Source organism: Mesoplodon densirostris, chromosome 11 (assembly GCF_025265405.1).
Source record: "Mesoplodon densirostris isolate mMesDen1 chromosome 11, mMesDen1 primary haplotype, whole genome shotgun sequence".
NCBI classification, from domain to species: domain Eukaryota; kingdom Metazoa; phylum Chordata; class Mammalia; order Artiodactyla; family Ziphiidae; genus Mesoplodon; species Mesoplodon densirostris.
In genome coordinates, this window is record NC_082671.1 from 50,614,953 (window position 1) to 50,675,900 (window position 60,948).

General features: G+C 48.5%; 2 protein-coding genes across 11 annotated transcripts; one reads left to right on the top strand and one right to left on the bottom strand.

Annotated features, from left to right (window-relative positions):
- Positions 1 to 13,646: 13,646 nt before the first annotated feature.
- Positions 13,647 to 33,724, top strand: ADCY6 (adenylate cyclase 6). 10 transcript variants are annotated; one of them, XM_060111946.1, is made up of 23 exons: positions 13,647 to 13,721; positions 15,638 to 15,708; positions 18,040 to 18,901; positions 22,452 to 22,601; positions 22,995 to 23,116; positions 23,212 to 23,323; positions 23,486 to 23,613; positions 24,131 to 24,289; positions 24,364 to 24,505; positions 24,621 to 24,749; positions 25,029 to 25,054; positions 25,253 to 25,439; positions 25,643 to 25,740; positions 25,918 to 26,005; positions 26,160 to 26,276; positions 26,541 to 26,699; positions 26,998 to 27,176; positions 28,059 to 28,094; positions 28,177 to 28,306; positions 28,592 to 28,855; positions 29,671 to 29,875; positions 30,738 to 30,862; positions 31,091 to 33,724. In XM_060111946.1, exons 3-23 carry the CDS (start codon positions 18,044 to 18,046, stop codon positions 31,214 to 31,216), a joined length of 3,540 nt encoding a protein of 1,179 aa, XP_059967929.1. In that variant the 5' UTR covers positions 13,647 to 13,721; positions 15,638 to 15,708; positions 18,040 to 18,043; the 3' UTR covers positions 31,217 to 33,724. The 10 variants fall into 10 exon arrangements, with proteins under 10 accessions (XP_059967929.1, XP_059967928.1, XP_059967932.1 ...); XM_060111945.1 differs by having other exon boundaries at positions 18,043 to 18,901; XM_060111949.1 differs by lacking the exon at positions 15,638 to 15,708 and having other exon boundaries at positions 13,654 to 13,721; positions 31,091 to 31,252; positions 31,900 to 33,724.
- Positions 33,725 to 34,328: 604 nt separating this feature from the next.
- Positions 34,329 to 60,463, bottom strand: SPMIP11 (sperm microtubule inner protein 11). The gene is made up of 4 exons (XM_060114046.1): positions 60,385 to 60,463; positions 37,261 to 37,383; positions 34,808 to 34,952; positions 34,329 to 34,377 (listed from the first exon to the last, which is right to left on the bottom strand). The coding sequence occupies exons 1-4, from the start codon at positions 60,461 to 60,463 to the stop codon at positions 34,329 to 34,331; spliced, it is 396 nt and encodes a 131-aa protein (XP_059970029.1).
- Between the last annotated feature and the right edge of the window lie 485 nt (positions 60,464 to 60,948).

A 60,948-nucleotide genomic window follows, 5' to 3' on the forward strand; every position in this document is an offset into this window, starting at 1 on the left:
TTAACCACTGCTCCATCAGGGAAGCCCCCTCGTTAATTTTCTTTTTTTTCTCATCCCAGTCAATGTTCAAATCTCCCCAGCTGGACCCAAAATGTCTTCTATAGCTGATGTGCTCTAATCAGTATCCAATCAAGGATCACACATTGCATCTGGTGTTGCATCCTGTAAGACCTCACCTTAGGTCCTTGCTGGCTGGTGGCTGGATACATCAGTTCCTTGTCACGTGGACCTCTACATAGGGCTACACACAACATGGCAGCTTCTGAGAGAGAGAGAGAGAATAGAAGCTGCATTTTCTTTTGTAACCTAATTTTGGGAGTGACTATTCATCATTCTTGCTGCATTTTATTCCTTAAAATCAAGTCACTAGATCCAGCTCACACTCAGAGGGTGGGGATTACACAAGGACTTGAATACCAGAAAGTAGGGATCATTGGGAGCCGTTTCAGAGCTGCCTACCAATATGTTATAGATGGGAAGATATATAGTAATTTAAAGGGCACTTTCACATATATATACGAAGGCAAATACTTCTACCTCCATTTTATGGATGAGAAAACAGCCTCAGAGAGAGCTTCCTTTTTCATCCTATCTAAAGTATGTCACTCCAGTTACCTTTTATTACATGTTAATTTCCTACAACACACTTAAAAAAACAGACTATTTTTAGAGCAGTTTTAAGTTCACAGCAAAACTGAGTGGAAGGTAGATTTCCCATATACACGCTGGCTCTACACATGCACAGCCTCCCCCAGTAACATCCCCCACCAGAGTAGTACATTTGTTACAATCAATAGAGTCTGATTTTGACGCATCAGTGTCCCCCGAAGTCCATAGCTTACATTAGGGTTCACTCTGAGTGTTGTACATTCTATGTACAACAATTGAACTCATTCCACGTACAATAATTCTATGGGTTTTGACAAGTGTGTAATGGCATATACCCACCCTTACAGCATCCTACTAGAATAGTTTCACTGCCCTCAAAACCCTCTGTGCTCTGCCTATTCATTCCTCTCTCCCCTGCAACCCTTGGCAACCACTGATCTTTTTACTGTCTCCATAGTTTTTTTTCCCAGAATGTCTTATGGTATGGTATATTCATACAATATGTAGCTAGATTCTGCAGTACACTTTCCATGATATATAATTTTCTTATTCATTTGCCTGTTTGTTTATTATCTGCCTCCCTGGACTCGAATGCAAGTTGCATGCGGGCAGGAACCTTGTCTGTCTTTTTTACTTACCATTGTATCCCAGTACCTAGAATTGTGCCTGCTACCTAGTAGGCATTAATGAATATTTGCTGAATATGTTTTGAGGTTTCTCCATGTCACATTCTGATTGGAATCCAGGTCCCCCTGACTTCACAGCTGGATCTGTTCATTACACTGCACTGGGAAGGAAAAAAGATGATGGGACAGGGAAGGGGAAGGGCAGGAGGAGTGAAGGCAAGAAAGGAGGAGGGTAGGGGGCAAATAGCTTTTCTTCAAACACACTTAGTTAAGGGGGCAGCTCTGGAAGACTATCCTTTCCCCTGAGAGCCCTGCCCCAGCAAGAATCCTTGTTCCGGTTCTTCTCAACATGGTTGACAGAGGCTCACGTTTGTTTTTTGTTTGGATGTTTGTATTTTAATTTTATTTTCATTTCTAGAACTATTTAAAATACAGAAAAACACAAAGGATAAAACAATAAGTACCTATATCCCTATCATCCAGAATGAAAACATTTTTTTGAATTTTATTTATTTTTTATACAGCAGGTTCTTATTAGTTATCTATTTTATACATATTAGTGTATACATGTCAATCCCAATTGCCCTGTTCATCCCATCCCCCAACCCCCGCTGCCACTTTCCCCCCTTGGTGTCCATACGTTTGTTCTCTACATCTGTGTCTCTATTTCTGTCCAGCAAACCTGTTCATCTGTACCATTTTTCTAGGTTCCACATATATGCATTAATATACGATATTTGTTTTTCTCTTTCTGACTTACTTCACTCTGTATGACAGCCTCTAGATCCATCCACATCTCTACAAATGATCCAATTTTGTTCCTTTTTATGGCTGAGTAATATTCCATTGTGTATATGTACCACATCTTCTTTATCAATTCATCTGTCGATGGGCATTTAAGTTGCTTCCATGACCTGGCTATTGTAAATAGTGCTGCAATGAACATTGGGGTGCATGTGTCTTTTTGAATTATGGTTTTCTGTGGTATATGCCCAGTAGTGGGATTGCTGGGTCATATGGTAGTTCTATTTTTAGTTTTTTAAGGAACCTCCATACTGTTCTCCATAGTGGCTGTACCAATTCACATTCCCACCAACAGTGCAAGAGGGTTCCCTTTTCTCCACACCCTCTCCAGCATGTGTTGTTTGTAGATTTTCTGATGATGCCCATTCTAACTGGTGTGAGGCGATACCTCGTTGTAGTTTTGATTTGCATTTCTCTAATAATTAGTGATGTTGAGCAGCTTTTCATGTGTCACATTTGTTTTAAGCAAACAAAAAACTTTACCTGATATTAGGGAAGAACAAAAAGAAAACAAACACTGAAACTACATGAACTGTAAAACAATCCAGGAGAGACTGAAGTAGAAAGTTTCCATTCTCACTACAGCTGGCTTTTTCTTTGGACTCTCAGGCTTGGGCCCTTTGTGGATCTTGCTCCCCAGATAACTGCTACCCAATTTCAGAGGTTTTTTTTTTTTTTTTTTTTTTTTTTTAATGATTTTGCAATTCCCTTGTATGCCTTCCGGGTTTCCCTGCCTCCCAGCTCCCAGCCTGTTTGCACTGGTGGGAGTGAGGACACAGTAGGATGCCCTAAGCATTAAAAAGATTATGATGATCCCTGTGCAGTGAAAAACAATTCAATCCAAAAACAATTCAACTGCAAACAAATTTAAGAAGTTTAAAAACATTCTGAACATTTCCATGACAAATTTGATGTTTAGGGGAAAAATGTCAAATATCAAATAAATAAATTTTTTTCAGTGCCCTGTTTTGCTGGCACCTAGCACTCAGCATGCCTATTGAGTAAACAGTCACTGTTAACCCCCCGAGACCCCACCTCAGGGGCGAAATGTGAAACTTAGGGGAATCACAGTATATTGCCACTTTCCTCATTTGGAGTATTTTCCTGAATTGGCATTTCCCTAAATGTTTATCTTGAAAAATTTTAAACCTTTCTGTTGGTTTAAAATTGAAAGAATAGGGCTTCCCTGGTGGCGCAGTGGTTGAGAGTCTGCCTGCTGATGAGGGGACACAGGTTCGTGCCCTGGTCCGGGAAGATCCCACGAGCCGTGAGCCATGGCCGCTGAGCCTGCCCGCCCGGAGCCTGTGCTCCACAACGGGAGAGGCCACAACAGTGAGAGGCCCGCGTACCACACACACACAAAAAATTGCAAGAATAATACAACTGTATATACCGTTCACCTAGATTCAGTGGTTGTTACAGTTTCCCCACATTTGTTATGTAGACGTGTTTTCGCTGAACCATTTGAGTTAGTTTCAGACAGCAACTTCATTCCTAAATAATTCATCACGTATTTACCAAGAACAGAGACATTTCTACATAACCGCAAAACATTGTCACACTCGGGAAATTTAACATTGTTACAATATTATCTAATATATAGTCTGTTGAAAATTTCCCTAATTGTCCCAACAATGTCCTCATGACTAAAACAAACAAGCAAACAAATAAACAAACAAACAGACTTCCCTGGTGGCGCAGTGGTTAAGAACCCGCCTGCCACTGCAGGGAACACAGGTTTGATCCCTGATCCGGGAAGATCCCACATGCTGCGGAGCAACTAAGCCCGTGTGCCACAACTACTGAGCCTGTGCTCTAGAGCCGGCGAGCCACAACTACTGAGCCCACGTGCCACAACTATTGAAGCCAGCGCGCCTAGAGCCTCTGCTCCACAACAAGAGAAGCCACCGCAATGGGAAGCCTGTGCACCGCAACGAAGAGTGGCCCCCTCTCGATGCAACTAGAGAAAGCCCGCGTGCAGCGACAAAGACCCAACATAGCCAAAAATAAAATAAAGAAAGAAAATTAAAAAAACAAACAAACAAGCAAACAAAAATCCCCCAAAACCCCTGGGATCCAATCAAGCATCATGCATTATATTTAGTTATGTCTCTCTAGTTTCCTTAAAACTGTAACATTTTCTCAGCTGCACATTTCTTTTTCTGGCATAACATTGATATTTTTGAATAGTGCAGGCCAATTGGTTTAGAAATGTACCTCAATTTGTCTCCTTGGGATCAGATTCAGTTTAAACACTTTTGGTAGGAATACGACAGGTGACATAGTGTCCTTAGTGCATCCCGTAGGGGACGAATGATGTCAGTTTGTCCCATTTTTGGTGATCACCTGGCTAAGGTGGCATTCATGGCATTTTTCTTAATCAAGGAGGATGTTACCTTAGAGAGGAGGAGAGGAATGAGGAGAGCTGGAGGAAGAGTGAGGAGACCAAAGAGAAGAGGCCCAGAAAGGAAGGGCCATGATTGGTCATCATTTTTCCTGGGGCCAAGACTGCACAAAGTGACTAGGTGCTTCCTGCTCTCTGCTGCGGAGCCTTGGAGCCAGCCTGAGCTAAGCCAGAAGTGACTGAAGTGACTTTCTCCCCTCCCTTCTCTTCCCTTAAGCCCAAGTCCGGAGCTAAGGGCTGAGATTCACCTGGGTCAAAACCAAGTTAAAAGAGAATCCTTGTCTTGAGTATCTGCCCCCCACATGTGTATGACGGTGCTGGCAATGAGCAGAGCAATAACTGATTCCTGGGAGTTGGTTCTCCGTCCTGGGCTTTCTCTAGGATCGTTTCTTTTGATCTTGATCTGATCTGAAGGATCAAGCACAATACAGAAGGGGAAATGCCATATGCTAAACACCACCTTTTTTTTTTTATTGATGACAATATCTATAAGTCAATGACAGCCACCTCTACCCCACATCCTTCTGTTCAGGGTTGATGGAAGAATTTGAATGAATTTGTATATATCTATGTACATATATTTACAGCCTTAAAATGGGAGCCCCCTGAGGCTTATGAGATGAGAAAATTTGATATTTATTTATGTATTTATTATTATTTTTTTTTGCAGTACGCAGGCCTCTCACTGTTGTGGCCTCTCCCCCTGCGGAGCACAGGCTCCGGACGCGCAGGCCCAGCGGCCATGGCCCACGGGCCCAGCCGCTCCGCGGCACGTGGGATCTTCCCGGACCGGGGCACGAACCCGTGTCCCCTGCATCGGCAGGCGGACTCTCAACCACTGCGCCACCAGGGAAGCCCAGTTTGATATTTATTAAGCATTGTTCCTTTTAGTCCGTCTTACCTTTATACACATATATTGGGTTGGCCAAAAAGTTCATTCGGGGTTTTCCATATGAAGTTACGGAAAAACCCGAACGAGATTTTTGACCAACCTAATATAAAACTGACTTCCTGGACCATTTTTGGCAAGAGCAAAAGCAACTTTTTCCATAGTAACTACTTAGCCAGGGATTTTGGGAAAAAATGGGAGAATGGCCTGTGACTCTCTCCTTACTACTCTAGCTGATTTTAAAGAAAAGTGTGGGCATAATGATATTCTACCACTAAAAATTTCAGTAGTATTTGTCAAAAAGAACATTTTCTTATTTTATAACACCAAAATAACATTATCCTCCCAACACAACTAAAACTATTCCATGTAATACGCAATACATCAAGCTTCCTCATTTGTAAGAAAGGTTGATTTTGAAGAGTTTGGGTTGAGGAAGGACTTGAAAAGCCCCCAGGAAGGAAGTGGGATCCTGGGACTTCCCTGGCGGTCCAGTGGTTAGGACTTTGCACTTTCACTGCCGTGGGCCTGGGTTCAATACCTGGTCAGGAAACTAAGATCCCACAAGGCGTGTGGTGCGACCCACTGCCCCCCACCCCCCCAAAAAAAAAATAAGGAAGGGGGATTCTGAACAAGGACTGGAATTATACCTAACACCTATCTCATTATGGCAGGCCAACTCCAAGCTGACCCCAAATGATCCCTGTCTTCTGGTATTCATGCCCTTGGGTAATCCGCTCCTCTGGTATATGGGCTGACCTAGTCACTTGCTTCTAGTTCACAGAACACAGCAAAAGTAATGAGACGGCACTTCTGTGATTAGGCTACTGGAGCCTGTGACTTCCATCTTGCTAGCAGACTCTCTCCCTCAGGCTTTGATGAAGTAAGCTGCCATGTTGGAGAGATCCATGTGGTAAGGAGCTGAGACCTTCAGTCCAACAACCTGCAGGAACTGAGTTCTGTCAATAACCACCTGAACTTGGAATTAGAGTCTTCTTCATTCAAGCCTCAGATGAGACTGCAGCCCTGGCTGACACCTTGATTGCAGCTCAGAAGCACACAGCAAAGCCATGCCCAGAGTTCTGATCTACAGAAACTATGAAATAATAAACATGTGCTGTTTAAGATGTTAAATGTGTGGTAGTTTGTTTTGCAGCAATAGATAACTAATACACTTATTTAATAAAACAGCCTTGCATATGAAATTCATTATCATCCCTTTTTACCAAGGAGGAAACTAAGTCTGAGAGAAGCTTGATCAATTGTCCAGTGTACCTGTCATCTTCTTGGTTGCAAAAGCAGAAACAGACTCCAACTACTGTGAACAGCAGAGACATTTATTGGAAGGGTAGGGAATTACTTGCTCATAGAAGTGATGGAAAGGCCAGAGTACCAGGCTTAAAAAACAGGCAGGAACAAAGGGAAATTAGGCAGTAGGAACCATGGAAGACTCTGGTTCGGGGGGTCCTGCTATTGTCACTGGCTGCACTGCCACCGACAGCAGAATGAATTCTCGAGTGTTCTCGCTTCTTCACATCACCAGCTCCAGACTCAAAGCCCTTGGTGGGAGTGCCTGATCATCTGAGCTTGGGTCAGCTTTGCACATGTTGGTGGCTGGATAAGCTCACAGTAGATATTCAAAAATAGTGTATTCAACTCATAAACAAAAGATGAATCTGGCAATAGATGGAGGGCTCCTCATGTCTCTGAGTCTCAGAAATTGACGTGGCCCTTTGCCTTAATGCAATGACATTCCCAGCCCTTCCCAGAATTTTTAAATTTCCCATACTGGCCCCTGCCCCGCCCCCAGCTTGGGTTGTAGTGTAAAGTGACAAGCTGGGGAGATTAACTATGGGCTGCAGTATCAGAAACATGACACCAGAGGGCACAAGAGACTCAGAAATCTAAGGAAGACTGAGGGTACTGGAGCAGCGGAACCAGGTGGTAGAGAAGATTGAGAAGTCCGGCTTGATAGGGGCTCTGGTAGGTTGGGCTCTGGGAACTCTGAGAATGACGAGCAGTGGTGTGGGCACCAACAGGTTTCTCTTGTCTTCATGGCTCTGGCTGCACCCTCTCCCCACTGTTGGAGATTTGGGCTCTCCTAGTCTTTGCTCTGAGATCTTGGGAGGACTTTGGACTCTCTTTTTTATGGCATCAATTGTCCACCTGTAAACACTCCCCCCCCCCCCCCCCCCCCGCCATCAACTCCAGCTCAGCATTTGAATAGAGTGCAGGGGTGGGTTGAGGGGTGTGCCTATGGCCCTGAAAATGGGGCAGGGTTAGGGATGGGCAGTAGCTTCCCCAACCTAGAGCTGGCTATGGCAGTAGGGCAGGAGAAGGTGGGTTTGTCTTCTCCTCTGGAGGATAACTTCCAGGCACAGTGCCTGGCATGTAGTAGCTGCTCAATACATATTTGTCAGTTTTGGATGATTATTTGTTACAGATAAACCATGGAGAAGGAACCAAGGTAGGTCATTAGGGTACTCCAACTCCAAAACATTTTCTGGGTCCTTCAACTTCTCAGTAGCCCACTATTACCATCCTTGTCTAAGGCACAGATCTTTTCCACCTGAACCACTATAATAGCTTCCTAAGTGGTTTCCCTTGCCTCTCTTGATCCCTTGATTTATTCTCCATCCAGCAGCCAACATGATCTTTTAAAACCATAAATCAGATCATGCCGCTTCCGAGCATAACATCTTCCAAAGGTGCTCATTACACTTTGAATGAAATCCAAACTCCTCACCCTGGCTTATGAGATTCTACACCAGCTAGGGCATACCTCCCTCTCTGACCTCATCTTTACGCTCTTCCTCCAACACACTGGGCTTCAGCCTCCCTGACTTGCTTTCTGTTTCTTGAACACAGTGAGCTTGCTTTTGCCTTAGGACTTTTGCATTCGTTGTCCCCTCTGCCTGGATGCTCTTTACTCATATATTTTGCATGGATGATTCCTTGTCATTCAGGTCTCTATGTAAACATCACTTCCTCAGAGAAGAAGTTACTTCCTATCTGTCCCCTTTTCTAATTGTCATCATCGCACCTATCACCATCAACTATCTTCTCATCTATTCATTTGTTTTTTGTCTCTTCCCACTAGAAGGAAAGCTCCATGGGAATAGGGATCCAGTCTGCTGTGACTGTATCCCCAGCACCTACGAATAGAACAGTACCTGGCCTTAGTAGGCACTTGCTAAATATTTGTGGAAAGAAAGAAAGAATGAATGAATGATGGGGAGCTAAGGGGCTTCCCTGGTGGCACAGTAGTTAAGAATCCGCCTCCCAGTACAGGAGACACGGGTTCCAGCTCTGGTCCGGGAAGATCCCACATGCTGCGGAGCAAATAAACCCCTGTGCCACAACTACTGAGCCTGCTCTCTAGAGCCCTCAAGCCACAACTACTGAGCCCACATGCCACAACTACTGAATCCTGCACGCCTAGAGCCCACGCATTGCAATGAAGAGTAGCCCCCGCTCGCTGAAACTAGAGAAAGTCCGTGCACAGCAACGAAGACCCAGTGCAGCCAAAAATAAAATAAAATAAATAAATAAAAATAAAATGGTTAATTAAAAAAAAAAAAAAGATGGGGAGCTAAGGAATGAGGAAGTTTGTATCCATCTGGAGTTTAGAGTCAATCATTTCATTCCCATGGGTGGTAGTGGTTCTGGGACCCGTGGTGGCCAAGGCCTCCTCCAACCTGGGACCTAGAGGAAGCCAAGAGTCTCTGGGGTAGTAGTGGTATCAGCAGCCATGTTAGGGGTGGTGAAGTGGACAGGGCATATACAAATGTGGGTTGTCTTTACACATTTTTCTTATTTTCCAAAAATGAAATGCACAGAAATCTGATCTTTAAGACAGAAAAGTCAGGGAATGATTATTTGCACTGTAAAAAGAATCTTCACCTCGTAAAATGGAGTAGGCAGAGGCTTGCTTAGCTGTTTCCCAAACGACCCAGGGAAGGCTCAGGGGACTCAAGCCCATCCATTAGTTATGTTCCAGGATGTTTCAAGCATTGTCCAGATACACTTATGGGTATATAGAACTTGCATTTACATATAATGCATTCTTCTCCTAGGAATTTCCTCTTTCTGAAAAATGAGAGGTTGATAATTTCTGAGACTGTGACTGTGGTCTGTATTAGAAAAACCACAGTCATTGAGATCAAGCTAGACTTGGAGCAATAGAAACAGTTCGTGCCAGCTGCCTCCCTCTCTCTCTTTTTTTCTTCTCTTTGTCTGGGTTAAAACCTTCCAGCTGATCCCTGACTTGTTGTTTATTGTCCACCTCGGGATAGGAGGTCCTTTCTGAATACTTCACTTATTGTAGTGGTTCTCAAACCAGGTTCGGCAGGGCTGGTGTTCCCCCAGCTGGATCAAGGTGTTCTGCCATGAAAATTGAGTAATAGCCGTCTTGTTGTGGTTCATAGAAAAAAAATAAATTTTTCTCAACTTTAAAGTTTTCCCAATTTTTTTTCGAAAACATTGGTGCCTATGATTCTAGAGTCTGTTAGATCTGGCATAGTACAACACTAGGTTTTTGTTTTTGTTTTTGCGGTACACGGGTCTCTCACTGTTGTGGCCTCTCCCGTCGCAGAGCACAGGCTCCGGACATGCAGGCTCAGTGGCCATGGCTCACAGGCCCAGCCGCTCCGTGGCATGTGGGATCCTCCCGGACCAGGGCACGAACCCGTGTCCCCTGCATCGGCAGGTGGACTCTCAACCACTGCACCACCAGGGAAGCCCCCAACACTATGTATTTTAATATATTAATATTTCACCATGTTCTGCTAAGAGTACCATTTCTTCTAGGGGCTCAGTGTAAGTGTGAGAACCACCGTCTCCGAGATTCCATGTTTCCTACCAAGCTGCTCACCCACAAGCTCTTTTAAACAGCCTTGGTGCATTTCAGAGGGACGTGATCTGACTGAAAAATGTACCACACGTGCAATCTTCTCTCACGAAGGTGCTGGTGGAAGGCCCAGACTCCAACCCATGGTCTAACCTGGAGTCTCTGGCCCTCTACAGTTGGTCACTAGAAGCAGGTCTCACTCTTTTTGGGTCAGAAGCTACAGATCAAGGGCCCACCGTCCCCATCCTTCAATGCACTCCCCACAGCCAAAGGGGAGAAGAATGTTGCCACCTGTCAGCGAAAGAATGTCTGCTTCTGAGGGAATATCAGGGAAGGACAGGCACAACTCATGTCTGTGATACATACAGACAGAACCATAGTGAAGCTGAGTGGAAAGAGAAACAAATTGGGTTTCTGATCCACCTTCCATCACCAATCCGCTGTGTGATCGTGGGCAAGTCAATTCCCATCTCAGGGGCTTGGTTTTCCATAGTGAGTAGAGCACAGTGGTGACACACACAGACTCTGAAGCCAGACAGCACGTGTTCAGAATCGGGACCTACCACTTTCTGACCTTGGAATTATTGACCTTCTCTGTGTCTCATTTTTCATGGGAAAAGTGAGGTACATCCTCACTCCAAGGTGAGGACGATAATAATAGCATCATGAAGTTATGAGGATTAAATGAATTATTTTATGTCAAGGGCTTAGATGACTACTCAGCACAGAGTAAATGATATATAAGTGCTTGCCTTTTTAAAATAAGTAAATAAATAAATAAATAAATAAATAATTTCTGGCTGCGTTGTCTTTGCTGCTGTGCGCGGGCTTTCTCTAGTTGCGTCGAGTGGGGGCTACTCTTCGTTGCGGTGCGCGGGCTTCTCATTGCGGTGGCTCCTCTTGTTGCGGAACACGGGCTCTAGGCGCATGGGCTTCAGTAATTGTGGCCCTCGGGCTCAGTAGTTGTGGAACGCGGGCTCTAGAGCGCAGGCTCAGTGGTTGTGGCATATGGGCTTAGTTGCTCTGCGGCATGTGGGATCTTCCTGGACCAGGGCTCGAACCCCTGTGCCCTGCACTGGCAGGCAGATTCTTAACCACTGCGTCACCAGGGAAGTCCCAGTGCTTGCTATTTTGATGACTAAAAGTATAGCAGCTGAATTAGATAATCTTTCTGACTTCTTCCTACTCTAATATCCTATAGATTAAATTTTAATAATTGAATATTCCCCATGTGCCTAGCAGTAGGTCATGTTTCCTATCTGTAAAATAAAGGGCTGGAATCATTTTTAAGGCCTCAATAGTGCTAGAAACAGACCCTCAGTGTAAGGTGCTGATGGTGGGGATCAAAGAAAGGTGCTGATGGCAGCCCTGCCCTCCAGGAACCAGAAATGGAATTCAGGAGACCAGACTAACACACCAGCCATACACTAGGGTAAAGGAGGCCAGTGTGACTTAAAGCACCCAGAGATGGATCCCTAGCATACTTCTTTGGCTTACTTGATTGGTGTCCAAATTTTTTTTTTTTCATTCCAAAATAAAATGAAGGACAAAGGCTTCCATTCCAAAATATAAAATTTCATAACACACCCATTTCTTTTCCTCAATTGTCTTTTGTATTTTCCCCTTACAGCCCATAAACATATTATTCTAAGAGATAAATGGTACGTACTGGTTTCAGACTGGAAAGGAAATTTTGCCTGGCTACTTGAAGGGAGAAGTCTGGCAAAAAGGCCCCAAAGTTCAAATTACAGGCCAGGCCTGCACAACTGAGACTCATACATGGCAGAATAAACTAACCATTTTTCATTTTCATTTCCCATTTTCAAACATTTTAACCAACATTTTTCTAGCGCATCCTGAAAATCCTGTAAGAAAGACAAGACAGATAGTTTTATCCCTATTTTATAGATGAGGCTCCAAGGGAGTGAGTGATGATTTAGCCAAGGTGGATAGTTTGCAATCATATATGCCTGATAAGGGATTGAAATGGATTTTCTTAATTCTTCCCCTCTCTTCCCTGCCTCAAGCTCTGGCCTGGGCTTAGGAATCCCAGTAGGGGCTTGGCGTGGACCAGAGTTGGGCCTTGAAGGACTAGAATACCGGGAAGGCTGGGTTTGAGGGAGCAGCTTCAGCTATCTAGGCTGTGGGACCTTGGGTGGGGAAGGGGCTGCCAAAGGAAGGAGGAGCTACAGGTCTGGATGAGGCAACAGGGAGCCCGCCTCCAAGGGAAGCCAGATAAGCTGCCCTCTTTCCAGCTCTGAAGGACTGGCATCCCCTCTAAAGTCAGAATCACTTGCATCCCGGGTGAGTTTATTAACCTTCTTCTCCTTTCTGGCTACACCATCTTTCTAACCCTCAAAGGGTTAAAGCAGCTTCCACGAGATTTTCCCATCACCCAGGTAACTGGGGCCGCAGCTCCGTGCTTGAAAACGTGGGAAGTAAAAGCCCCAAACAAATTTCTCAGTACCCTAGCAATGCACCCTCTCTCCACCCTCCACACTCCTCAGGGAAGCACAACCCTTTGGGTAAAAGGTGCGGGGGTTGGGGGGTAGACAGGGAGGGACTCTCCACGTGGGCAGGTGCTGGAGGAGCTCCCCAGAGAGAGAGGGGCCGGTGGGTAGCGTGGAGAGTGCCCCTTCTCTCAGGCCCCCTTCTGGGCTCAGGGTGTAGGAGGTTTGCTTGGGGCCAGCGCCCCGGAGGGTTGGGGGAGGAGGGAAAAAGCGGTGTGTGGGGAAGCAGGCCGCACACACCTGACGCCTTGTGGAATGAAATCTTAATTAATTATTAAACTGAGTTCCCTGGGGGTGGGGGAGCAGGGCCGTGGCAGGCGGGGCGGGAATGGCAGGGTGGGGGCTGGGGGAGGGAGGAGGGGAGATGGGGGTGAGGAGTGGGTGCTGGGCACCGGTTCAGCTTAGGGGACCCCGCCAGGAAGGAAGCCGACCCTCGGTGTGCTGGGCGGGAGGGGGGTTGGTAATCGCTGCTAGAGGGTGGGTTTGCCCGGCGCCTTTGGGGACCCCTGGGGTGAGGGTGGGAAGAGAATGCTGGAGGACGCAGCCCGGGGGTGGAGGGAAGAGGGAGCGGGCTGGACGGCCCGCTCCTTCCCGGGGTCTTGATCCCAGAACAGTAGCCGCTTGTTTTCCCAAGACTGGGGGAGGGAGCGGCCGGAGGAGAGGAGGGGGCGCGCGGAGGGAGGGGTTCCATTCTTCGGTCTCCCCCACCCCTACCCCGTTCCTTCGAAGGGGAACCGGCTACCCTGCCCGGCGTCCGGGGAGGGGGAGGGGGTGTCCAGACAAAAGGAGCTTGTGCCTTTAAGGCGGGTAGTCCGGGAGCCCGCGGGGAGGGGACTTCTGGATCCGGGGTAGAGGGCGGCTGCGCTGGACAACAAGGGAGGGGGCGAGGGCCCGGCGGACTGCGGACGGCGGGAGGGGCGGCCGGGACGCGCGGGCACGGAGCAGGACCGCGGGACGGCCGGCCGGCCGGCCGGAGCCCGCGGCGGCGGCGGGGCGGAGGCCCCGGGGAGGCGCCGACCCCAGCCGGCAGGTGAGACCGCGCGGAGGAGCGTCTGGGGAGGCGGCGGCGCCCGGCGCTCGGCGCTCGGGTCTCCGTGCGGCTGGCAGACTCCCGTGCGGCTCCCGGGAGTTTTGTGGTCCGGGCGGGGAAGCCGGCGCGGGGGGAGCCCAAGGCCGTCGAGGCTGGCGGGGGGAAGTCCGGGAGGAGATGGGGGATCGAGGAGTCCTGGGTCCGGGGCTCAAGGCTCCCACCCTCACTCCCTTCCCTGTGCTTCCCTTCCTCCACCCGGGGCGAGTTCCCGGCTTGCTGGGAAGAGGGGGAGAGGCATGTACTGGGGGAGGGGCTGTCCTGAGGTTTTTGCAGCAGGGCTGTGGGTGAGCCTCCGAGTTTGAGGTAGAGTGTGATTGTGCTTCGGGGAAGGGGAGGCAGCCTGGGCGGAGGGAGGGATGCCCTCTGTCTGCAGGAGTCCCCCTCCCCTCACCCCAGACCTTGGGAATGAAAGGGCTGGTGTCCAGGCCCGCTGCAGGGTGGGCAGACTATTCAGAACAGGCTCTGGGGCCTGACTGAAAAGCTAGAGGTGGAATCAGGCGGTGGACTGTTTTCCTATACCCTCTGCTTACTGGAGTACCCCTGTGACTGGAGGACCCTGGTGGAGTTTGTATGGTTGGGTGGAGGTGGGACCTCAGTGCAGTCTTTAGGGAGACCAAGGGCTGGGGAAGGGAGGAGAAGGGTTGCTGGACCTCCAGATACAGGCCCTGGGGAGGTTTCTCTACATTTGGACAGGCCTGGAGTTGAGGCCCACATCCCAGCCTGGTGGGCGGTGCTGGCACTGAAGTGCCCTGCCTGGGCAGCGCCTTCTTCCATGAACTTTCTGAAGTCCTTTTAAATCCCCTGGAGCCTCCTTTTGCCACCTCCTGGGAACAGGAGGTGACCAGGAAGAGGGTTTGGGCGAAGCAGCGTGCAGAGCCATCCTTGGGGCTGGGCCCTGGCCTGCTTCAGACTCTGGGTCTCAGGCTGGAGGATCCAGGTTCGGGAGGGACCTGGGGTCTAGGAGACACTGGGCCTCAGTCTGCCAGGCTGAATGGACATGGCTCCATCCTTGGGAGCCGGTGGTGCCTGGAGTAGCAGATCTGTGAGAGAGAGCAAAGAAACCAGGACCCAGGGAAGGAGGGGGTCGGAGGCACAAGCTCAGGAGCCTATCTCTGGGGAGGAAGGAGGTGGTCTGTGGCTCATAGTGATGGGTTCCTGGACAAGGAGGGTTGGGGCCCCATATAGGGAAGTTTTGTGGCTTTGAACAGGGCTCTGCCCTGTTCCCTGCCGTACCAGCCTGGCGTGGGGTGCCAGGAGTAAGTTCTCCAAGATGGGCAGTGCCTGGAATGGAGCCCAGGGTGGGATGGTTGCAGTTGGTTGGACAATTACAGATCTCTGAAGCTATCCACTTGTGGGGTCAGAGTGTTCTTGGGAGGGTCATGCATTCCCCTGGACAGTGTACGTGCCTCCCTCTGTGGGTACAAGCCACATGCTAGGCTGTGCTTCCAGGGGGATGGGAGCATGGCCAGAAACAGGTACTTTGGGAACAGAGGTCTGGCCAGTGGGGTAGGGGGTGGTGAGGACAGGTCAGGGGACTGGCGAGGGGCAGGAGGCTGAAGCAGAATGTCATGGGGGGCAGTGGGAAACCTGCTTGCTCTGGGCTCTGTCTCACGCAGCTCTCGGGACTGACAGCCGAGGACACAGGGACTGATAGGGCCAGGCGTCTGACTGGCTGGGGAGGTGTGGGTTTTTGCTCACAATTTTCCTGTCTTTCCATCTCTTGGACGCTGGCAGGGTTTTGGGTTCAAAGTGGTGTAGGGTGAGGAGAAGAGCTAATGTTTATTGAGTGTGTACTATATGCCTGACGGGTGCTGTTACATTCTTTCCTCGCAACTCTTATTGTTCCCATTTTACAGGTGAAGAAAGTGACATAGAGAGGTGAAGTAACTTGTCCAAGGCTGCGAGGCTAGCAAAGAATCACAATAAGGTTTGAAACGTGGTCTCACTCCAAAGATCTTGTTTCTAATGAAGTGTTTCGAAGAGCCAGACTTTCTTTGGTGACCTTTGCCAAATGTCAGCCTGACCAAAAGTCTTGGATTTTCGATCTGTCCCTCCAGATGGTGCCATTGGTGATGTTAAGGGGCTGAAGGGCCTGCTGCTCCGTGGGATATAGGAGAAGGGATGCCAAGAGAACTTGGTGGAGGGTGTACCAGAGATGGGGGTTTCCCATGTGCAGAGAGGTCCCCAGTCCGCCTTCTGCTTTGTGGGCCCCTGGGTGTCTGCTTGGAGCACTGCTTCTGTGGCTTGAGCGTCTGGTCCTGTGGCCACCTGGGGCAAGCTCTGGCTATCCTCCGCCTTGTCCCCTCGCGAGTACACATGTCAGTGCTGCTAGCTCTGCAGGTTTAAGTACGAGGAGCCCCTCAGGGTGCCCTGTGGGCGTGGAGGAGGGTGGCCCTGGTGGGGACACAGGCATCCATGGGTGGCAGTGCTCTCACCCTCACCTCCTCCTGAGCTGGGCTCAGCTGGGAGACACATTGAGGGTGTTGTCACGGAGTCCTCCCCTTCCCCCAGGTCAAGCCACTTCCCTCCTGGAGACGTGAGATTTGGGGCTGACTTGATTACTTGTGATCTCTAGAACTTGGGCCAGCTGTAGAAAACTACCGTGGACCTCAGTTCTTCTTCTTTTTTTTTTTTTTTGGCTGTCAAATCTGTCCTGTGCCCCAGATGGCCACAGGACCAGCCTCACAGGGTTTTGGTGAAGATCAGATGGACTTAGGTATGTGAAAGGACCTCGAAAAGTTTCAAGCAGAGGGAGAGTGCATGGGAGTGTTATCCATCCATCCACCCACCTACCCGCCTATCTAGTCAACGAACATTCATTTAGACCCCACCAGGTGTTGCAGATGTAGCAGTGAGCAAAGCAGGCCCAAATCCTTGCCCTCGTGAAGTTGACATTCCAGTTAGGAGAGACAGACAATGAACAAATAAGAAAAATATATAGAATGGCAGCTGCTGATAAGAGCTGTGGAGAAAAATAAAGCATAAAGCTCGGAAGAGAGATAGGGAGCTCCAGGAAAGGGGGTTGCTATTTTAATAGAGTGGTCAGGGAAAGCTCGCTGATAAGGGGACATTTGAGCTGTGACCTGGAGGAGCTCTTATTCTAGGCAGAGGGAACAGCAGGCACCAAGGTCCCAGGCTGTCCTGTGCACGGTGTGTTGGGGAACAGCAAAGAGGTTAAGAGGACTGGAGTGCAGTGAGAAAGATGAAGAATCATATCGTTATTATTATTTCACGTTAGCTTCTCTATACCAATGCTCTTGAGCTTGGTTTCTTTCTCTCTTTTCAACTTATAAATTGGTTGAGTTCCTACTATGAGCCAGGCTCAGTATTTGGGGTACCTGGGGTGGGGATAAAGTGCTGAGCAAAATAGATATCATCCCTTCCCTCCTAACATTTATAGTCAGAGGGGCAGAGTCACACATTAAACAAGGGATTATTTAATGATAATGGTGATCAGTACCATGGAGGAAATGTATGGAGAGTGAACAGGGGGCCAAACTTAGTCTGGGTGGGGGAGCTGGGACATCTTCCTGAGGAAGTTTTGTTGAAGCTGTAACCGGAGGGAGGAGTTGAATTTAACTCTGTGAAGTGTGCACAGTGTGTGAGTGTGATGGGGACGGATGTGGAAAGAGATTCCCTGTGGTACAGAGGTCACCGATTGGCAGCTCACAGGCTGAATTCATTCCGTAGATGTGATTTATTTGGCTTGCAGTGTTGAAAAATGTGAATTACTTGCCAACGTTTAAAAGTCACGAGATGTCATGCTAAAGCCTCCATTTTAAAAAATTCAGCTTCTGTTGAAAAATCAGAGGATCAGGTTCCACTGGGACACCGGTGGCAACAGTCTGCCGGTGCGGGGTGGCGCCTGCCCCTGCTTGGGCTGTGCCCTCTCTCTCCTGAACTGGGAGGCTTTTCTCATTGACAGGCACTCGAGTGGGTCTGTAACCACCAAGAAATCAGTGCCTTTTAGGGAAGAGGTGAATGTTTAAATGAATTGCTTTGGAGTCAGACAGATCTGGGTTAGAATTTTGGTTCTCACGCTTGTGTGGCTGCTTGATCTCGGGCAAGTGACTTCACCTCCCTCTGTCTCAGTTTCCTCACCTGGTGGCTGGGGATACCCTGGTCTTCCTCAGAGTCACTTCAGGAGGAGGATATGTCTGAGTTGCTCAGCTTGGTAACGGGAAGCGCTCGGTTAATGAAAGCTGCTGATGGCGGCAGTAACGGTGGTATTAACACCACCTCATTCCTTTCCTCCCAGCAGGATGTCATGGTTTAGTGGCCTCCTGGTCCCCAAAGTGGATGAACGGAAAACAGCCTGGGGCGAGCGCAATGGGCAGAAGCGTCCACGCCGCGGGACTCGCTCCAGCGGCTTCTGCACACCCCGTTATATGAGCTGCTTTCAGGGTGCACAGCCACCCAGCCCGACCCCCACAGCCGCATCTCGGTGCCCCTGGCGGGATGAGGCCTTCATCCGGAGGGGTGGCCCAGGCAAGGGCCCGGAGCTGGGGCTGCGGGCCGTGGCCCTGGGCTTCGAGGACCCTGAGGTGACCGTGGCAGTCGGGGCCGCTGAAGGGGCCCCCGACGCGGCTGCCAGGAGCAGGCGAGCTTGCTGGCGCCGGCTGGTGCAGGTGTTCCAGTCGAAGCAGTTCCGCTCGGCCAAGCTGGAGCGCTTGTACCAGAGGTACTTTTTCCAGATGAACCAGAGCAGCCTGACACTGCTGATGGCTGTGCTCGTGCTGCTCACGGCCGTGCTGCTGGCCTTCCACGCGGCACCTGCCCACCCTCAGCCTGCCTACGTGGCCCTGCTGGCCTGCGCCGCCGTCCTCTTCGTGGCGCTCATGGTGGTGTGCAACCGACACAGCTTCCGCCAGGACTCCATGTGGCTGGTGAGCTACGTGGTGCTGGGCATCCTGGCAGCCGTGCAGGTTGGCGGCGCCCTGGCAGCCAGCCCCCGCAGCCCTTCTGTAGGCCTCTGGTGCCCCGTGTTCTTCGTCTACATCACCTACACGCTTCTCCCCATCCGCATGCGGGCCGCTGTCTTCAGTGGCCTGGGCCTCTCCACCCTGCACTTGATCTTGGCCTGGCAACTCAACCGTGGTGATGCCTTCCTCTGGAAGCAGGTGGGTGGTCGGGGAGGTAGGCATGGGGGCACCGGTCCGGGAATGAGAAGGGGTCTGCTAATCGAGGGTGGGAGAGTCACGGGTGGACACGGGAGACAGACGTCTGGCTGTATCTGGGAGGAGGGGTGGGTCTCCATTTGGGATCTGGGGCAGAAGGCACTGCTAAGGGAAGGGAAGGCTCCAGAACCTAAAGCCTGTGCTCCTTCCCCGTGGGCCACAGTCTACAGCCCTTTAGCCTGAGGCCCTTGCAATATTAGCATAATCTGTAGAGACCCAACGTGAGGCTGGAGGTGGGCAGGCGACGTTCAGCCCCAGGGTTGGGGCAGGGCTGAGAGGGCTGGGTGGGCGACATCCAGACTTCGGCATCTCCGGCCCCAAGTTGACACTTGAGACTCAGGGCCTGGTGCCTTCCCTGCAGGGCAGCTCTAGGTGGCGATCTGGAGTGATCGAGTAGGTTTTGGATGCAGTTAGCAAGGGAGGAGTTGCCTCTCTCCTGGACTGAGGCCAGCTCCGGAAGGACAGGGAAGGTGATGAGTGGGTCAGTTCTGTCCTGGACCGGGAGTAGTTTGGGGCTGGACTGTTGACAAGAGGGGCTTTAGGCTCTGACCGCACCCCGCCCTCTTCCCACTGGGCACCAGGGCTCTGGCAGCCTGCCTTGAGGCTCTCTGCCGCTGTGGGCTCCCACTTCTGGCTTCAGAGTGCTGTGTGAGGTGAGGCTGTCGCCGAGGCTTGGCTGCAGGCAGCCCCGGTTGTCCAGTGGGCTGCGTTCTTCTCTGTGAGATCGTAGACAGCTCACCTTGCCTCTCCCAGCCTTCGTTTCCCAGTCTGTAAAACTGGGATAAAAATAGTATCTACCTCATGATGTCGCTCTCAGGGCCCCACCCTCTCTGAGTGGAGTAAAACCGGACAAGGTAGCGCTCTCACCTGGAGGCAGGGAGCTGCGGGGATGCTGCAGGGGATGGCTCCCAGTGAAGGGACTTCCGGATGTCCCTTGCAGAGAGATGTGAGCCGGTGGTGTTGGCTGTCTCGTGTCATCCCCCGGACCAGGGACAGGGGCTCTTGCCCAGCTGATCCTTTAGGGGCGGCTGTAGGCACAGCCCCCCAGCCAGCACACCTCGAGAGCCCTCCACTGGCACCCTGATTTAGATGGTGCTGTCCTCGGTCTCGCTCAAGGTTTGAGGGAGCCAGCTTCTGCCTTGCCCAGGCCTTGTGGCCTGTAGCCCACCCTAGCCCCACCTACAAAGAGGAAGTTGCCTGGGGCTCCCAGGGTGCGAAGCTGGGTGCTCTGGCATGATGCCCTTCCCTGCCCAGCCTGTGGAACAGAATGTACCTTTTTAAGAGTAACCTTATAGCCAGTTTGTTTGTGGAGCACATACCCGCAGGGCACTGTCAGATCTCTTAAAGGGCCAGGATCCTTCTGCCACTGCTAGCCCCCAGTTTCCCTCCAGGGTAGCTGTCACACTGGGCTTTGGAGCTGGACTGCCCTCTTGGGGAATGAGGAGCTTGGGGGTGGTGCCTCCCTTCCCCCATCCTCTCTGGCTGGCTGGGGTAGGTGGGTGTCTCTTCCCTGCTCTCAGCTGGCATGGTGCCCAGAGCCAAGCCCAGGGCCTGACTGGGGACGCGCAGTCCCGTGGAGGCCAGGGCTATCCCGGTCTCCTGCCTCTCTGGGGCACCCTGCCTCACCCAGTGGGCGAGGGAAGAAAGCTGCCCCTGCCCTGTGTCAGTCCTTGGGGCCAGGGCGGCCCGTACCACCTCTCTGAGCTGAGAACATGCCTAGATTCTACATGCAGTTGGCGTACAGGTTCCCTGCACCCAGCTGGCTTACAGGTTTCTGGGTAGGGTGGGGCTGTGGCCTCCTTTCTAGGCTCCTTGGTTAGCCCCTTCCCGGATCCAGCCTCTTCATCCTCCTATGACCTGCTCACTCAGACGCACTGAGCAGTTTCACCCAGTGCCCCAGCCCAGCCTGGAGCCTCCTATAGTGCCCCAATATCCATTTTTTCTCACAGTTGGATAGGGGTCTGTGTACAGATCTATTTCGGTCTCTTGTCCCCCTTCCCCTTCCCTCCACCATGACTCACATTTTCCTCTTGGGCTCCTGGGGCCAGGAAGGGAAGTTGCCTGGTTTGCCCCCCTTTCCTTCTCCCCCACTGGGGGCTATTCTTAGAAACCCCCGGGGGAGATAGTGTGCCCCCCTCTTCACCCCTGCTGCTGGGAGGGGGGGCCCTTGTGAGCTGGACTGAGAAGGGAAGCTGGGAGGCCAATCCTAGAGGACGGGAGCTGGAGATGGCTGGGGGTTTGCCGGACCTCTCCATCTTACCCAAGGAAAATGAAACCAAGGTCCCAGAGATTGAGTGACATGCCCAAGTTTGCAGGACTAGTTCTGGTTCGGGGCAGAGCCCAGAACTCCTGGCTTCCAGTTGGTGCTCTTGCCCTCTCTTCTCCCCAAACCAGAGCCCTGCCCCAGCCAACTCTGGGGTGGAGCCACAAGTTCCAGGTTAACCCCTGAACTTCCAGAAACACTGAGGTCGGCTTCCCTTAGATTTACTCTGCAGTCAGTGCTGCTGCTGATGACTGAGGGCAGAACATCCTAGGATCGGGGTCCTAGGGCATGGGGCCTGGCTGGGCCGAGTGTTGGGGGTGGCCAGGCATGGTGGCACCCCATCCCAGTTCCGAAGGGTTCTTTGTGTCAGTAGAATTGATGATTCCCAAGCCTGAGTTCTGAGGCTGGGCCTCAAGAGCTTAGGTGAGTGGAGTGAGTAGGAATCCTGGGAACCTGGAATGTAGTTTACAGTAGGGTTAGGACACAGCTTTGGAGTCTGACTCTCCTGGACTCAAGTCCCACACTGGCTACTACCAGCTGTGTGATCTTGGGCAAATTACATAGCTTCTCTGTGCCTGAGTCCCTCACCTTTCAAATGAGATAGTGCTACTGATTTCATAGAGTTGTAAGAAGTACCTTCGTTAACATACGGAGGACAGCTATAGAATCTAGGCATGTTTGTAGGCAGCCAACAAATTAGCTCCAGTAATGATAATAATAGAATTATTATTATATTAATTTATGTGAGGGCAGGGAGGGAACTTGGAGATCTTATTCTCCCTCTCCAGGTTCTAGATGAGCAAACAGGCCCCTAGAGATGAGGTGACTTGTCCTGGGCACTCACAGGAAGACGTGGAGCTCAGATCTCCTGGGTGTCGTCCTGTAAGGAGAACCACATGCAGGAGGAGCTCATTTGTCCTTTTTTTTCATCATTTTGTCAGCACACACTGTGGTGTGCTGGGCCCAGGCCCTGTGACCTACCTGGCCCTGGTTGGTGCTTCTCCTCCCAGGAGCTGTGAGAAGATCACATTTCTAGCCATGGAGTGATCCAGGCAGGGAGCTGGAGTCCTGCGGGGATGGGGAGGTATTGCAGGGGTGGGGACAGCTTGGGCAAGACAGGGCACAGGATCCTGGCTTCCTCCCCAAAGCAGTGCATCTACAGAGAGCCTAGCTAGTTGCACCTGTGTGTGTTGGGGGTGGTCACCATTTGCCTCTGCCACCCCTCTGCAGCTCGGTGCCAACATGCTGCTGTTCCTCTGCACCAATGTCATTGGCATCTGCACACACTACCCGGCTGAGGTGTCTCAGCGCCAGGCCTTTCAGGAGACCCGTGGTTACATCCAGGCCCGGCTGCACCTGCAGCATGAGAATCGGCAGCAGGTGGGACTGCCCCCCCTGATCACGGCCTTCCCACATCTCACCTGCAAATAGCTTGCAGATTGGATCCACCACCTCATGCAACTCCATGGAATAGTGTGAATGGTTCCCCCTGATTGTGCATCACAGAGGCCCTTTGACACTGGGTTCCTGTCCTGTCTGAGGGTGGGAGGGAGTAGATGGAGTGCATCTGAGGGGTTGAGTGGGGTGTGGTCAGAGAAGGCTGGGATGTATGTCTGCTGAGGACTCTAATGGGGGAGGGTCAGGCCACGGTCCAGAAGGGAAGCTCAGGTCTCCAGAGAGGTCTGGGAGGGTTTTGGGGATGTGGCGGGACCAGGGAGGATTAAAATGTGAGGCCAAGAAGATAGTGGTCCTCTGTTGAAACCACTGGTCTAGGAGCGGCTGCTGCTGTCCGTGTTGCCCCAGCATGTTGCCATGGAGATGAAAGAAGACATCAACACAAAGAAAGAAGACATGATGTTTCACAGGATCTACATCCAGAAGCATGACAATGTCAGGTAGGGTGGGGGTGGGGAGGATGCCGGGAGAGGTGTGGGATCTGGGGGTCTTTGAGGGCCACATCACCCTTCCCATCTTCTGCCGTCGTCCTCAGCATCCTGTTTGCAGACATTGAAGGCTTCACCAGCCTGGCATCCCAGTGCACGGCGCAGGAGCTGGTCATGACCCTGAATGAGCTCTTTGCCCGGTTTGACAAGCTGGCTGCGGTGAGGGTGCTAGGGCTTGGGGGTGGGGCCGACGGGGTGAGGGCAAGCCTCATTGGCAGCGGCCTTGGGGGATGGGGGCCGAGGGACTCTGCAGTGAGGGTAGTGGGCCAGGCAGGCTGGGCCAGAGTAAAGGTGACTCTCCCCCCACTCTTTCTCCTTCAGGAGAATCACTGCCTGAGGATCAAGATCTTAGGGGACTGTTACTATTGTGTGTCAGGGCTGCCGGAGGCCCGGGCAGACCATGCCCACTGCTGCGTGGAGATGGGGGTGGACATGATCGAGGCCATCTCGTGAGCACCGTCCCCTCCCAGGCTTCCTGGAACTGAGGGTGCCCCAACCTGCTCCTACCCTTTGATGTGTCCTTGGGACTTTTTCTCAGTCTTGGCTGTCTCCGTGTCTTGGAGATCCATCACTGGGGAGGGGAAAGGATCTTTCTTCAGCCTGTGTGGAGACCCATGTGCACCTTAGACTCCAGCCAGCTGGGATGGGGTAGGGGGAGCCAGGGTGAGGGGGAATTGGGCTGGAGAAGATACCAGCTGAGTAGGCCCAAAGGGAGGGTAGTGATTCCTCCTCTCCTAGCTCAGTCCCATCAGATGCTGCCGGGCCCCTGCTGGTGAACAGGGCTCCCAAACGTTTGTCCTTGGGCCCCATGCAGCCTGTTGCCCGTGTCCTGCTGAGGGTGTGCCGTGTGCCCTGCGACTGGGTCTGTCCTTGCCCACTTGGCTCCAAGGCGAGCACAGGGCCTGGGCTCTGGGCTGGGAGTGGGGAGGACTGTGCCGGGAGCTAAGCCAGGCTGCCTCCTCCCAGGCTGGTGCGCGAGGTGACAGGTGTGAACGTGAACATGCGCGTGGGCATCCACAGCGGGCGCGTGCACTGCGGCGTCCTTGGCCTGCGGAAATGGCAGTTCGATGTGTGGTCCAATGACGTGACTCTGGCCAATCACATGGAGGCCGGGGGCCGGGCCGGGTGAGTGTGCGTCCAGGGGGCGAGGGACGGGAGCCCCTGGCAGAGCAGGGGTCTCACCCTCCTGTTCCGCGCAGCCGCATCCACATCACTCGGGCCACGCTGCAGTACCTGAACGGGGACTACGAGGTGGAGCCGGGCCGTGGCGGGGAGCGCAACGCCTACCTCAAGGAGCAGCACATTGAGACCTTCCTCATCCTGGGAGCCAGCCAGAAACGGGTCAGGGCCGGGGTGGGGCGGGGGTGGGCAGACGGGGAGAGGGGCAGATGGGGGCAGCTGGCAGAGGCCTTCTCCGGGCCACTCTTCCCAGCCTGTGCCCACGCTGCCCACACAGAAAGAGGAGAAGGCCATGCTGGCCAAGCTGCAGCGGGCGCGGGCCAACTCCATGGAGGGACTGATGCCACGCTGGGTGCCCGACCGCACCTTCTCCCGGACCAAGGACTCCAAGGCTTTCCGGCAGATGGTGAGGGGCCCACGGCGCTGGGACGTGGGGCCTTGCTTTCCTGTCTCCCTCAGCACTCTGTGTCCTCTTGCCTCTTCTGCCTTCCTCGTCATGGCCGCCGTCTCCGTAGTTTCTGGAATTGGGGATAGGAGGAATGATTTCACCCCAGGGGTCCCAATCCCCCCAGGGTCTATGGGTCTATGGGGAGAGCCGTCAGCGCAGTGCTGAGGGTGGGGAAGGGCTTGTAGACGTGCAGGTCGCCTGCCCTTCACCTCACTCGCACACTCTCCCTTTCTCCAGGGCATTGATGATTCCAGCAAAGACAAGTAAGTCAGGTTGTGGAGTAGGGAAGAAGGGCTGGGCGAAGGCACTTGCACCCTGGGGCGGGGCTGCGGAGAGCCAAGACCCCCCTCTTCCTTGGACCTTAGATGTGTCTTATGGGAGCAGGTGCCACCTACCCCGCTCACACTCCTTCTTTGAGTGCTTCCTGTGCCCCTCCCTTCTCATCGCCTGTCACATGGCAGTGCTCAGGCACCTGGTGAAGCCATGTCCCCTGCCCTCAGCCGGGGTGCCCAGGACGCCCTGAACCCTGAGGATGAGGTAGACGAGTTCCTGGGCCGTGCCATCGATGCCCGCAGCATCGATCAGCTGCGCAAGGACCACGTGCGCCGGTTCCTGCTCACCTTCCAGAGAGAGGATCTTGAAAAGAAGGTTTGGGGGATGCAAGGGCAGAAGGAGGAGGGCTGGGGGAGGAGGGGGGGTCCCAGCAGGGAAGTCTGAGCACAGGTGAGGTTTCTGGGGAGTGGGGAGGTGACCACGGGGCACAGTGGGGGTTCATATCAACTGGGCCAACTGGTAGTGCCCTACCTTCCCCAGGGCGGAGCCAGCGCCCAGCTCAGTCTCCTCTCCCTCAGTACTCGCGCAAGGTGGACCCCCGCTTTGGAGCCTACGTGGCCTGTGCCCTGTTGGTCTCCTGCTTCATCTGCTTCATCCAGCTCCTCGTCTTCCCACCGTGAGAGCCCTGTCCCTCCTCGCTTGGCTTCTCTTCCCGCTACCACTTCCCACAACCTTCCTAAGCATCCTCGCAAGCACACAGTCCCTGGGGCCCACATCCTGCCTTCCCAGGGAGCGGGACGAGGATGTCCAGATCTCCCAGAGTAACATTTTCCCTGGCCCTCTTCCGCCCCAGCTCAGCCCTGATGCTTGGGATCTATGCCAGTATCTTCCTGCTGTTGCTGGTCACCGTGCTGACCTGCGCCGTGTACTCCTGTGGCTCCGTACGTGGGGGGCCTTCCAGGGCTGGTGGGGGAGGCCAGGCCAAGGGCGGGGAGGGAGGAGAAGGCCGAGCCTCTGCCATTGGGCCCCATCCCTGGGTGACCTTACCCGTTGGCTGACGTGGCCTCCGTCCCTCTGTCTCCCGCCTCCCGGCAGCTGTTCCCTCAGGCCCTGCGACGTCTGTCTCGCAGCATCGTCCGCTCGCGGGCACATAGCACTGCGGTTGGCATCTTTTCCGTCCTGCTTGTGTTCATCTCTGCCGTCGCCAACATGGTAAAGCTCCAGTGGGAATGTTTCTGCCCCTGGTCTGCTCCAAGCACTCTGGGTGCTGGGGGTACAGAGAGGAATGAGACACATTTCCTGCCCAAAGCAAGGGTGAGGTTAACCCCTGTCCTCTCTCCTTGCTCCCCCTACCTCTTGTCATCCCTCAGTGAGAAGTTGGGCCCCTGGGGTGTAGGGCCCCGGGGTTATAAGGCATGGCCCTTGTAACCCCTCCCCTCCCCGGTTACCCTGATATACCTCCCCCGACCTTTGCAGTTCACCTGTAACCACACCCCCATACGGACTTGCGCAGCCCGGATGCTGAATTTAACACCTGCTGACATCACCGCCTGCCACCTGCAGCAGCTCAATTACTCACTGGGCCTGGATGCTCCCCTGTGTGAGGGCACCGCACCCACTTGCAGCTTCCCTGAGGTGTCCAAGTGGTGCTCGGAAGGGGTGGGGGGGTGGTTCCTGATCGGTTCCGGTTATCGACTCTTCTGTGCCAGGCCTGGTGATGGGCCCTGGGGACCCAGGATCTCACCAGAGTCTCCAACTCCAGGAGCAGCCCGGGGCCCTGGTGTGCTTTAGGGGTGTGTGGAGGGTGAAGGAGGTTTGGGTTTGAGGTTGTGGAGGGGAGCTGGGGTCAGGTGGGGGCGTGCAGTGTTCTCCCTGCACGGGAGCGCCATGGCCTCTGCCTTCACCCAACACTGCCTCTGCCGTTGCTCCCCAGTACTTCGTCGGGAACATGTTGCTGAGTCTCTTGGCCAGCTCTGTCTTCCTGCACATCAGTAGCATCGGGAAGTTGGCCATGATCTTTGTCCTGGGGCTCATCTATTTGGTGCTGCTTCTGCTGGGTCCCCCGGCCACCGTCTTTGACAACTATGACCTACTGCTTGGCGTCCATGGCTTGTGAGTTTATCCGCAGCCCCTTGAGTCCCCCAGGAGCCTCTTGACCCTGCTGGGTCACCGTGAGCCCCCTGTGCCCTTGGAATGCTACCACTCACCCATCACATGTGGGGGGAAAGGAGGCAGCACGTGACCCCCAACAGTCACCTCAGGGAAACCCCAGTCCTGGGAAGTCCCTTGGTCTTTAGGCTAGACATTAAAAAAAAAATTCCCTCTTGCATTTGCATGTTGCTTTCATATCCACTCTTAACTACCTGTAGGTCACACAGCTGCTTGGTGGTAGAGCCCTGGCTAGGAAAGGAACCAAAACTCTGACTCCCGCTTGAGGGCTTTGCCTGGGACAACACACTGGGTTTTCCTCTGCAAAACCTCACCCCTCGGCGTATGTGGTAGAAATACATGGTGCGGTAGAAAAAGCCTCTGGAGTCTGCTGTTTGAATCCCTACTCTGCCACTTATTAGCTGTGTGTCTTTGGATCGTTGAATTAACTTCTCTGAGCCTCAATTTCCTCACCTGTAAAACGGCAATGCCATCTATATCACAAGGTAGTTGTAAAGATTATTATAAGTAACACTTATCGAAGGCTTGCTGATGCCAAGCGCTCTGCTAAGCCTTTTGCGTGCATTATTTAGATCTGATCCCTCGTTGATTGATGAGGAAGCCGAGGCTTAGAAAGTTAAGCAACTCGTTCTAGGTCACGTAGCTGGTGAGTAGAGGAGCCAGGAGTGGAACCTCTGCTCTTAATGAGTTAACAGGAGGAAAAGCCTCGGCCTAGCGCCTGATTTATGGTGCTCAGTAAATGCAGTTTCTGCCTCCCCTTCCATGTGCCCCAACCTGGCGACCCAGGAAGAACCGATGACTTTGTCTCTTGTGTCTTCCTGCCAGGGCTTCTTCCAACGAGACCTTCAGTGGGCTGGACTGGTGAGTGAGGGCTCCAGGGCAGCAAAGGGTGGGGCTGCCAGATGCCTCCTTCAGACACTGAGCTTGCCTCTGCTCCCCTCAGCTCAGCCGCAGGGAGGGTGGCACTCAAATATATGACCCCCGTGATTCTGCTGGTGTTTGCACTGGCGCTGTATCTGCATGCCCAGCAGGTGGAATCAACTGCCCGCCTGGACTTCCTCTGGAAACTGCAGGTGACTGGGTGGGCCTCTGGGGTGGGGAAGATCCTAGGGGCAGAGCCTGGGCCATGCCAGGCATCTCTCAGGCTGGCCACCCTGGCTCCATGCCTCCTCTGTGCCCGCCCCCTATCCCCCGCCTCATCCTGTCCCTGCCCCCTCTACTTCTTTGCCTGTTCTTTAGGCCTGTCCATGCCTTTCTTCTTCCACGTGGTTCCCTCTGATGCCCACCTCCAGGTGTTGGCCGCTGCACCCACGCCTTGTGAATGTTGGGGCAGTGGGTGATGGGTGTGGTGTCCACAGGCAACAGGGGAGAAGGAGGAGATGGAGGAGCTCCAGGCATACAACCGGCGGCTGCTACATAACATTCTGCCCAAGGACGTGGCCGCCCACTTCCTTGCCCGGGAGCGCCGGAATGATGAGCTCTACTATCAGTCATGTGAGTGCGTGGCCGTCATGTTTGCCTCCATTGCCAACTTCTCTGAGTTCTACGTGGAGCTGGAGGCAAACAATGAGGGTGTCGAGTGCCTGCGGCTGCTCAACGAGATCATCGCTGACTTCGATGAGGTACTTGTCCAGTCGGCTGGTGCTGGCAGAGGGTGGGGGGACTTGGGGACCGGAGGAGTGGGGAGACCTTTGGATAAGAAGGCCAGGATTGGAGGGCATGGTTGGTACTGGGAGGAGGAAGGGAGATCTGATGGGACCCAGAGATGTCAGGGGTAGGAGTAAAGGTAGGTACAGTGGAGTCAGGGACAGGTGCTCACGAAGGTGTCACAGGCAGCAAGCTCAGCCCCCGTGGGGCAGGGTCATCATTGTTGGGGAGCACAGGAGGACGTGAGGATTTGTGGGGGGGCCAGGATAGGTAGCAGGTGGGGGTCATTGAAGAAGAAGCCGGTAATCTGTAGACGATGGCCCCATGGGGCCAAGTAAGCAAGATGATCCCCTGAATAGAGAAAATGGAAGCAAAATATGAAGAAGTGACCTGAACATCCAGGTCAGGAATGGGTTGTTCCCTATTCTGGAGGGAAGGCACTTCCTCAGCCTGGGACTCAGTTTCCCCAAAGGTGAGGGTTGGAATCACCGATGCCTGGTATCCCTCCTGTGGTTCTGGGTTCTGTAGCAAGCTGTCGAAGTTGACCCAGAGCTGTGTGCTCACATCCCGGCTTGGGTCTTGACGGCTGCCCGGTGAGGGAGGCTGTTTTCCCGGCTCCTTAGTCCTGCACTGAGAGCAGCGGCTGGCAGCGGGGCTCACTTACCGAAAGGAGGGGAGTGTGGAGCCAGGGAAGTGGAGAAGGGGGCCAGGGCACAGCAAGGCTTGAGGCTTGAGGCAGGGCTGGGTTTGGCCTGTCTGCCTTGACAGCCAGCTCCCCGGTGCTGTCCAGATCATCAGCGAGGAACGGTTCCGGCAGCTGGAGAAGATCAAGACGATCGGTAGCACCTACATGGCTGCCTCCGGGCTGAATGCCAGCACCTACGATCAGGTGGGCCGCTCCCACATCACTGCCCTTGCCGACTACGCCATGCGGCTCATGGAGCAGATGAAGCACATCAATGAGCACTCCTTCAACAATTTCCAGATGAAGATCGGTGAGAGGGCCCGGCCGATGGCAGGTTTTCCCGGTTTTCCCGGGGCCGTTTCTGGGTGAAGCTGAGGCAGCAGGCTGGGGATGGCGTCTCATATTCCCCGTCAGGCGTCCTGTGGGGCTTCCCTTTCCTCCCGCCTCCTATATTGTCTGATCGTAAGAACAGAGACCGTTTATTGAAGGCCTGCTCTGTGCTAAGCACTGTCCCAGGCTTTTTTTTTTTTTTTTTTTTTTAACACATCTCAATCCTCACATTATTATCCCCTTTTACAGATAAAGAGATGGACTCTCAGAGTAAATAACTCAGCCAAGGGCATACAACTAGTAAATGGCTGAACTGGGATTCAAGACCAGGTTTAGCTACACTCCAGTACCCGTGTCCTTTTCTGTGGCCAGTCTGATAAGAGGCACTTCCTGTCAGATGACCTGGTGGATGGGAATGGTTAATAGCATGGGTTCTGGAGTCGGACTGTCTGCTTTGAATTCTGGCTGTTCCACTTAACTGGGCTTATTTAGCAAGTTGTCTAACTTCTCTAAACTTCAGGTATCTTTTCTGTAAAGCGGGAATGATGATACCTACCTTTCGGGGCTGTTGAGAGGATGAGATAGTGTAAAACGCTTACAGAGTGGTTGGCGCAGAGTGCGCATCGGTAGATTAGCTGCTGTTCTAGCATAGCCGTCTTGACTCGGGGGAGCTCCTCAGCTGATATGCCCGCATCTTCCATTCTTTACGACTAGGAGGCTTGTCCCTTTTCCGGTTTCTTCTCTGGGTCCTTCTAAAGGTGCCAGGAGCTGGGTGCCTCCCTGGGCTGACGGTGGAACAGCCACTGCTCTCGCTTTCTTACTGCTGTCCCCACCTACCCCAGGGCTGAACATGGGCCCAGTTGTGGCAGGCGTCATTGGGGCTCGGAAGCCGCAGTATGACATCTGGGGGAACACGGTGAATGTCTCCAGCCGCATGGACAGCACGGGGGTCCCGGACCGAATCCAGGTGAGGGGGATGTGAGCAGAGGCTGGGAGGGGTGTGGGTCCAGAGGGCTTCCGCAGGACCCTCTCTGCAGTCAGCTAGGACAGGGGAGGGGTGGCGCTGTTCTCTGGTTGGTGGAGTCGGGGTTGGGGGAGGGGAGCTAGCATGAGCAGAGAACCCCTGGACTCCTGCAAATGCAGCAGGAGGGATCCTGGGCTAAGCAGGTTCCCCTCCCACCTCCCCACCCCCCAGGTGACCACGGACCTGTACCAGGTTCTAGCGGCCAAGGGCTACCAGCTGGAGTGTCGAGGGGTGGTCAAGGTGAAGGGCAAGGGGGAGATGACCACCTACTTCCTCAATGGGGGCCCCAGCAGTTAGCAGGGCCCAGCTACAAATTCGGCTGAAAGGACCAAGGTGGGCATTTGAGTGGACTCTGTGCTCGCTGGGGGAGGCTGTGACAGGGGGTGCTGAGCCTCCAGACCCTGCTGACCACAAAAGGGAACACCCCAGCAGGCTGTACTTGGACCATGCTCGTCTGCCCTCAGGCTGGTGAATGAGGGGATACCAAGAGGATTATGCACGTGGCTTTCTTTCTTAACTGGGGTAGGGCTGTTTTCTCTCCTTTTTTCCAGCTTTTGGGAGCAGGGGAGGGTGCAGCAGCAGAGGCAGGGGGACGTCTCCTGCCTGAGAGATTAAAACGGCAGCTTGCCACGCCCGCCCTTTCCCTGTCTGTCTGGGCACTAGGCTCAGGGCTGGGCCCTTCCTTTCCCTCTTTTTCCTGGGAATATTTTTATAAAGACTGGGGCAGGCTTGAAGAGTGCCTATTCCATCCTTGCCTTCCTTTGCTATGCCTGCATCCCCAGCATGGGTCCTGGGCACTCCCTACCCCAGCCAGGTCTCCCTCACAGACACAGGGCACGGGAGGGGGATGTTCTGGGGACCCAGCTCTGTCCATATTTCAGGGGAATGTTTCCATTTGCCAAATCCTAGTCCCATGATCTGTCCCCAAAGGGGAACAAAGGGACTTCTGCCAGCTCAGATTAGCCCCGTTTCCTGCACAGCTCCAGGGAAAGGGGCATCTGGTCTCATTGGTACTGTGAAAATGCCCAGCCGGAGAGCAAGCGTGTGCGTGGGGATGTCAGAAGATCAGGAGCTGGATGTTCGCCTGCAGGTGCCAAAGAGAGCAGGCCAGCCAGGGACGGGGGTGGTGCCAGACTCTGATCCGAAGGGCAGGATCAGGCCACTCTGCCCCAGCGCTCTCTTGCTGTCTGCTGCAAGGGGGCATGGAGCATCTCTACCCCTTCTGTTGCCAAATAGAAAAGGGCCAGGGCATGGAGGAAGATGGCCCTGATCCCAAACCTGTCCTCCCACGCCTCTGGCACTGGGGAGGGCCTGTGTGTGTGTGTAACCATGCCTGCGTGGTGATCTGCGCGTGTGTGTAACCGTGCGTGCATTGTGGTCTGTGCATGTGTGTAACCGTGCGTGCATGGTGGTCTGCGCGTGTGTGTAACCGTGCGTGCATGGTGGTCTGCGCGTGTGTGTAACCGTGCGTGCATGCTGGTCTGCGTGTCTGTGTAAGTGTGCGTGCATGGTGGTCTGTGTGTGTCTGTTTTCCCGGTCTGTGTGTCTCTGTGGTCCTGCTCCTTGGCTCTCCACCCTGGGCTGCCTCTTTCCTGTGGGCCTCTGTCTTCTGGGAATAAGGCAGGATTTCTGATTTCAAGGGCTGGAGAGAGATGCCCCTGTTGCACAGGAGTGGGATGGGGTGTGGTAGCAAGAGGGTGGCCCTGGGGAGAGGAGTCCTTTTTGTGCCAAATCCCTAAGTGCCATTTGGGGGCCATGTGTGCAGCATGACTGTCTCCCTGCCTGGGGCAGGGACCCAAGCGCCTGCTTGAGGCCCACAGTGCTCCTTGCACTTGAACTGTCTGGGGTTTGGTGGGCAGAGGCTCAGGAGTTTCCTGGGCTCCCCAGCTGGTGTCCTGGGATGTGGTATGCTTTGGGGCTGGGGTCGCATGGGATCCCTCTGAGGACCCAGATTCTGGTACTAAGGGCTCGGGGAGGGAACCTGGACCTCAGCCTTCCCCAGCCTTCAGCTTGAGCCTAGCGTGCTCCGGGCTCCCCAGTCCTCACGAAGCCTGCAAGAGCTGGCAGGAGGGTTAGGAGGGCTGGAGCCTAGATTCCCTTCCTATCCCTGCCTGCCTTTTACCCTCTTCCCTGCAGCCTCCTTGCCTCTGGACTGAATTAGTTGGTGCCTTGGTTTCTCTGTCTGTACCTATTTAAGCCAGAGGCATTAGCCAGGATTTTGATTGAAGATGGCTTTGTCTTTGAGGCGTTAGAGAGGCGGAGGAGAGAGGGTCCCAGAGTTGCTGGGTTTGGGGATTGGAAGGGGCAGGTGGTAGTCTTGCCCTTTCTCATGTCCTTTCTGACTCTAGCTCCTTGCAGAAGCCTGGTTTCTGGCTCGTACTGCCTGCTTTGGGGGATCTTCATGCATCAGCCAAATGGGCCATCAGTCACTTCCTTAGCCAAGGCAGGAGAAGGGGAAAAGACTAGTTGGTCCAGACAGAAAGTCAACTCCCCTTCCCTCAGCCACATCCCTGGACAGGAAGGTTCTGCGTGGGGTCCTGGGGTGGGGATGAGGCTGTAAGGAGACCAGAGTGGGAAGACTGCAGTCTTGGGTGACTTGTCCCTGCTTCTTGCCAGGTGGGAGGGGCCTGTCCACACCCTGGCTCCCTGTACCGCAGTGCCAGCCGTGTGCTTCCCCCGGGCTGACGTTGCCCCCTTCCTCGCCAGTTGGGGTGGGGGAGTCAGTGGATGGGAGGCCCATGGACTTTGGTTTTATAATGTAACCAGTGTGTGTGTGTAGGGGGGGGAGGGTGTGTATACCATGTATTTCAGTGAAATATTTAATATATTTAAATATCAATAAAAATCAAACTCTTTGTAAAATTCCCTGTTCTCTGCAGCTGTTCTGGGCCCTGGGTTGGGTCAGAAGTGGCAGAGCCTGGGGTAGGAGGCAGGCCCCAGTCTTGGGGCTCTGTGGACCTCTCTCGTCTGTGGTCAGAGGGCTTCCTCTGGTTTTCTCCTTGCCGAGGTGAAACTGCAGCGTCTTCACAGAGCATGACTACTCCAAGGCCTGTCAGCATCATGAGGGGCAGGGTGTCTTCCGAGATTTGTTACTCTGACCCCTGCCATGCATGAGCTCGGGAACCCCTGTGGTGGTCTTTCCAGTGCCCTGGCCCCTCCCAAGCCAAACACCGAGTTCTGGCTCCTTCAGGAATCTCTCACAATCCTGATGTCCCAGGAATTTGGGTATTGGAATAATTTCCCTCCCCCTCACTTCCAGTGCACACAAGTGACTTCTAGTCCGATCTGTTTATTCCATGTTCTCAATCCCCTCCTCCCATTAGGCAGCCATTGGAACCAGGACACCTCCCTCTTTCCCTCTTTGCCCTCCATCCAGAGTTGATCTTGTCCTTCTGCAAACACATCCTGCTCAATACAGACTGGAGTTTCTGTCATTGAGAATAGAGTGATCCATAAACCTGGAAAAGAGAGATAGGGTCTCAGATTCAGTCAGGTTAGGCTGATGGGGGCGGGGGGTGCTTAAACCTAGAATGGGCAGAGGTAGTGATGAAAAAGTGGGGCTACTGCCAATGGATGGTGGTTAGAGGGGTGCGAGGTGGCAAGGAAGGGAGCTGAAACACCCCAGACCTCCCACAGGAGTGCTGTAGATACTTGTGTCTATTCAGAAGTCATATCCATAAGGCAAAACGCAAAGACACAGACCAATCTTTAGTTCCTTTGAATGCCACCACTGCCCAGATTCTGGGGCCGGTTGTCCCTGGTAAGACCAAAACTTCCTATTCCATTTCCCAACTCTTGACTAGAAATGAAAGAGGCTCCCAAGGATTTCAGTGAGGGCAAGGAGTAATACTTTCCTTGATCTCCCCACCCTCACCCTTCCAGCCTAACCTGGTCATTGGGCTTTTGATGAGGCAGTGGCAGGGGCCCCGGATCCATGGCGTGGTTTCCTCTGGACGCACTCCTGGACTGTGGGACCGCCAGAGGCTGAAGTTCTGAGCATCAGTCAGGGGGACTCTGAAGACCTGATTGGGAACTGAATGGTTGGGGGAAGGGCAGGTTATCCAGTTTCTTAGAGTTGTCTGCTCCCTTCTGTGCCTCAGGGCATCACAAGCCCAGCCTAGCAACTGGGCCTGACCAGGTGCTGAGAAGTCCTGGAAATGTCACCACACTGAGTTCCACTTCTGGATTCCAGCATCTCTCCAGCGTCTCGCACCCTTCATGGTCAGTGGAATCAGTCTTGGTTCTTCCTGCTTCTACTATAAGCCCATCTCCAAGAGAGCTTTCCCCAAGTGCTAAGGTGGTAGAAAAACAAGCGGTCAACCCACTTGGTTTGTTTTCTTTCTTTCTTTGGCCGTGCTACACGGCTTGTGGGATCTTAGTTCCCCGACCAGGGATTGAACCCGGGCCCTCGGCAGTGAGAGCACAGAGTTCTAACCACCCAACACACTTGGAAAATGTGCAAGGTGAGTCTGCTGGTTCTTTTTTTTCCCCTCTTTGCCCATTTCAGGTAATTCTCTGAAAGTTAGCAGTGATACGACCTCATGTTTGGGTATTACTAATAGATATAATGTATCAAGTACCTGTTATGTTCTAAATGTTGTATTAGGTATTAAGTGTTTTTAAAATTTTGAAATATACCAGACTTACCTAGATTTTCTTTTTTTGGGATTTTCACTCTTTATTTATTTGAATAAATCTAATTATACCAGTGTATAAAATTTGTGTGTATACATATATATATATATATATATATTTTTTTTTTTTTTTTTTTTTCTGTATGCGGGCCTCTCACTGTTGTGGCCTCTCCCATTGCGGAGCACAGGCTCCGGACGCGTAGGCTCAGCGGCCATGGCTCACGGGCCCAGCTGCTCCGCGGCATGTGGGATCTTCCCGGGCCGGGGCACGAACCCGTGTCCCCTGCATCGGCAGGCGGACTCTCAACCACTGCACCATCAGGGAAGCCCATAAAATGTGTATGTTTTTAAAACATAAAATTATAGCCTAGTATTTTGGCTGTATAGTCTTTATAATCATTATTTTTTTAAAAATCTCTAATATACTATTGAGTAGATGTTATATTTTTCACTTAGTTGTTTTCCTATTAATTGATAAAAAGCTTTTTAAAAGTTTTGCTAGTAGAAATAACAGATATTCCTTTTCATGCGAATCTTTTTTAATTTCTGAAAGTGTTTTTTTAAATTAAACTTTAATTTTGAGATAATGATATATTCACATACAGTTGTAAGAAGTGAAAGACAGAGATCTTGTGTACCCTTTAGCCATGTCCTCCCAGCCCCCACCGAGGTAACATCTTGTAAAATTATAGCACTTTATTACAACCAGGGTATTAACATATTGATACAGAACGGTTCTACCACCACAGAATCCTGGAGTTGCCCTTTTATAACCACATCCTCCTCCCTCCACCCCTTGGTAATCAATAATGTGCTCTTCAGTTCTATAATTTTGTCATTTTAAGAATGTTATATAAATGGCATCATACAGTATGGGATCTTTTTTGGGATTGGCTTTCTTTACATAGCAGAATTCCCTGGAGATTCCTCAGTATTTGCATGTATCAGTAGGTTGTCCTAGGTGCTTTGCTTTTTTTTTTTTTTTTTTTTTTTTGCGGTACGCAGGCCTCTCACTGTTGTGACCTCTCCCATTGCGGAGCACAGGCTCCGGACGCGCAGGCTCAGCGGCCATGGCTCATGGGCCCAGCCGCTCCGCGGCATGTGGGATCTTCCCGGGCTGGGGCACGAACCCGTGTCCCCTGCATCGGCAGGCGGACTCTCAACCACTGCGCCACCAGGGAGGCCCCTAGGTGCTTTTTTAACTGTACATTTTCTCTAACTTTCACAAAAAATGCTACAGTATAATTCCGATTTTCAGATGATCCAGAGAGATTAAGTGGTTGAAGGAATTTGCCCAAGGTCACACGGCTTGTTTGGAGTTTAAACTCGGTTCAAATTCCAAAGCTTTGATCCTCACAGCAATTCTGTAAGATTGGTAGAGTAGACATTTTCTGGTTTTTTGTTTTGTTTTTTTAAATAAACGAGGAAGCAGGTTACAAAAGGATAAGTGATTGCCCAAGGTGAGACACTTAAAAGAGACAGTAATAGTACTCACACCTGGATCTTCCGCTTCCAGGTCTGATTCAGTTTTTATTTTATCTTGCTTACCCCACCATTCAAGTCTACTTTCTCCTTCTCAGTCTCTTCTTGGCTCTTTTTGCCCCCATCCTCTGCTCTATAACAATGCCCCACCACATCCCAGCCATTCTTTAGGAACTCAGACACATCTTTTCTGCCCCTAGCATGCGACAAATCCAAGATACTTACGTGTCTTTAACAACACCTTCAGTACAGCTTCCTGGTACCTTGTGTGGCTATTCTGGTGCACGGAATGATTCCCATCTTCTGAGATAATAGGGGGTAGCCTAGTGGGCTGTGGTTCTTTCTGGTCTGAAACGAGAGCAGACTTGCTCTGAGTACTTAGCAAATGGGGTTATTTGACTTTCTGAGTCTCTGGTCTCCATGCCAACCAGGCACAGGGCAGGGATCTCTCCAAGCCACTCACATCCGATTCTCAGGATCTCAGGAGTCAAATCAAAATGGCTGTGACAGAGGGGAGGGAGGGAGAACAGTGATCAGACCTTCCTCACTACTCTCTTGCTCCTCCCTGACTCCTAGGTTTTGAGTGGCCTCCTGCTAGAATCAGGATATTGACAAATACTTAAGGTTAGTGTAGGTGAAAAAGGCCCCTTGTCTGGATGGATATTCCTTTCCTGAGATTGGCATATTTGCAGAGCGTCAGTTGATCTAAGAGGGGAAATTATGTTTAAGCTAAGTGCTGGAGGATAAGAAGGGATTCATGGGACACAGTATCAGGAAGAGCATTTCGGGCAGCAAGATATCAAGTGCGTTAGAAGCGCTAGAGAGGTCTCAGCTTGCTGTTGACTTAGAGCCGGACTAATGCTGGGTAAAGTGGAGAGGGACAGGGCCGGCAGCTGGAAAGGCAGTGTAGAGTAGGGTAGTGTAGACTTAGCATTCTTATGGGGGTTTAGGAATCTCCTCTGAGGCAAAATCTGTATCTTACAGTGACTGTAAAAACCAGACCTTCCTTACCCAGTGCTGTGGTCTGAATGTTCCCATCCCCCCCAAATTCACATGTTGAAAACTTAATGCCCAAGGTAATGGTATTTGGAGGTGGGGCCTTTGGGATGTGATTCATGAGGGCAGAGCCCTCATGAATGGAATTAGTGCCCTTGTAAAAGAGACCTGAGAGAGCTTCCTTGCCCCTTCTGCCATGTGAGGAAACAATAAGGAGTCTGCAACCTGGAAGAGGGCCCTCACCTGGCATCCTGATCCTGGACTTCCAGCCTCCAGAAATGTGAGAAATAAATTTCTGTTGTTTATAAGCCACCCAGTCTATGGTATTTTGTTATAGCAGCCTGAATGGACTAAGATACACAGCCTCTTGTGTAGAGAGGCCATGGGCAAAGAGTTTTGCTAGGCCAATCAACACATCTTCAGATTTTGAATCAAAGATTGGGGTTGCTGGGCTTCCCTGGTGGCGCAGTGGTGGAGAGTCCGCCTGCCGATGCAGGGGACACGGGTTCGTGCCCCGGTCCGGGAAGATCCCACGTGTCGCGGAGCGGCTGGGCCCGTGAGCCATGGCCGCTGAGCCTGCGCGTCCGGAGCCTGTGCTCCGCAACAGGAGAGGCCACAACACTGAGAGGCCCGCGTACCGCAAAATAAAGAAAAAAAAAAAAAAAAAAAAAAAAGATTGGGGTTGCAAAGAAGCTGGGACCATGTAAAGTCTTTTTCTATTGATGGAGGTTGGGGCAGTGAAGCTGCATCTTGTTGAGCAGCAGTAACCGGGGCCCAGTGTCCTTAGTGCCAGCAGTGCCCACCATAGCATCAAATGCAGTGGTGTCTGTGCCCAGCCAGGTCTGCAGCATGATTCTGAACATTGTTTCTGGTTACCCTCTGCCAAGCTTTGTTCTCTGTTCCTTCTACAATTTTTATGTGTTTTCCAATATTCCTTTTTTTAAATAAACTACTTCATTGTATAACAGACATAGAAAAAGTTGTATATATTTAATATATACAACTTATTGAGTTTGGAGATAAGTATACACCTGTGAAACCATCACCACAATCTAAGCCACAAACATATACATCCCCTCCAAAAATCTCCTCCCACCTTCTTTGTTTATTGTTGTTATTATTTTTTTGACAAGAACATCTAACATAAGCTCTAACCTCTTAGCGAAGTTTTAAGTATATAACACAGTATTAACTATAGACTCTGTGCTGTACAGTAGATCTCTAGGACTTATTCATCTTGCATAACTGAAATTTTGTACCCTTTGATTACTACCTCCCTGTTTCTTCCTCCCCCCAGCCTCTGGCAACCACCATTTTATTCTCTGCTTCTATGAGTTTGATTATTTTAGATTCCTCATACAAGTGGTATCATGTAGTATCTGTCCTGTGTCTGGCTTATTTCACTTAGCATAATGTCTTCCAGATTCATCCATGTTGTTGCAAATGGCAGGATTTCCTTTTTTTTTAAGGCTGAATAATATTCCATTATATGCATATACCATATTTAAAAAATCCAGGGACTTCCCTGATGGTCCAGTGGTTAAGATTCCACCCTCCCTGCAGGGGGCCAGGGTTCAATTATCTGGTCAGGGAACTAGATCCCTCATGCTGCAACTAAGAGGCTACGTGCCACAACTAAAAATGATCCCACATGCTGCAACGAAGATCTCGCATATAGCAATGAAGACCCCACATGCCGCAACTAAGACCTGGCGCAGCCAAATAAACAAATAAATATTTTAAAAAATAATAAAAAACCCATTCATGCGTTGATGGACATTTATGTTGCTTCCATATCTGGGCTGTTGTGAATAATGCTGCAACGAATATGAGAGTGCAGATATCTCTTTGAGATCGTGGTTTCAATTCCTTTCAGGATATATATATCAGAAGTGGGATTGCTGGATCATATGGTAGTTCTATTAATTTCTTGAGGAATCACCGTACTGTATTCTATACTGGCTGCACCCATTTGCATTCCCACCGCAGTGCACGTGGGTTCCCTTTTTCCCTCACCAATGCTGGTTATCTTTTGTGGGTTTTTTGGATTATAGCCACTTTAACAGGTGTGGGGTGACACTGCGGTTTTAATTTGCATTTCCCTCATGATTAGATGTTGAGCATCTTTTCATATACCTGTTGGCCATTTGTGTGTCTTCTTTGGAGAAATGTCTTTTCAGATCCTCTGCCCATTTTTCAGTTGGGTTTTCTTTTTTTTTTTTTTTTTTTTGCTATTGAGTTATAGGAATTCCTTATATATTTTGGATATTAACTCTTTATCAAATATATGGTTTGCAAGTATTTTCCCCCATACTATAGGTTGCCTTTTCATTTTGCTGATTGTTTCCTTTGCTGTGCAGAAGCTTTTTAGTTTGATGTAATTCCACCAATATTCTTTTAATAAATTCATGTTCTGCTTAAACAGGCTAGATTTGGCTTGCATCTCAGAATCCTGGGCTTGTCAGGAACTGGGTCAAAATTTGCCATTCTCTCTTGAAATTGTTAAGATAGCTGACTCATCTCTGGTGGATGGTGGGGATGCCCCCTCTGTTTTAATTAATTCATTCATTCATTCATTCATTTTTGGCTGCGTTGGGTCTTCGTTGCAGTGCGCGGGCTTCTCATTGCAGTGGCTTCTCTTGTTGCGGAGCAGAGGCTCTAGGCACGCGGGCTTCAGTAGTTGTGGTTCCTGGGCTCAGTAGTTGTGGCTCACGGGCTCAGTAGTTGTGGCTCGTGGGCTCAGTAGTTGTGGCTCGCAGGCTCAGTAGGTGTGGCGCACGGGCTTAGTTGCCCTGCGGCATGTGGGATCTTCCCGGACCAGGGCTCAAACCCATGTCCCCTGCATTGGCAGGCAGATTCTTAACCGCTGTGCCACCAGGGAAGCCCCCCCACCTCTGTTTTATAGTCCTTCCCCAGCTCCTGCTTTTCCCCTTCATCCTGCTTGGCCCCGCACATTCATCATCATTTGTCCCTCCACACTCCCTTTTGCACTCCAGTGGAAATCTCCTTTAACATTCTCTGAGACAATGACATTACCAGAGTGGGACAGTCTTTGAATCCCCTCCCTTGACAGTTGAGGGCTTGGGCAGGTGGAAGCCTGGACTGAACCAGGGGCTGAATTTACTTCATCACAGGTCATAGCAATGAGGGGCCATTTCCTAGAAGCAGTGTCATTTGAGTTTGGTCATTTGACTTTGGGGTCGTTTGACTTTGGGCTAAGTGAGGGTGTCAGAATGTCTATGGCCAAGTAAGTGTAGACTGAGGAGAAAGAGCAAGAGCATATTCCTAGTAGGCAATGGGACCTGGACTACAAGTAATTATTGGTCTGGGTGCAGGTGACAGTGGGAGCTCTTTATCGGGTCCCGAGGCCTCAGACTGTTCTTTAGGGTACAGCCAGATGATGCTCTCTATTATCTCAGTTTCCAAGTAGTCATCTTCCAGCTTCCTGTATGGGTTACTGTGTGCTTGGAGGTGTATTGGACAGTATCACCCACTTGGATGCCTTCCTCTTGAATCAAGCACCAGTTGGCATATTCCTCGGATCAGTATTTGGCAAGCTGGAAGATATTTTTGGTAACCCATAGCTTCTGCAAGCTGCCAAGTTTTGGAAGCCACCTGAGGTGAAGGGTGGTGAGGGGTAGATGAGAATCATGCCACAGCTACTTGTGAAAGGGCATGTTCTGGGTAGAGGGATGCAATGAACTCTTTATACCTCCACCATGGCAAGGTAGATGAATCCATCATCTTGTTGGTAGATGGTATAACACAGGTTCTTCACTCACCCAGTTAATACTATACTCCATATTTTTTTTGTGATAAATAGATATGAAGGGCCCTGACACTTTCTTCTAGAGCCAGGCCATAAATTAGGAGTTGCCATAAGACCAGATTTAATGCTTTGAATGGACCATGAAGGACATACGGGGTAGTGCAAAAGTACTTGGGTGGATCGTCTACTTTTCCAAATTTATGTTGCAGATTTCTCAATAGTATAAGCTTAAGCTTCCCAGGGCCACTGGGATGGTCACAAAATCTTAGTTTTCCACTGCTTTGCCTATTGCCTCTGTTAGCTGGAACTGGGGCTGATTGGCCACAATGTTTTCAGGCTGAAGAATTTTTAGAATGGGTCTACTTCAGTGGCTCCCAGAATTCTGACTTTCAGGTTAGGGTATTTGCCTGTCTGTTCCAGATTCTGAGTACATAGTGGTGATAATATCTAACAGACATTACTTGCAGTTGTCTTGAAGTTGGTGTCACTGCAAGCAGAGTAATACCACCCTGACCAGAAATTTATACAAGATCAGTTTGAGAGAAAATGTTGTGGTACTGTACGTAAAATATGGCTCCTGTCTAAGAGGTCGTATCAGCTGTGGGGCATTAATCCCTCAAAGTTGAGTGGCGCGTTAACATGGATTGAAATTGGCTAAAGTATGTTTTGAAGGCTATCTTGCACTTATTGTCTTTCCTGAGATAAGAAAATAGTCAGTGCTTTGGGAGGAAGTGGACAAGAGCATAAACCCAGGGAACCAGACCAATTCCCAGGGCACATTTTACATATGGGGACAGTTCCTTTGCCTCCAAAAATATCTTCCTCAAAGTGGTGCACTTGTGCAGGATTCTGAACACAGGGGAGGTGGAGGGGGCACGAGATAACAGAGAGGCTTAGTGCTGGTTGCAGACTGCTGATGTAAAATGGACTACATGGATATTCTAGAGATAACAACAATAAAAAGGGGTAATAATTAGTGAATGTGCTCAGCACAACTATAAAAGGTAGGTACTGTTACTATCTTATTTTGTAAATGGAGAAACAGAGGCCCAGAGAAGTTCAGTGATTTGCCCAAGGTCACATAACTAGCATATGGCAGAGACATGAGTTTAACCCAAGCAGTTTGGCTCCAGAGCCCATGCTCTTAACCACCGCATTAAACTGGCTCTTGAAATCATCTCATCAGGCCTTCCAGAAAAGACCAAGGACTAGGGAAAAACATGAACTGATAGAACTAGCCTCTTAATGGGCTCCCCTGTGTACAGCTCAATGGGGGCCCTGTCAAGGGTGTCTGCTCAACTTGGAGAAGCCTTGAGTTGGGAGAGAGACATGATGATATTACCTTGTTCTAGAGGCAGATCCCTGCCTCCCTGAGAGTCACTGAATTGTGGAATATCATTTCCTATGGCCAGCATCGAGGGAGCAGAGAGGACTGGCACCTGGTGGGCCAGTCTTCAGTGGATTAGATCAGTCCCAGTGAGGAAAACCAGTGGGGAAATGCCAAGCCCCTGTGGAAAAAGTGGTCTATCTGCTGCAATACAGACACAGTCATCCACCTTGGAGGTGCCCACTCCCTAGGCTTTGGCAGATTGTAGCTGTGAGTAGCTTGAGTACCTTCTCCCTTCTGGTTTCAGGTGGATGGGGATGATGGTCTATAGCAGCTATGAGACATATGAGTGTTTCCAAAATACATTTCTGTACCTTCAGTATGTTTATCCATTTAGAAAGGCAGAGGGGCTCAGAGGTTTTGGCCAGTTCACTCTTGGCTGAATTGTGCCATTCACGCTCCTGTTTGAAAAGCCAGAACTACAGTGCCCTCTGCTCCTGTTTGAAAAGCCAGAGCTACAGTGCCCTCTGCTGGAGTCTAAGTGGCATCTCCAGCTGTCTCCTAATAGCGGGTCACCAAACAGGCAGCTAGGAGAGGTCAGGAGAACTAGGAGACTGAGCAGAGGACATTCCAATCAGGGTGGGGAAAACCACCTATGGGATCCCTTTGACACGATCCAGAAAATGAGAATACAAGTGATAATATGCTCAGCTTTTACCAAAGATGTGAGATTTACTTTTTCTTTGAAGAGATTCATTTGGAAGTAAGAGCAACTTGGAGGACTCAGTGAATTCCTCTGGGAGAAGGAATGGTAAAGGCAGCAGTGGAGGAAGATGGAGTGAGGCCCTTTGGCTGTGTGGAGCTTGGAGGTCATCGTGTCTGTGGCTGGAGGGCAGTCACTAGAGAGTCTGGCAGGGAGAGGTCATTTGTTTCAAGCCAAGAATAAGGATAAGCACTCTTCACCACCCACCCCCATCGATTTGCCTCTGAGACACCTGTCAGTGGGCAATGCCCTGAGTGTAGATTTGTGTTAGGATGATGCCTAGCTTGACCACGGGTTTTCATATAACGAGGCAAGGGAGTTGTCTCAGCAAAGGGCCAGAAAAAAGGGAATTTTTCTGAAATTCTGACACTCCTGGACCAAGAGGAGTGTCCAGGTATGACGCTAAGAGTAGGTGGGAGAACAGGGTTCAAAGCAGGTGGTGAAATAGATTCAGCAAAGAAAAGGACAGATATATGGCCATGCTCCCCTGGGCAGGACAGAGAAGGGAAAGCTTAGGCACTCAAGGTGAATGAACACAGGAAGCTGGGCTGAACCTGCAGAGGCAACTAGTAGTAGTATCAGGAAGGGTGAGTCTGGGAGGGGCAGGAATCTACTGATTAGTAAACAAGAGAGTTCTGTTCACTGCTCAGGGATGCTCTTCTGTGGGCGGCTGCAAGTGATCAGGCTCTTTCAGGGCCTGGATGAGCTATCCTTTGAAGCCAGCTAGCATTTGTTGCTTCTCAAGGCATCTTATGGTTAAAAATATTGCTTTCCATGGGAATTTCCTGGCGATCCAGTGGCTAGGGTCGGCACTTTCACTGCCAAGGGCCCAGGTTCAATTCCAGGTTGGGGAACGAAGATCCCACAAGCTGTGCGGCCAAAAAAAAATGTACGTATATATGTGTGTGTGTGTATGTGTGTGTGTGTGTGTGTGTGTATTGCTTTTCAGGTACCCTATCCTGGCAAGTATGTTTTGAGTAGTAGGACAAAGATATTCCAGTCAGAGGAAAGGTATATATTCCATATGTAAATAATAACTTACTTATTATGGTTTATAACTTTTCTTCCAATCATCTGTTGTACAGTTTTATGCTAGGTCTTAGGTGTATTACATACATTATATAATTTTTTTTTTTTTTTTTCCTTTTTTTGCGGTATGCGGGCCTCTCACTGCTGTGGCCTCTCCCGCTGCGGAGCACAGGCTCCGGATGCGCAGGCCCAGCGGCCATGGCTCACGGGCCCAGCCGCTCCGCGGCATATGGGATCCTCCCAGATCGGGGCACGAACCCGTATCCCCTGCATCGGCAGGCGGACTCTCAACCACTGCGCCACCAGGGAGGCCCACATTATATAATTTAATCTCCACAACAAATCTATAAGGAAGGCATTATTTACAAGTGAGGAAACAGGCACTCTGAATTTGCTTAGCGAGTTAGCTCCATGAATCTGAACAACTTTGAGTACCTGATAAACATGAGCTTCTGAAGTCAAGGATAAACCAAAGTATGCTCTACACACCCAGTTTTCCTCTTTGGTTTTTCTATTTTGGTTCTTTATCAGGAGGAAAGAAAGGAAGGAGGCAGAGACTGGCAGAATATTTAGTTACCTGTGTTGACTCATGTCTATGAGTTTTCATTATGACTATAATAAGGAAAGCTTGAGTGGGCCCTCACATCTACTAGAAGGGAAAAAAAAACTTTCTTCAAAGAAAAATTGTGAATGACTTAAAAATATCATTATAGGGCTTCCCTGGTGGCGCAGTGGTTAAGAGTCCGCCTGCCGATGCAGGGGACGCGGGTTCGTGCCCCGATCCGGGAGGATCCCACATGCTGCGGAGCGGCTGGGCCCGTGAGCCATGGCCGCTGAGCCTATGCGTCCGGAGCCTGTGCTCCGCAACGGGAGAGGCCACAACAGTGAGAGGCCCACGTAACGCGCAAAAAAAAAAAAAAAAAAAAAATCATTATAGTATGTGTTAAGAATGAGAAGTGTTAATAAGTTCATTTTAATGGTTGCTGTTAAAGCCCTCACTGAAGGGCCAAGTAAGATTGTGGTTGATTTGAGCATGGAGAACAGGTTGAAGTGCTAGTACAGGGGGACAGAAAAAGGTCAAGCCACTTGAGTGAATGTATTAACAAGGTGAAATCAGCCAGAAAGAGAGCAGGGCCAGAGAATCATTCTGAAGACAAGTGTGAATGACAAATTAGAGTCCTGTAAGATCACATGGAACTAAGGGTGAGCACAGTCAGGAACTGTGTGTTCCTTGAATTAATGAATGTAGAAATTGGGATTAGAAAGACTTGGGTAAGCAAGGTGGATGGATGTTGTTTTCTAAGAGCCAGACAGAATGCTGTATTTTCTCCATACATACTTTCCCAAACCAGTTCTGAAGTACTAGAAAGGTATGAGCCAAGTTCCCTGTTACGGTGGTCCACATTCCCAAATCTCTGCCAGCTGACATATTGCAAGCAACCTCAGCAGCACCAGGATTCAGAACCAGGTGAGCCCTGTTGCACTTTCCTGTTGATATGTTAAATAAGATGAGAGCTAAGAGCTTACCGTTTAATTTAGCAACATCACCATGGATATGAGCATTGGTGACTAGACACATAAGAAGTTTCAGTGGAGTGGTAGGGGCAAGAGCCTGATTGGCATGGGTTCAAGAGAGACTGGCAGGGCTTCCCTGGTGGCGCAGTGGTTGAGAGTCCGCCTGCCGATGCAGGGGACGCGGGTTTGTGCCCCGGTCCAGGAAGATCCCACATGCCGCGGAGCGGCTGGGCCCGTGAGCCATGGCCGCTGAGCCTGCGCGTCCGGAGCCTGTGCTCTGCAACGGGAGAGGCCACAACAGTGAGGGGCCCACGTACCGCAAAAAAAAAAAAAAAAAAAAAAAAAAAAAAAGAGACTGGCAGGATATTTAGAGACAGAAAGACCAGACAACTCTTTTGAAGAATTTTTCTGCATGGGGGGTGGGCAGGGAAATAGGATGTAGGGCTTTAAGATGGAAGAAATTATAGCATGAATGTATGTAGATAGGAATGGCCAGAGATAGAAAAACTGATGCAATAGAGTGTGAAGAACATTGGAGTAGTGTCCTTGAATAGTCAACAATATGAGATCTGATGCACAAGTGGAGGGGTTGGTCTTAACAAGTGTGTAGACCACTCACTCATTATAATAAGACATATACAGGCACAGATGCAGGTAGATGGATAGACATGATTTTGTGAGAGGTTATAGAAATTATCTTCCAGTTGCTTCTGTTTTCACTGTGAAATAGAAGGAAAGTCATTATGTGAGAGTGAGGATAGGAGATGAGGTGTTAGAGGTTTGAGGAAAGAGAAGGTACGAAGTGGCCTTCAGGAGAGTGAGAGAATGCATAGAACAAGGAAATGTAGTCTGACTTCTGGGCAGCCATGGAGGCCCACTTGAGTTTAGTGATCAGGAATTTAAAGTGAGGCCAGTCAGCATGGTTGTTTTTCTCTTGTCGATGAGTATAAACTACTTTTCCCAGGAGTTTTGGTATAATCAGGAGTGGGAAAGGGGAGAAGGTGGCGGAGAAAGAAATGGGGACAATAGCTTGAGGGGACCATTTGGTCAAGAGAGGATTCTTTTTTTTTTTTTCGATACGCGGGCTTCTCACCGTTGCTGACGCTCCCGTTGCGGAGCACAGGCCCCGGACATGCAGGCTCAGCGGTCATGGCTCACGGGCCCAGCCGCTCCGCGGCATGTGGGATCTTCCCGGACCGGGGCACGAACCCGCGTCCCCTGCATTGGCAGGCGGACTCTCAACCACTGCGCCACCAGGGAAGCCCCAAGAGAGGATTCTTTATTTTCCCCAGATGGAATGATTACAGCACATTTGTATACTTATGGAAATGATCTGGGAAGAGGGAAAAAATTGAGGGAGAGGGGGATAATTACAGGAGCAGAATCCTTGAGGAAAGTGTGGATGAGATCCAGTACACAAATGGAGTCAGTTCATTCATTGTACCAGAGAGAAGGTATAAATGCAGTGGAATGTTAGATGTGATGATGGAAAGTCTCTTTTGATTGCTTCTATTTTTAGTTAAATAAGGAGCAAGGAAGTTATTAGCTCAGAGTGAGGATCGAGAGGGGATTTTAGAGATTTGAGGAGAGAGGGGGAGTTGCCTTGAGGAGTGGGAGAGTGGCTAGGGAAATATAATAGGATTTTCAGGAAGTCCCAAGTGCTCACTTGAGATTTGTGGTTATGGTACTAATCATTCTAGGAAGACTAGATGTCCTAGGCGGAGGGCCAAATACACATAACTTTGTCTTCATAGGTTTCCCTGGAGCTCCATACTCCAACTCCCTGGAGTTTCATAGCCTTGTCCTGAGCTTCTAGAGTCATCCTATGTGCCCCGGAGCTTGGCCATGTGGTCCCAGACTTCAGCTCCTGGGCAGCTCAAGTGGCTTCAAGGGAATACTATGAATAGAACATAATTACTATTGAGTGGAATTTTCAGGTGGAAGTCTGAATAACATGGTTGAAGCCAAACTTGGCAGAGGGTAGCCAAGTTCCCTGAATGTCTTTGTGCATAGATATTTCAGGATGTGCACAATTAAAATGACTTGTCAAGAACCTACAATATGCTGCCACTTGAGGGCAAAAGACACACATAGATTGAAAGTGATGGGATGGAAAAAGATATTTCATGCAAATGGAAATGACAAGAAAGCAGGTGTAGCAATACTCACACCAGACAAAATAGACTCTAAAACAAAGTCCATAGAGAAAGACAAAGAAGAATACTATATAATGATAAAGAAATCATTATATTATGAGAAGGGGATATTACACTTGTTAACATATATGCACCCAATATAGGAGCACCTAAATACATAAAACAAATAGTAACAGACAATAAAGGGAGAAACTGACAGGAATAAAACAATAGTAGGAGACTTTAATACCTCACTGACATCAATGGACAGATCTTCCAGACAGAAAATCAATAATGCAACAGAGATCCTAAATGACACAATGAAACAGTTGGACTTAATTTATATCTACAAGACACTACATCCAAAACAAAACAAAAACAAACAAACAAAACCCAGAATACACATTCTTTTCAAGTCACATGGAACATTCTCTAGGATAGACCATATAAAGGACACAAGAGAAGACTCAACAAATTTAAGAGGATAGAAATTATTTGAAGCATCTTTTCTGACCATAACAGTATGAAACTAGAAATCAACCACAGAAGGAAAAATGAGAAAAAATGGCTTGTCAGAAATGGGAGATGAGTTACAGAGTTCTGGCTGGCATGCAGTGAAAGCAGTCTGTGATCAAAGTGGGAGTTGGAAGTGCTTTGTTATGGTTTTAGCCTTGAATTCCTTCTAGATTTTGAAATTTACTCTTATGAGGATGAAGCTCTTGCCTCAGCTCTACACATGGCTGGCTCATTCTCATTCTTCATGGTGTGGCTCAAACATTACCTCCTTGATTACTGTCTAAAGTGGGCCTCTCAGGCTCCCCTGGTGGCACAGTGGTTAAGGATCTACCTGCCAATGCAGGGGACATGGGTTCGAGCCCTCGTTCAGGAGGATCCCACATGCCTTGGAGCAACTAAGCCCATGCACCACAACTGCTGAGCCTGCACTCTAGGTCCTGCGAGCCACAATTACTGAGCCTGCGTGCCACAACTACTGAGGCCTGCGTGCCTAGAGCCCATGCTCTGCAACAACAGAAGCCACCACAGTGAGAAGCCTGTGCACTGCAATGAAGAGTAGCCCGCGCTCGCCTCAACTAGAGAAAGCCCGCGTGCAGCAGTGAAGACCCAACGCAGCCAATAATAATAATAATAATAATAATAATAATAAATAAATAAATAAAGTGGGCCTCTCCAAGTTACTCTCCATCATGGGATCTGCAGACTCAGTTGCCTAGAAGAGTCAGGCAGATAATGTTTATGAATACAACAACTAAGAAACCTGTCCCATCTAAAGGGGCAGCTGCTTCTTTGCTCTGGCCATTTGTGGTCATGTGGGAATTTAGGGCCAGTGTGGCCAGTTCTAATTTTTAAGAGAAGTCAGAAATGTGGATTTTACATAAAATGTCCTGATTTTTAGATGTGGGTCCAAATTTTTTTAAGATATCACTCTGCAGGCTGAGTCCAGCCCTCTGGCCAGCAGTTTATAACTTCTGATCCATTGCATCAACTCTCCCAGCCTTATATCCTTCCCAGTACTTGTTATATTCTGTGAATATCTTGTTTGTTTATTTACCTGTTTATTGTCTGTGTTAGTCACTGTTGTAGTCCTAGTGCCTAACACAGTGCCTGGCACAATCAGTTCCCAATAAATAATTATCTGATGTTGGATGAGAAGGGGAGTCTGGATTGGTGACTTACTTGGGAGGTTTCTATGTATTCTGAAATTATATATATAAATTATAAATATGAATATATGTATGTATGTGTGTGTTTATATAGAGGTGTGTGTATATATGTATATACGTAAATATATGTGTATATATACACACACACACACACAAACACCTGTATATGGCAAATATTTTCTCTTCGTCTCTCTTTTATTTATTTATTTATTTTGGCCATGCCACACGGCTTGTGGGATCTTAGTTCCCAGACCAGGGATCAAACCCGGGTCCTTGGCAATGATAGCACAGAGTCCTAACCCTTGGACTGCCAGGGAATTCCCCTCTTAAGTCTGTTTCTTGCCTTTTAACTTTATGATGTCTTTTGATACAGAATTATAACTTTTATTTAGGAAAAATTGTCAATCTTTTCTTTTAGGCTTCTGGGGCTATGTCCTATGAGGAAAGTTTTCCAAATTAATTTACAAAGTGTTTTTTTTTAATTTTTAATTTTATTTTTGGTTGCATTGGGTCTTCATTGCTGTGTGCGGGCTTTCTCTAGTTGTGGCGAGCAGGTGCTACTGTTTGTTGAGGTGCGTGGGCTTCTCATTGCGTTGGCTTCTCTTGTTGAGGAGCATGGGCTCTAGGGTGCACGGGCTTCAACAGCTGTGGCACACGGGCTCAGCAGTTGTGACATCCGGGCTTAGTTGCTCTGCAGCATGTGGGATCTTCCCGGACCAGGGATTGAACCCGTGTCCCCTGCATTGGCAGGAGGATTCTTAACCCCTGTGCCACAAGGGAAGTCCCTATACTTATTTATTTTAAATCTGCCTTGTAATCCAAACATTTACGAAAAAAAACCTCTTTTCACTTACTTGATAGTGAACTTTGAAGCATAAAAGTTTTAAATTTTGATGAAATCCAATTTATCTGTCTTTCCTTCTGTCACTTATGCTTTTGTTTTCTTTTCTTAGAAACCACTGCCTAGTCCCAAGGTCATGAAGATTTTTCTTCTAAGAGTTCTAAAGTTTTAGCTCTTACATTTATGTCTATGGTCCATTTTGAGTAAATTTTTGTATATGGTGTGAGGTGGGGTCCAATTTCATTCTTTTGCATGTGATTATCCAGTTTTTGCCGCACAATTTGTTGAAACGACTATTTTCTCCCATTGAATTGTCTTGGCATTCTTGTTGAAAATCAACTGACCATAAATTAAGGGTTTATTTCTGGACTCTCAGTTCTATTTCACTGATCTACATGGCAATTCTTATGCCAATATAACACGGTCTTGATTATAGCAGCTTTGTAGAAGATATGAAATTGGGAAGTATGTCCTCCAACATTGTTATTCTTCAAGATTGCTTTGGTTATTCTGGGTCCCATATATTTCCATATGAATTTTAGGATATCTTGTCAATTTCTACCAGATATCATTATCTTTGGGAGGTATTTCTTTTTTTAAAAAAATTGAAATACAGTTTACATAAAATATTATGTTAGTTTCATTTGGGTGATATTTCACTACAAGGAATTCTAAGCATCTAAAATGTGTCTGGAAAGGGATCTCACATTTATTCCTCCCCTGCATCCTAACTCACATACTGAATTTGGCAAATATTCAGGAATCTCCAACTTAGTCCAGGACACTTATCTATGTTTTTATCAGTAATTCTTTAAGGTACCCTAGTTTCTTTTTGTTTTTTGTATTTTTTGGCTGTACTGTGCAGCATGCGGGATCCTAGTTCCCCCATCAGGGATCGAACCCATGCCCCCTGCGTTGGGAACGCAGAGTCTTAACCACTGGACCACCAGGGAAGTCCAAGGTGCCCTAGTTTCTCGATGTATTTTAGACTATTAAGTGTGAATAGCTCAATATTATATATATATAGTAGAAGCTCTTCTAAAGAAGCTCCATTGAGGGTACTTCCCTGGTGGTCCAGTGGGTAAGACTCTGGGCTCCCAATGCAGGGGGCCCAGGTTCAATCCCTGGTTGGGGAACTAGATCCCACATGCATGCTGCAACTAAGAGCTCGCATGCCTCAGTGAAGATCCCTCATGCCACAGTGAAGATCCTGCATGTTGCAACTAAAGATCCTGCATGCCGCAAATAACATCCAGTGCAGCCTAAATAAGTAAATAAATAATAAATATTAAAAAAAGAAACTCCATTGAATAGACTTGCTAGATTAATTAATGTTCTCCATTTCCTCTGAGAAACATATTAAAAAATGCCTGCAACACTCCAGTTGCAGCCAAGAGCTACTCTTGAGTATACCTGCACACTTATGCTTCCACCAGTTGAATTGTGTGCATACCAAGAGTCAGCTGTGGTTTTTCTCCCCAAACAATTTATGCCAGGTTTATTCTGTAATTGCAATATTGCAATTTAATGATATATTATTTCAACTAATGGAATATGTATTTTTTTAAAAAGAGCAGTGAGTGCCTCCATGAGATTTACCAGGGGCACCCAAAGCAAACAGTCTCAACCTTTCTACATAAAATGTATCAAGCAAGCATTAAATAAATTTATGAGATATTAAAAAAAAGAGCAGTGGTTTGTGTAAAAATGAAATTGAATGCTTTGGAAAAACTCAAACTTCAAAAAATTACACTTTGAATTAAAATGGATGGGATTTAGAAAATTACCATTTTGCAACTATCATAGAAATAATTGAACCATCACTATATACTAAAACTAGTAAGCGAAAGTTTGATGAAGAATAGGGTATTTACATTTTTTCAGAGTATCTTCCTGGAAATTATTACTAATTACAAAACAAAAATAGTAACTTGACAGTGGAGAAAACTGGAAAACACCACCTTAATCAAATGGTCAAAGTTAACATGACCAATAATGGGACAAAATGACATCACAAGCCTCCTGATGTGATGTATTGAAGACATAATATTGCTTAGTCCTGCCAAAAATATTTAAACCTAATCTAATCTTGAGAAACATCAGACAAACCCAAATTAAGAAAAATTCTATAAAATATCTTGCCTGTACTTTTAAAATTGTCAATGTCCTGAAACAAAGCATCAGAGGAATTGTTCCAGATTAAAGGAGACGAAAGAGACATGCCAACTAAATGCAATCCTTATTTATTTGATTGATTGATGGATCAATAAGTAATTAACCAATTTAATTGGTTAATTAACCAATCAAATAATTGATTAACCAATTATTTCTATTTCTGTGATCAGTCTTATCCTTAACTGTATCCTAGAAGGAAAAATTTTGTTCTAAAGGACATTAATGGGACAATTGGCAAAATTGGAATATAGACTATAGATAATTAAATAGTATTGTATCAGTGTTAAAATTGCTGAGTTTGATACCTATACTGTGGGTTGTTATCTAAGAAAATGTTCTTATTCTTAGGAAATACAAACTGAAATATTTGAGAGTAAAGAATATAATATGAGCAGCTTATTCTCAACTAGCTGAGAAAAAAATAGATGTTTATATATAGATATGTAAATATATAAATTATATATATATGGAGAGAGAGCAAGCAAATGTGGCCAAATATTAACAATTGACTAATTTGGGTAAAGGGTACAGAGAATTTCTTTTGTACCAGTCTTACAACTTTTCTATAATTTTTAAAAAATTAATTAATTTATTTTTGGCTGCGTTGGGTCTTTCTCTAGTTGCCATGGCTTCTCCTGTTGCAAAGCATGGGCTCTAGGTGCATGGGCTTCAATAGTTGTGGCGGGCAGGCTCTAGAGCACAGGCTCAGTAGTTGTGGTGCACAGGCTTTGTTGCTCCGTGGCATGGGGGATCTTCCCGGACCAGGGCTTGAACCTGTGTCCCCTGCATTGGCAGGCAGATTCTCAACCACTGCACCACCAGGGAAGCCCTCTATGATTTTGAAATTATATCATGAAAATACATTATTTTTTTAAAAAATATTTATTTATTTTTGGCTGCGTTGGGTCTTCGTTGCTGCACGCGGGTTTTGTCTAGTTGCGTTGAGCAGGGGCTACTCTTCATTGGGGTGTGCAGGCTTCTCATTGCAGTGGCTTCTCTTGTTGCGGCTCACGGGCTTCAGGCGCGCGGGCTTCAGTAGTTGTGGCTCGCGGGCTCTAGAGCGCAGACTCAGCAGTTGTGGCACACAAGCTTAGTTGCTCCGCAGCTTGTGGGATCTTCCTGGACCAGGGCCCAAACCCGCGTCCTCCACATTAAAAGGCGGATTCTCAACCACTGCGCCATCAGGGAAGCCCTCTATAATTTTGAAATTATATCATGAAAATACATTTTAAAGATGGTTAATTAACCATAAAGTTTATTTCCTTTCCCTCCTAAATTTGCTAAAATCACATCAAAATAACAACAATAACAATAATGGCATTAACCTTCAAGGTCAAAGAGAGAGGAGGGATACAATAGCAAGATGATGTATTTCAGTGGAAATATCTTTTGAAAAATGGAAAGTAGAGAGAGGGGTAGTAACAAATTTATCAGAATAGGAAAAGTTTTAACTTAAGTTTCTGCAATGGAGGATACACGTAGAATCGAGCTAATTCATTTGGGAGGCTCAAACCTTAGAACGCAGCAGGTACCACAGAAGGTAGGAGTAAAGACTAGGTCCGAGAACAGGAAGGTGGTCACTGAAACTGTCTACAGAGCATGTGGCACAACCAGGCAAACCACCATGCCCCAACAAGGAGATAAAAGATTTCTCTGTCCAGCAATCCCACTTCTGGCTATATATCCAAAGGAAGTGAGAACAGGATCTTGAAGAGGTATCTTCACTCTCATGTTCATTGCAGCATTATTCACAATAGCCAAGTTATGGAAACCTAAGTGTCTGTCAATGGATGAATGGATAAAGAAGATGTGATGTATATATATATATACATATATATATGTATATATATATATATATGCCATGAAATATTATTCAGTCATGAGAAAGAAGGAAATCCTGTCATTTGCAACAACATGGATGAACCTTGAGGGCATTATGCTAAGTAAGATAAGTCAGACAGAAGACGACAAATACTGTATGATCTCACTTAGACGTGCAATCTAAAAAAGCGGAACTCAGAAACACAGTAGAATGGTGGTTGGGGGGGTGAGGGGATGAGAAGTTGGCCAAAGGGTATAAACTTCCACTTATAAGATGAATAAGTTCTGGGGATCTAATGTACAGCATGGTGATTATAGGTAATTACACTGCATTATATACTTGAAAGGTACTGAGAGAGTAGGTCTTGAATGTTCTTACCACAAAAAAGAAATGGCAATTACGTGACATGATGGAGGTATTAGAGCTAATACTATGGTAGTTATCATCTTGCAATATATTTTAAGCATATCAAATCAACATATTGTACACCTTAAACTTACACAATGTTATACATCAATTATATCTCAATAAAACTGGGGAAAAAGAGAAAGATTTCTCTGGAGGAACTGAATCTTGGAGGCACTGCACTCCTGCACAAGATTTACTGTGAGGGACGGCATATGGTGCAAGACTAAAAATACGATGATTAAGTGAAAATCGAGATCCTCAAAGGTGAGACTCAGTGCCCCCTTCTCCTGTCTTGATCCCATTATGCTAGCAGACAAACATGTAACCAATCCCCAGAGAAGCAATTATAGTGTTCTTCCCTGGAGAAAATGTAGAGATCCAGAGGAAAGCTCCCAGTGAAGCCCACAGTGGATAACTACCCCTGCCCTCCAGGCTTCTAGTCAGCTTTTTAGTTCCTCACTCTTAACTTATAATGGAGAGCCAAGGATCACCAGTTATTTGACAATAGTTATCAATGAGGAAGATAGAGATCAAAATAAACTCATAGGAAAAAGGGCACAGAGGAAACAGAGCTAATGCAGAGAACAGAAGAGAATTTCAAATAAAGTATAATATCCCTAAAGAAAAAAGAAGATATGGAAAGGGAAAACCAGAGGACCAAAAACAGCCCTTGGAAATTAAAAATATAGTAACCAAAATAAAATGTTCTGATACAAAGGTATGGTGATTTTCCTGTAGGTCCACAGCTTCTTTATTACCCCTCCCCTTGAGTGTGGGCTAGATTTAGTAGTTCTCTTCTAACAAACAGAATAAGGTGGAAGTCACAGTCACTTCTGAGACTGTCATCAAAAGGCATTGCGGCTTCCTTCCTCCTTCCACTCTCTCTCTCTCTCTGATCACCTGCTCTGAGGAAAGTAAGCTGCCAAGTGAGAATACTCAGGCAGCTTATTGGAAGGCCCACGTGGTGAGAAACTGAGGTGTCTTGTCAATAGCCAGAGAAGAACTGAGGCCTCCAGCTATGAGATGACTGCAGCTCCTGCTGACATCCTGTCTGCAACCACAAGAGAAACCCTTAGCCACAACCAACTAGCTAAACTGCTTCTTGATGCCTGATTCACAGAAACTATAAGGTAATAAATGTTCGTTGTTTTAAGCCTCTATGTTTTAAGGTAATTTGTTACACAGAAATAGATAATTAACACAGAAGGTTGGAAGATAAAATTGAGGAACCTCCCAAAGAGTAAATGTTTTAAAACCCAAAGGAAGCATAGAGAAAGATTAAAGTTACAGGATCAGTTCGGGAGGTTTTAGAGCTGACAAATGGAAGTTCCAAAAAGAGAGAAGAGAGAAAATAGAGAATAAATTAATAAAGAAATAATAAAGGAAAATTTGTCAGAAATGAAGTGCACATATTTCCAGATTGAAGAAGCTCAGGGAATGTCTATCACAGTGAATGAAAAAAGATCTACAGCAAATTCCAACATTATGAAATTTCAGAACACTAGGGAACAAAAAGAAAAGCAAAAGCTTCTGGAAAGAAATACATCATACACAAAAGAATCCAACTGGAAGTTAGAGGACAATAAAGGTATAACTTCAATATTCTCAGAAAATGATTTTTCGACCTAGAATTCCATATCTGGAAAAACTGACAATCAGGCGTGAGGGTAGGGCTTCCTTGGTGGCACGGTGGTTAAGAATCCTCCTGCCAATGCAGGGGACACGGGTTTGAGCCCTGGTGCAGGAAGATCCCACATGCCGCGGAGCAACTAAGCTCAGGCGCCACAACTACTGAGCCTGCGCTCTAGAGCCCGCGTGCCACAACTACTGAAGCCTGTGTGCCTGAAGCCCGTGATCCGCAACAAGAGAAGCCACTGCAATGAGAAGCCCGCGCACCACAACTAGGGAAAGCCCACGCACAGCAACGGAGACCCAACGCAGCCAAAAATAAATAAATTCATTAAAAAATGTGTGAGGGTAGAATAAAATCATTCTTCACTCAAAAATATACCTCCTACACATTCTTAGAAAACTATTCAAGGATATATTCCAGGAAAGGGAGAGAGTAAACCAAGAAAGAAAACATGGGATCCGGGAAATAGGGAATAAAACTTTGGAGAGAGGCAAAAGCAAGTTTCAGGACAAGAGCTATGCGCCAGGAGTAGGAGAAGGCAGAGTATAGGAGTAGGAGAGAGGAAGTTTGGGAAAAAAGGAATTGGTAGATTATTTGTTGTGTTTTGGTAGATTATTTGTTGTGTTTTGAGTGATTGGAAAAAATATCATTGGGCATTTAATAGAGCTGTTGAAGTAATTTGTGGAAAAAAGTAACAGTAGTTACCTGGAGAACTAAGCAAGTGAAAAAAATGGTGGCAATTCTTAACTCTAGGGATAAACAAAAAATTGAACAAAAAAGGAAAAGTTATTATAGTGACATTATTTGGCTTAGCAGTGAAAAATTTTTACATATTTGTAAGACTACAAGACTATAGATTTAAACTTGTATGTTCTATTGCTACATCCCAAATCATCAAATTTAGTGGCTTAAAAACAACATCCACAGGCTTCCCTGGTGGCGCAGTGGTTAAGAATCTGCCTGCCAATGCAGGGGACTTGGGTTCAAGCCCTGGTCCAGGAAGATCCCATATGCCATGAAGCCGCTAAGCCTGTGTGCCACAACTACTGAGCCACAACTACTGAGCCCGCGAGTCACAACTACTGAAGCCCGCATGCCTAGAGCCCGTGCTCTGCAACAAGAGAAGCCACTGCAATGAGAAGCCTGCGCACCGCAACAAAGAGTAGCCCCCGCTCGCCGCAGCTAGGAAAAGCCAGCGCACAGCAACGAAGTCCCAACGCAGCCAAAAATAGTAAAAAAAAAAAAAAAAAAAAAAAAAAAGCCAAAAAACAAAGAAAACAACATCCACTTACTATCTCACAGTTCTGTAAGTCTGGTAGTCTCTGCTTAGTCTCACAAGGCTGAAATCAAGGTGTTGGCTAGGCTGGGGTCTTATGTGGAGGCTCTAGGGAAGAATCCATTTTTCAGGTTCATTCAGGTTATTGGCAGAATTCAGGCTTTTGTGGTTATAGGACTGATGCCTTGCTGACTGTCAGCTGGGACACTCTCAGCTCCTAACTGCCACCCACATTGGCATGGAGGCCCCTGCATCTTCAAAACTGCACATGCTTCCAATCTCTGAATTCCTCTTTTGCTGTTAACTGGAAAAAACCACTCTGCTTTTAAAGGGCTTGTGTGATTAGATGAGACCCACTCACATAATCTCCTTTTTTCCATGTAAAGTAACAATCACCAGAGTGTTATCCATCATATTCTGAGGGTCCGCCCACATTCAAAGGGGAGGGGATTATATAAGGGCAAAGTTCATTGAGGGTCATTCTTAGAATTTTGCTTACCACAAACCTAAAACTGTGACATAACTATACTGGAAAAACTAGGATGAGAGAGGGGAAGCACACGGTAGAGTATAAGAAAGCTAAATTTTCAACTCTCGTAACAGGAGGGCAATATATAATAACCCAAAATGGAACAAGGGAAATTTGTGGGTTAGGCCAAGTGTGTTTCTCTGAGAGAGGGTGAACAACTCCTAATCTGGAGACAATAGCATCCCCGTGGCGTAATGCCAGGAGCCAGCTGGGTGGGGGCAAGCAGGGGAGGGCTGGTGTAGGGCTATTAAGGGATTCCTAGCGTCCATTAGTGGGAATGCGTGAAACAGAGCTGAATACGTGAAACAGAGCTTCTTTGATGGAATTAGAAAGAGAACAGAGAGTGCCCAGTGGAGGCCTGTACAAGATCAGTCCTTCTCAATCTTAACGTTGTACTTTATTTTTTCCCAGTTATCCCCTCCCTTTACCCCAATGCAACTTTTGCTTTAGTACCTGCCCACGCTTAGTTTCCTTCACATGGGTTCTCCATTCTGCCTGGAATACCCTTTCTCCTTCATTTCTGTGCTTTCAAGCAATTCATCTTCTAAGACCTTAATCTTGTCACATTTCCTGTAAACCCTCCCTTTAGAATTAGTTTAGTCACTCAGTATCACTTATTCATTCACTCACCCTACAAATATATTTATTAAACCTCTATTATGTGAGGTACTGCTAGGTATTGTGGATATAATACAGGTCTGATATATACTCACTGCCAGCTAAAACTCCTTCAGTGGTTCCCTATAAAGTTAAAAGGTTTAGCATGGCTAACAGTATCCTCAGTTATCTGGCCCCTGCCTAGCTTTCAAGGCCTGCTTCTCACCTCCTGTCTATGCTTTATCTGTACCCAAGGACTTGGAGTTCACTTAATAAGGTTCTCTCAATTCTCTGTTCCTTTGTCTGTGCTGTATTCCTTTGTCATCTACTTGGTTAACTCCAATCATCCTTTAATACTCAGTCCTGGAAGCATTTCCTGTGTGAGGTCTTCTCTAAAGGATCCCCCTATTCTCATTTCAAATCCAGTAGCATCAGGTACTTCCTCTTTTGTGGTTCCATAGTATTCCATATTTAATTGAATCATACACCATATTGCAAATTTTTTTGTTTGCGTGCTTATCTTCACCTGATGGTCAGCTACTTTATGGCAGAGAGAGGTCTAATCCTATCCATCTTTGTAATGCTAGTCACCAACATAAAGCCTGACACATAGTTGGTGCTTAATAAATGTTGACTAAATAAGCAAATGAATAAGAATACACTTATTCGGTTGAACAAATTGGGTGTCTTAATAAGGATATTAAATGACAGGAGAGGGAATGGATATCTTCCATATTCCATAATTTTAACTAGTATAATTGTTAATCTTGGGGGATAAAACTCTAACCCAAAGTAGGAAAAGAAATGGCTAAGAAGTGGCCCTTCTAACCCTCTATTCTATGTTCCCCTTACATGTTTCTTCAGTTGTGTCCCTTTTCTTGTTCCGAAAGGAATTTTGATATCCTAATAGATATAAGTTGAAGAAGGCCATCCTGGGTCTCCCCTGTCCTCTTCTGGAATGTTCAGACAGGAGCACTGGAGTCTGTTAGTAACCATGGTAATGTCCTGAAGAATCACTATGACTGACACGCCCTTTGTCTAAGGAGGCACAGGATTTATGAGTTCACAGTGGGGCTGGAGTGGGCTGGAGTGGCACAGGAAACAAGTGCCAGTTACCCTTCTTCTTGCCCTAGTCTTATTTGCAGAAAGCAGTGAGTTGAAAGAGCAATGAACTGGGCTTAAATCTTAGTTTTGCCATACTCTAGGTGTCTGACTTTGAATTGATTAAGCTTCAGTTTTTTAATTAAAAAAAAGGGCTATGATATCTAGTTCATAGAGTTATGAGAATTAAATGAGATAATGTATGCAAATTTCCTCAGCATAGTGTTCTGCATATAATGGAAACTTATATATGTATGTAATGCATATAATAAATCTGAATATGGTACTTTCAAAGTTATTTCAAGCAGCAGTGTG

Coding starts and splice junctions, on each gene's coding strand:
- SPMIP11 (XM_060114046.1), bottom strand. CDS start 60,463: ATGGCCTTCTTCAACTTATATCTATTAGGATATCAAAATTCCTTTCGG. Junction 37,384..60,384: donor GGACACAACTGAAGAAACAT/GTAAGGGGAACA, acceptor CTCTCGTTTCAG/ACCAGAAAGAACCACAGCCC. Junction 34,378..34,807: donor ATCAAAAGCCCAATGACCAG/GTTAGGCTGGAA, acceptor TCTCTTTTCCAG/GTTTATGGATCACTCTATTC.
- ADCY6 (XM_060111946.1), top strand. CDS start 18,044: ATGTCATGGTTTAGTGGCCTCCTGGTCCCCAAAGTGGATGAACGGAAA. Junction 25,055..25,252: donor GATGATTCCAGCAAAGACAA/GTAAGTCAGGTT, acceptor GTCACATGGCAG/TGCTCAGGCACCTGGTGAAG. Junction 30,863..31,090: donor GGGTCCCGGACCGAATCCAG/GTGAGGGGGATG, acceptor CCCACCCCCCAG/GTGACCACGGACCTGTACCA.